Below are 63,834 nucleotides of genomic sequence, written 5' to 3'. Positions count from 1 at the left end.
TTTGCAGCTGGCTGACAAAAGGGAGTGGGAGGTCAGCTGGTCTCTAGTTGTTATAACAACAACCTGTTATGTTTCTCATGCAGTGAGGTGCTTGTAGTCTTGGCAGGATGGATTGGGAGGATGATTTCCTCTTTTCCTGGAATAATGTCTGAAAGCTGCAAATGTTTTCTTTTATCTGGTTGAATTTGGGATTTCTCTTGGAAGTGGCAGGATTCTTCCAAGTGCTAATGCAGCCCTTGAGTGGATCAGTGGGAAGACTGGGAATGCACTATCGAGTAAGCTGACATGTAAAGAGTGAGTGGAAAAGAGAAGGACAGAGAGAACCTACAGGTTTGCTGCAACATCCAGCTCAGAAAAAAAAAAAAAAAAAAAAAAAAAGAGACCCAGCTATGCATTGCTTTTATTCCTAATGTTTAGTTTATGTCTTCCAAGGGAAAACTGGCAAGTGACCGGCTATGAATAATGTACCCATGGGGAAAGTTTGTTTCTAAACACGAACAGTTAGTGCCTGGCTTATGTCTGGGTGGGTGTGCTGACTGTTTCATAAAGATTTCATTTTACTGAGGCAACCACATAAAAGAATTGCTTTGGAGGAATTCAAGGTGAGAATATCTTTATTCTGCATCTACATCAACACCAACACCCTTAATGCAGCAGAAGTGAGGTGCAGAGACAAATCTTTCTCCCTCGTCTCTCCATGCATCTCTCTGAGCCCCTTGGAAATTATAACTGAAGTTATATAATCCTTCATATTTCCAGCTGCTCTGGTTTGGCCTGCTCAGTAAGATCCTGGGGTTTTTTTGCCATAGTGGCAGGACAAAGAAAAGGTATAGGCTAAAGTTATAGCTTATTGTAGTTCAGAAAAAGATGCTGATGAAGTAAGAGCTGCAAAGAAAGCAAACCCCAAACATTTCCTTCAGCTATGGGAGTCACAAAAGTGATGGAGCTTGAAGGTGCAGTTGTAATCAGAAGTGGTAAATCTGATTGCATAACAGCAGATTTGTGCTTTTTTTGTACACATACCTACGTGTCTCATCTGAACCCTACCAACCTTAAAGAGTCTCAGATGCTCTTCAGTACCTTGAGCCCTCAGTACCCGCTGGATAAGCAGTGCCAAATACATACTTTCCTTCACTTTCTCAGCCTTCTTAAGTGCTGCAGTTTGGAGGTAATGGCAAAACAGTTAATCTGATTCATCTGCAGTTAACTCTCTATAACAAGGAGTCTGAGAACTATGTTTGTGTCTACATCTGAGAGAGGCAAAATATTACATTATATATGGAAAACCCTCATTCATGCCAATGTAAACCAGGAATAATTCTGTTTAAATTGGGTGCCATTGAGATGACTATCAGGCCTAGAGAATTCCCAATGTGCAGAATATTTTATGCTGCGGTATAGGTAGGGCCAAAAAAAAACACAGCAAGCCTCAGGTAGTTAGAGAAATGCCTTCCTAACAATTCCCACCAAAAAGTTCTGTTAAAAAGCAGTTAAGGTTGCTCAAGGGCAAAACACACCCACACAAGAAATGACAGGTTAGGGGAACCTTCTTCACATAAGCTATCATGCACGCCTCATATTAACCACTCCCAGTGACAGACTCCAAACCCCAACAAGAAGCTTCCCTTGTTCTACGAAATAAAGAAGCAAACTAAATGCTTATCCCTCCTACATGCTTCAGTGCAAAACCCTCTGGCTTCTGCAATGCTCAAATTAGCAGCTGGTGCATGTATAGAGGATATGGTGAGTGTGGGGAAAAAAAGGATTAGCAAATGCTCCCCTAAGCATGCACTCTGATGGTACAGCTGGACTTGGGGACTTTCTTTGACTTTGTCAGGCTTTCTCACTTGTTGACCTCTCCATTTAATAGAACCTTTCTAAAATGCACAGCTAAAGAGTCATCTGGTGAGTATTAGATTGGAAATTAGATATTTGATGTATTTACACTGAAGTAAATCTCATTCCCCCGCTGCAAGAATAGCTACACCTGCACCAGGTGTTTGCATAGGACTTCTAGATTATTTACTCCCAGCTGTGCCAGGAGAGATTTTTATGTGAAGGGAGTTTTGTCACCTAATACTACAGGGATCCTGGGCAGAATGCTGATGGCACTAAGTTGTAGTTACACTTCAAGCTTTAATTTTTAAATGAGATCTTATGACCAGTATAGCATACAATTTTATGGCCAGAGTAGCACAAGGTTTTTATAGTCAGGATCAGTTTACTATTATAAAATAATAATTTTATAAATAGTAAAGCATAACATTTGGAGCACAGGTTATCTTACTGTTCCTAATCGCATGGACCCTTTGCAGATAGGGTCAAAACTTAATACTTGGCTTGCAGTGTCAATGTACAATCACAATATAGACTCAAAACATGTAAAAGAATACAAGTCACATACTCAGTCTTTGGAGGAATCAGGTGACAGTGGAGACATCCCTGACCACTGGGGGATCATGGGTTTTGCTGTCCAGCAGAAGTTGAGGTTCAAGTCCCACTTGGGACTTATAACTTCAAGGCTGGTAAGGAGCCTAGGAAACTTGAGGCTGATGTGGAAGGGGAGAAGAAATCTGCCTGGTGCGCAGGGCCTTCCAGGCCTGACGAGAAAGGGAAAGGGTCTGATGCATGACCAGCTCAGTCAGAGAGAATGACTGTTTGCCTTAGAAAGTGGCATTAGTTATGCTAACCATATTACAAGTAGTGAGAAGCAGGGAAGAAACAGTTACAGATTTGCGTTGAAGAAGTCTTTGCTTCAGAGTGTGTTGGTAGTCTTCCATCTACCTTCCCACATAGCTTTACACCTTCCCATACCTACCTGCTACTTTCATTTAAGTTATTTTCTGTTCCACGGGGTCATGCTGACCAGCACTGACCAGGTTTCACCTTGTTTAAATGCTAACACTGAGTTAGTTCTGCCTTTTTGTACCCAAGTGCTCTAGGAACAATGTCTTGGCATCACACTAACAGACCTTATGTGCTACTTCCTATATAGAGCTGCATCAAACCAAAGAATTAAAGACAAGCAGATGAAGTACAGTAGTGCTACAGGCCTTTTGCTATTGAAAATGAGCTGGAGAAGACTTTGTCAAGCGGTATTAGTAATTTTGTGTCATGGGTAATGACCTTGAAGATACTGAGGATGGTAAAACTGAAAACCTCCTCACTGAAGCTACTGTACACATGCTAACCCTGTGACCTGATCATAGTCTGTTACTTGACCAGATGTCTCCAAAATTCTGGCACCGCTATCCCTGACTGCTATGCTGTGTCTCTGAGATGGAAAACTGAAATCATAATAAAACTGTGCTGACTGCAGACTGAACATGTTGTAGTTCTGCCACAGTGCAATGGCCCCAGTAAAAGATCTGACATGCCATTATAACCTCATCTTTACAAAGTCAGCATGAATTTTTTATTTTCCTGTCCTCCAGGAAAATCTATTTCTGTCAACAAATCCCAAGGAATCAATACTCATTTAGAAAACTGTAATAACTGAAACATTAATCCTAATGCCTTTTTAATACTAAATGCCTTTATTAATGGTTTATAACTTTACCATGGGCTATGTAAGGGTAATACACAACACAGGGTAAGCTTGGAGCAGGAGGCTTGTAAGGATTCCTATATACGATACATGTCTCTGGTCACTGGTTTAAGAACATGATATCAAAATGGGTGGAATCTTTTCTTTGTTTCCATTACAAGAATACATCCCATATGGGAGTCATCAGCATCAATGCTAAGCTTCCCTGTAAGCTCTTTTGAGCCACTGTTATTAAAAACACATTACACATACACCTGTACAAGTTGAAGTCTTGGAAGAACATGTCTATTTCCCAGAAATCAAAGTACTTTCAGTGCGGATGCCTGCAGGGGACAGTGATCATAAAGCAGCCAGGGAGCAAAAGGAATGCTGAGATTTCAGAGCCTGCATGATTACCCACAGCTGTACAAACAGTACAGTGGAGAAAACAGATTGACCTTGGCCATGTTTTGAGAGTGCCAGATAACCAGGTCCTTTAGCACACTCTGTTTCAACATGAAGAGGAAAGAAGAGACAGTGGCCCTGAGGAACAAGAGGAAACACAATAATGACTAAAGCAGCAACATCCCAAGTCAGCAACTTAAACATCTTCAAGGGACTGATCTGAGATAGGACTGGTTGGTGATGACAGACACCTGTTTTATGTACCTGACAGCGTGAGAAGGGGATTAGACTAAATAGATAGCAGCAGTATCTCAAGTACAAATAGAAAGCACCCTCCAAAACATGAATTACTGTGCCTTAATTGTCCCATAAATATCCATGGCAGTGAAATTTTAGCCTGTTTGCAGGGAATTTAAAATAGAATTTGAAAGGCAGAAAGTGTTTTGGTTTATTTATAAATCCACAGGAGCATGGCCGTCTTTTCCCAGCTTATTAGTGCATGTATCCTCATGCATAGAAAGAAAGTTGGGGAGGGGGGGGAAGGTGGGGGAAGGAGGCATTCTAGCAAATAATTGCAATGCTCATCTTGCTGACTTCCCCTTCACCCTTGCAAATAGTTATTTTCTTTGCTGTTTCCTCACATGACTGGGGAACACACCCTCTAACAGCAGGCTAACTTGCAAAAGCACAAACTCTATCACTAGGCTGGCCATCAGCATCCCCTCGAACACTTATCTTGGGCTGTGCCCCGCTAGGGTTGTTAAGTTAGATGCTGAACCTCAGGGAATCAGTCCACTCCCCAGTGATGGATGAAACACAGTGGATCAGCTAACTGGTAGACGGGTCACTAGGTGCTGGGACCATGAACCACAGGCTTGATGCAGGATGAAAGCTAGAAATTAACTTCCTACAGAATCTCCTGTAACTCAGAGCAGGCTGCAGAGATGACCCTCAGAGCAGCTGTGGGAAACAGCTTGAGGATTGAAGGAAACCTTATCTTTGTTGTGCTGGAAACCTGAGTGTTACACAATACTTGTTTTTCTCACCTTGTGAATTCTGCCCTTGCAATGTGCAAATTCTCAGGCATACATGTGCTCACTGCTATCCAGCACCTTGGTAAATAGAGAATAAAGAAAAGCTGTTTGAAAAGCTTGTGAAGATCACTGTGAAGAACATTTCTGTAGTTCTGAAATGACAAGAGTTCCCTAAACAAGGAAAGGAAAAATTAAAAATAAATAGGTGGAAAGGGATCAGAAGGTGAAGGAAGGTGAAGGTCACTATTCTATCACTAAGTCACTGGTGGAGGGCTCACCTCCTAGCACAGGGACTATGAAAGTGATTCCCTATTAAGGCTTCAGCTCTAGCTGCTGCCAGTCTGGCAGGGAAAGCATCTCTCTGATGAAAACAAATTATGTGTTCCCTGAGACTGAGTTGCTCCTGCAACGCTGCAGCTCTCAAAGAACCTGAGTGACTTCAAGGAGAAACACTGCAGCTACTCTGGCTGGTTTGCTCTCCCCTGTCAAACACTAATTTTGTATTCTACAGTCAGCCAAGCCAAGCAGCCCTTTGGAAATTTTACAACCCGTTCTCCTGGCAGCCTGAAGGTATAAAGCATTCACACAGTCCACAACCTGAAAACTAAGGTATAAACTGCATGAAAACACATAAAGCCTGCATGGAAGGTCCTGAATGAGGTCAGTGAATCTGCCAGGAGCAAGCACTCACCTGACTGATAAATGAAGAAGTAAAAATAGACCATGCTAAAAGCTGATGAAAGCACAAGTAGGCATAGCATATCATTCAGATGTGTCACACAGAAATCCCCTATCTGATTTATGAGGAAGTGTATGGAACATGTCCTCACCAGATATCTGCCAACTGCATACTGAAACCTTTAGAACAGATTTAGAGGAATGAATAATTACAAATTGCATGTAATGAGTAGCTGGGAAGTGGGTAAGATGCAAGATGGGTCTTTCAAAACCAGATCATGCCAAAATAAGCAATTAACTTTCTTAGATGTGATAACTCAATCTCTTTGGCAGAGGAAGCATGAAAGGTCTCACCTATTGCACTTCAGTAAACATTTGATTCAGTGCCACTGCTTAAATGACTAAAAGCCAAACTGGAGAAGATGGAGTTTAGTAGGTAAATTGTAAAGGGGCAAGAAACTGCCTGAAGGGAAAAAGGTAAGTCATGTTGTAAAGGTGTCATGCTAAAATGAGGGGGTTCCACAAAGACCAGGCTTAAAGCTTTCGATATTTTTACTGACAGTTTATATATATATATATATATATAAATTGAAAAACCAAAACACCAAAAAACAAACCAAAACAAACAAAAAAAAAACAACCCAAAACCCCAACAGGAGTGTTGTGAAACATGACTGATGTGTGATGAAATCTTGTCAACAGCAGAAAGCTGAAGGGTGTTGCCGGCACTCAGTAAGTTATGGGTATCACAGGCAGAAATCCCTGAGAGATAAAATTATGCTAATAGAATCAATCAGTGACAAATGGACAGAAAAGAGGTGGAAGTAAGGCTAACAGCGTTGTAAAAAAGGCACTGGATAGGCTTCATCTGGAATACTGTATACAGTTCCAGTTAGCTCTGTTTTCCAGAAAGCCCTGAAACTAGAACAGGTGCTGTGAAGAGATGTCCAAATTATGGGGATTCCAAATTATGGAAAATTATGGGGCTCAGACAGCCCGTCCTGTAGGACACAGGAAGAATTTCAGCAAAGCAAATGATGACAGAGCTTGCAATTTCTCTCCATAAACACTGTGGGGGAACAGGAAGGAAAAAGACAAACTATTTAACTTGAAGGGCAATCTGACCCTAAAATATTTGAGTGCAAACTGGTCATCAACTGAGTCCTGAAATTAGAGGCAAGTTCCTAGCTACCAGAGGCATGACCAAGCTGTCTTCCCATAGAGGAAGATAGCAGCAAATGTTGACAATTTTCAGTATAAGGTGTGTTTAGTTTCCAAAGAGCCTGTACCCCATGCCTGCTTGCAGTGACCTGGGACAGGCTTAGTGCTCCAAGGGATCAATTCCTGTCTCTGTCCCTGCTCCCATCCTCAGAGCAGCTGCTGGTAGCATCCCAGAAAGGCGTTCCTGGAGCCTGTTCTTACACAAGCGGGTGTCTCACCGGTTGCAAGACTGGGATGCAAATCTTTGAGCCTCTGTCTCCCAGCCCTGGAGGAAGGTCGCTCCCTTTTCTCACAGTGCTGAACAAAACACAAAATCCTCTTCTGTTTCTCCAGCTGCCCCGGGCATTGCTTAATACTTGCCAGGTTTCCAAAGGTGCTCTTCGTTTTGATCTCAGGCAGTAGTTAAACGTCTCTTTTCTCCAGCCCAGGTGCTTCCTCCACCAAGGCAACAGGGAACAAGCACGCTCTGTGGTAGGCAGGTTGCTGAGCCCCCATGCAATGACCCTCCCATTTCACGGCTCCCTGCCTCTGCCCTCGGGCTGCGCAAGTGTCTGTGGGGACCTACCAGTGCAAGAACCGGGTCTAGCCAAAACGCATGCTCCAGTGCAGTCACCAGAAGGTGAATGCAGGCTCATAGTGAGCAGGAGGAAGGGGAGGCACATAGCTACTGTTGGTTATCCATGTGATGGCTACACATTCATAGTGGGCCAGCCACCTTTCTCACTGGGGAAAGAAATGTGTATTTTGAACAGTTTAATGTGATCTTTGCTGGATCTAACTACTTTAAAAACAACATGTTGACCATAGTGGATGACCAGGTGCTAAAGCACATCACAGAAGTGCTCTTTTATGTTTGTGAACTTCAAAACCTTGCTCTTGGAAGAAGGGGCAGAGGAGAGTGTGGGTCAGGCAATTGGACTGTGAGCTGTGTCAAGTGCACCAACACATAGGGGGTACCTCAGACCTCTGAAGCCATTGATCATGTTCCAGGGACTGGCTTTCTACATGTGTCCATAGCGATCGATGTACACTTTCACCTCCACTGCTTTAACGTGCAGCAACACCCGCCTCTCCCAGGGTCTAGGCTGACAGCCAGGAAAATGCCCTTTGTCACCTTGGCACTGCTGGCCATGCCAGATTCACTGAGCCACCCACCTTTTCTCTTCAGCATGGTACTGGCCTTGCAATAACTGGAGCTTTTCCAAATACTCCTTGAAGCCGCCTCCTCTCTGCTCTCCCTCCTCCTTGCTGGCAACATCTTTCTGTGGCCAGGGGCAAGGAGTGGGTATCTGCAGGGTTTCCATCCCCTGGGAAAGCAGCATCTGTTGGGAAAGTAAAAGCTGACTTTTCCTTTGCACATGTTGGCATCAAGGAGGTGCACTGAGCTTGTCCATCTGTGCAGCTCATGTGATGTAAGCCCTGCTGACACCAAGGGGTCCCATGGGATTTGAGAAGGAGATCTGAGAAAGTTGGGGCTGTTCAGCCTGGAGAAGAGAAGGCTGCATGGAGACCTCATAGCAGCCTTCCAGTATCTGAAGGGGGCCTATAGGGATGCTGGAGAGAGACTGTTCATTAGGGACTGTAGTGATAGGACAAGGGGTAATGGGTTGAAACTTAAACGGCAGAGGTTTAGACTGGATATAAGGAAGAAGTTCTTTACTGTTAGGGTGGTGAGGCACTGGAATGGGTTGCTCAAGGGAGCTGTGAATGCTCCACCCCTGGCAGTGTTCAACGCCAGGTTGGATGAAGCCTTGGGTGATATGGTTTAGTTTGAGGTATCCCTGCCCATGGTGGGGGGGTTGGAACTAGATGATCCTTTCCAACCTTAACTATTCTATGATTCTATCTGGCCAGTTTACATTGAAAGTGTTAACAGGGAACACACTGTGAGCAAGCCTATGGAAGGCAGAGATAACATTCTCTGTTAGCACAACACAGTCTTGGTCTGTCCAATACCTACTCTAATGGTGACATCATTCAGAGTTAAACCTCTTCCTAGGCAGAGAGGACACACAATTGTCCCAATAAATAGCTCAGGAGTCTGTCTTTAGTGCAGAGCTCCATCACATAGGAAGAAAAGTTGCTATTTTGCCTGCTCCTTTATATGTTGGCCCTGATGCCCTAGTCTGGCTGACCTTTCACTAGTGTAAAACCTCCAAGGGCTATTTTCATCCTAGTGTAAATCAGTGTAGCTTCAGAGTTGGCATCACAGGAGGTTCTTATCTCATAGGGACTGTCCCGGCACAACCTTCCTCCCAAGCACACCTCTGGGCTTGAGATAACAGGATCTGCTGTACGTGCTGACTGCTGCTGTCTGCGGCTGTCCCCCGCAACTGAGGAATCCTGAGCCAACCATTTAGGATTCCCCCTTCCTTAACAGTGGCCTCAACCACCAGTATCTTCCCTTCAGGCAGTTTTTCTGCCACGCTGCTCCCTCACTGCAGCTGAGCTCCTCCCAGGTGAGGAGCGTAGCTCTGGCTCCTGTGCTGGAGAGACAGAGAGGTGTCTGCACAAAGCCATTTATCCCTCCTACAATCTGACCCATGTCTTTCTCTGGGGAGCACCCTGGACAACTGTGGTCCTGACACCGGTGCTTCATTTAGACACAAATGAGGTGGGGGGTAAATCTACACCCTACTGCTTTTCAGGCACAGTGTTTCACATGCAGAAGCATTGCAATTCTCCTCCTGCTTGTTGCTCTTGGCTGCTACGTGTTAGGTAGGATGTTAGATAATGCAGATCTTCCCATGTTCTGGCAGAGCTCTTTTCCCCAAGTGGCATAAATGATTTTCATCTTGCTACACTAGATATTCAACATCACTTAGTATAAAGGATGCATATATTTATATCTGCCTGTAATCAAGAAACAGTTCCTATCTATGGCAACAACTGCATGCAACATAGAGGGGTTGGATTTTGTTATGTGATGGCTATCAAAATGACTATCTTTTGTAATCAGTAGCCCAGGAGTTTTTCTCATGAAGATTTGCATTGCATGATCAACAACAACGGTAGCCCAAGCCAATTTGATGAAAGGGACAGTTAATCCCAAAGAGACAAGTAAATGGAATGTGCCCTGCTCTATGGGGGCATCACTCAGCTACGTGCATGCAGCTGGGCATGCCTGGTGTTAGTCAGAAGTCTGGGGGTTGTTTGTTGTTTTGGTTGGGGGCTTTTTTGTTGGTTTGGTTTGATTGTTGATGGTTTATTGCTTGTTTGGGGGTTTTGTGTGTGTGTGCTTTGTGGGAGTCTTGGGGGGGGTGGGGTGTTTTTTAGTTTGTTTTTTTTTTTTATAAGTAAGAAAAGCATCCACAGTTGTTCCATAGGAAAGGAGCAAGTAATCTACCCACATGGAATATATGCAGTTGTCCTTGTTTCCTCCTTGCTTACTTTCACCTTCTGCTAATGTAATCTGGGTGACAAGGTTTTTCCAAATTCAAATTAGGATAAACAGCAGTTGGGTGCAACAGAGGAAGGGGAACAACAGTCAGGCTTTTAATAAGTAAGTGATAGGCATACAGAGCAGATACTGAAGTGCATAAACCTTTCAGTAGTTTGCAGAAGTGGGCAAAGGCAGTTAACTCGTCCACACAGATAGAGCCCTACAGCTGTTGGGTGTCTGTGCTTCACTGCCTACTCTCCCCTTCCCCTGGAGGCAGCAACTGCTGGGATGGGACAGCTGAGCTGCATGGGAAGCAACTCCTAACCCAGTGAAGTTGGGTAAACCTAACCTGACACAGTAAAACAAACTCCTCCTCACCCAAGCAGGGGAGTGGAAAGAAGCCCAAGGCTTGGTTCTCCATGGAGGTACAGCACCCCAGGAGACAGAGCCCAATACCTGAGCAAGGTCATTCCCACCCCACATATGAACACAGTGATTTGCACCTGCTTGTCACTGATGCATGTGCCTACACAGTGCTACACATTGCAGTGAAGGACACACTCTGAGTCATGTTCAATGCAAAGTCAGGTCTGAGCTAACCACAGAAGCCAGCCTGTGAAGCAGGCTCTCCTCACCATTCATTCTGCAGAGCTCCACACAGCCTGGCAATGGAGCAGCACCTCTAAAAAGGACCAGTCACTGACTATATGCACTTTCCTAGGCTGCTGCAGTATGAAGCTAAAGAGGTTGGCATTAATCATAAGTGAAGGTACCAAGACATGCCAACCCCCTGCCTGGTGCTTGGTGCTGGGTATGCTGCACTTCAGGGCACCTGATTGTGTCCCTCTGGGCTGCCCACTGAGCCAGCAAAGCTGACTTTTGCCACTCCAAGAATAAATAGCTAGGACTGGGACTGGTTCATGGCATGCATGGGAAGATGGAATGGCCAAGATAGAGCAAGGAGCTGACAGAAGACCCTGAAGAGTTCGGTATGCTGTCCTACTACCATTGCAGGAGGGGAAATAGTAGAGGTGAGAGCAGGGACACTAGTTTGTACCCTCCCATTCCAGCTTCCCAAGTTCCGCTGTAGCTAAAATATGTAGCAAATCCACCACCATTCCAGCTGCTTACTTTGCTAATGGGGAGAGCCAAATTTGACTCACGCCAGCATTCCGTGTGTCTTGCTGCCTCAGTGCCCAGAAACAGCTCTGTTCGTCCTGATGAAAGGAAGGTGGTGCTTTTATTTCTCTGTCAGGCTTAAAAAAGCTGCAACACAGCAGAACAGATAGGAGAGCTCAGAAAAAAAGCTCACAAAGTGGGAAGAGCCCAGGCTGAGTGTGGGGCCAGGTGGCCAGGATGTCCCCAAGCCATCCATTCACAGGGAACCTAACATGCTCCTCACCAGGCTGCCTGATTGCTGCTGGAAACCAAAGCATGGGGCTGCAAAGTGGTGTAGCTGAGAGGGATTAACATTGCCATGCCCTATGTGCTGCAAGTTTTCACTGCTTACATGCTGGGAGGGAGCAAGTTCCTCCTGCCCAACACGTGGCTGCTCCAGCCTCCACCTTAGCCCCACTTGGATTCACACGTGCCACACAATGCCTTCGCACAGATATATTTGTCAAGCTAAAAACAGTTCTAGTTAACTGTTGTGTTGACTCTGAGGCCTAGCTGTGCTGTCTAGGAGGGAAAAAGAGGCCACCTGGAACTGAATAAAGCTCACAAGCCTCCAAAATAAAGAGGGCAGCATGCTGGTGGGAGGCTGGATACTTACTGGACTAGCAGAATTCCTGCAGCAATACAGAAATGGCTCATTTTCACACCACAGTCCCTCCCCAACCATTGAAAAGAAGAAAATTACTTTTTACCTATTTTCTGGAATGTGTGACTTTATAGAGGTGCACTTTGTGCTCTTGTCATGAAAGGAAATCCAGTCCAGTGGGACAAAGTCATTCTTGGAATACCTTTCAATGAAATCAGGAGTTGCAACTGGTCTGACTTTGGCATAAAAAGTCCTCGGGATATTGGTGGCTGCTGCAGTCATGTTTTTGTAGGCAGTCTGGATCTACTAGTTTTCCTAGTATAATAATTGCACTAAGAACTGTGATGTTTTGTAACCAAACTAGTTTATACTGGCAAAAGCCCTACCTTGGATGATAGAGAGGTGACTTATACTACTAAATTTCTTCCAGTTCTCATTTGGGATTTGCTATTCTGTCATAAAATGTCTTTATGCTGTCTGCACAATAGGTGGGGATGATTATTTCTGCATTGTCATAACATTACCATTTCCTATTTTAGTTTGTCTTCACAGACAAGCTAAAATGTCTAAACTTTTATATTTTGCAAAATACTAACATTAGAATATTGGGGGGGGGAACTTTCGGGAAGTGGATATTCACTGGGAGCATCTTCTGAAAGTTAAAGGCAGTGTGATAGACAGCACAAAGTTGCAGGGATAAAACCTAAGTATAGGGCATCTCCTTGAAGATGGGATTTCACCTTGTATTTTGCCATGGAAAAAAATGAAAATAGGCTCAGAAGGCTTTGAAAGCAAAGACAGCAGCTATGTTTGATGGTTTAAAATTGGGAAACTCAATCTGTGCTTGCTGAGAGAAGTTTTAGAGTATTTCCAGATGTACAGTACGTGCCTTAGAAGACTGCAGATCAGTGCCATCCTGTTCCTTAAAATAAGCCCCCAGATAACTCACAGAACATCTCAACAAAGGCAAGAGAGCTGGTGAAGAAGCAGGAGGCTATGTAGGATCCTAGTAGGTGATTTAACAGGGAATAATGGCCTCTGGGCTCCCTGACTGTGCAGATTGCTTCTGAGTGGCCCATCATAGATTATACTAATGAAAATCAGGTCCTTTGGCTAGAGCCTCTCGTTGTCAACCAGTTTCTTGAGGCAACTTGGAGCTCACAGCAATTAGGCTGTGGGCTAGAGGAATTTGCTCTGGGGATGGCAGGGCTATTCTGGCATCTTGCACTCACCTTTCTGCAGGGCTCCTTGCGCTATTGCCCATTGTGGGAGTGGCTCATATCCTTGATGCAACACCGATGGAGCCTAGGGACATCAGAAAAAGTGTTGATGGAAATAAATAGCCAATGACAGTGATTCAATGGCCTGCAGCTCACCCACAGTGAGCCTCAAGGGGCATGTTGCACATGGTGGTGTCCCAGCAGCAGGACACCTCTGGCTATGCTCCTTCCTGCAGTAACCTGGGGCGCAGCAAAATCACTCCACTCTCTGTGCATGTGCAAATAAGTCCATCTGCACATATAGAGTAAAACCATCAGCCACAATATAAATGAGCTTGTATAAATTGGGTTAAGTACTTCTACTGAGATAAGGTCAGTGGAAAGGGCTGACAAAACAGAAAGCAAAGAGAACAAGTTTTGCAGCAGCCCTGTGAATAAATAACCGCAGGGCAAATGTGTATGCATCTCACAACCAGAGAAAGGATGTTGCAGCAATCAAGGTATGAAAGGAGAGTCTGGCACAATTTTGGCTGCGAAGCTAGCTAAAAAAAGGCTACAGCATGTAGATATTATCCAAAAACAGTCTGCAAGACTAAAAATAGAATGGATATATTAAGGCTTAAAAAGAGATCAGAGCTGAAGCCTGTGAAGATTGAGGAAGTCATATGAGCATGAACTTCACAGCTTATAAAAGACAAAGAAATGGAAATTAATGTATACTAATTCACACCACCTAGTCTCAGTGTCCAGTCACCTGAGCCAGAACAGGCAGACAGTTTTATTTACTGGTTTGGGTTTATTTTTCCCTAGGATGTACAAACTGAAGGTGCTGTATGCCAGAACTCCCATGCTTCTCATGTATGGACTGTGTTTCTTGCTTGCACAGGCATCACTCTTCTGCCAGCACCTCAAGCAGATACTTTGGTGGCTACCTCAAAAAATGCCTGAGGACTGGCTGTGTCTGGAGGAGCAGGCTGTGTGTGAATCCCACAGCTTCCTGCAGGTCAGGCACCTGCTTCAGGCTTGCACAGTACTTCATATACCACTCTTCTCCTGCTGGTGGGTTAGGATGCCTACCACATGAGGCTGGGGTCCTGGTCTTGAGCAGGCAGGTACCAAGCACCACCAGGGGTGTAGCCAGCTGCTGAGGGGATTTGGGGTCTCAGTTTTAGACTCAGGGTCCTTAGTTAAGTATATATCCTGCTCAGGTGCTCTAATCTTTCATCTGACTTAACCCTCCATCCCTGCTCAGGGGTATTAACGGTTTAATTCAGTATTTGCAATGGGACCCAGATAGATGTACAGCTTAAGTTAACAGTACAGCAGAGGGGCTGCAGCAGAGGCTGATCCTTGTCATGTGTGGGGGACTGCACAGAGCCCTGTCATTTGTGCTGTGTGTTGCTGCAAGCGTGGAACTTAAGTCAGCTCAGCATGGTTTGGACAGCCTCTGCATGAGGACACAGTGCTCAGTCCTGAGAGGAAGAAGGGCAGCCACAGGAGAAGCAGACAGGCTGCTGGGGCAGCTGCATCACCTCCTAGGATGGCATGGGGAGAAGAAGGGAAGGAACAGCCATTCTCAAAGTCCTGCTGCAACAAGCATAGCCTGTATTCTGTTCCATATGGCCACAATCAGGCTGGAGACCCAAGTCTTCTTCCAGCTATAGTTGAAGGGTTTATGTCCCAGTCTACCCCTCCCTGGCTCATCACCTGCTAACCATGACCACCCTCTCAGGTTTGTCAGCAAAACTGCTTGTACATGCTTCCTTGGCCCTCTCAAGTCAAAGTGAGCAGCACTAGCTCAAGCAGTTGAAGCACAAGGTCTGCTGTATCTTGTTCATTGTCTGTAAATAGGTCAAGGAAAGCTGGTGTGGAGTGTGTGTGCCTGAGTGCTGGGTGAGCTGTAATCTCTTCAGATGACAGACCTGGAGTTTAAAGATTGGCTTACACACCTTTGTGGTGATATGCACCAGAAGCTAATGCAGCTGACATTTACTTTCCATAGCTTGTTGTGTTTGGCATGAGCCACACCAGGAGGGTGAGTCTGGTCAGAGGAACTCCAAGCCACTGAGCTGCCTTCTTGCACCAGTGATTTTCATGCACCTAATTTGTTGCAGCTAGGAAGAGACTGTTTTGGTGCCACTTTAAACCCTGGGATCTTGATTGGACCTTGGCAGTGTAAAGGAGAGGGCCATGCTCTCTTCATTCATGTAATACTTATCCTGTGGGGTAGATAGGTTTGGGGTTGAGCTTATGAGCGCACAGAATTTGCAAGTTCTCACCTCTTCCTTCCTTCTCAAACACTCTCAAACCAACATGCCACAGACTCAAAGCAAACCACTTCCTTACAAGTGTCTGTACTACTTTAAGTAATTCAGAACTGCAAAATTGCTTTCTCCAGGTACCTTAGTGAGCATCAGTGTGAGATACTCTGACAAGGGATCTGAGGAGACCTTGGACAAGCAAGAACCTTAGTCTGTCTAAATAAGATGATTATCAAGGGGGTGTTTGTGCCCATGCTTGTTTTGGGGGACTCTCCTTTCCTTTTGCTGCCATGACTCATAAAACTTGTTAAACCAGAGTATGTCTAGAAGGAGAACATTTAATTATATAGCAGTTGCAAGGTAGTGGTGGAATTTATGTTTGACAGGCTGACGGCAAGACAGCTTTATCTACAAAGCTGTTGGTATAGCCCATTCCAGCCATAAGGCTGGGCAAACCATACCAAGCACCAAACCAGCAAGGAGGAAGGTAAAATATACGCCAGGAGCAGGCTCAGGACACTGGAAATTTGCATGAATAGCCTGAAAATGTGCTTGTCATCACTGCGTCTGGGTCAACATGTGGAAACATTATCTGGTAAACCAACAGCCTCACAATGCACAGTGACCTAGATAGGAAATACGATGCAGGGAGGGAGAAGGTGAGACTGTGCAGTGTTGTAACACATGGAGCAGGTTATTTGCTGCTGCTTTTATCTGGCTATAAGAATTTAATAGTCAACAAACCACCTGGAAACAAGTTCTGGCCTCTCCCTTCTTTCTCAGGCATTCTCACACCAACACAGTGTGCAGCCAGATCAATTTATGAACCATGTATTTCAGTAATTGTCAAAGTATTAAGAAAGTATTCTGAAAACCACTGTACACATGTCAGCTATGTGTGCTCCTCTTCAGTGTGGCCTTAAGGTTTCTGTGAAGCTGCTCAGAGGGATTACACCAACATCAGAGTGACTGCTCTTCTCCTTTACACCTGTTTACAGAAAGAAAACTCTTTCCACTCTGGCCTTTGAGATTGCAGCAGTAGACAATTCAATTGAAGCTGGCTAGGATAGTCTAGGATCATTTTGCTCACTGGAATCAAAGAGCAAAGGGAAGTGCTTGGGAGCTTATGTATGCCACTGTTTGAATTCCCTTCCCATCTGTACATGGTTTGTCATGGTGTACTTTAAAGCAGGAACTCATTGTCACTTTTGTTTTTATTTCCTTGTAATTTACCTTATAATTAGCACAACTAAATGATCTTAAGGTCCTTTCCAACCCTAACTACTCTATGATTCTATAATTCTATGATATGTTCTAGTCCATCTAAGATCAGATCATTCTGATTTTAAAACTCTACCATAAAACCTCAGCATTCTGAAAGAAGTAAGTACTGTTCTGGCACAGAAAGCACATTTCCCTCACCTTTAAAGAAATTGTGTCTGGATAATACTGTAACAAAGGCAGAGGGATGACAATCTCTTAAGGCAATGGCAAAGTGTTCCTCTATTATCATTTCCATGTTCTTTTTGTATCAGCAAAATAAAGAACTCTCATAACTCCGAAACTCTGCTGGCAGGAATAAAAACATTTAAAGATTGTATATCAAAGGTCTTTGAGATCAAATGGTAACTTATCTATAGCTCAGAGTGTTCAACATGCAGTCTCTGAGCAGGAAAATGGTTTGCTTTCGTTTTTCATTCTTCTGTAGACAGAATGTTGTCTCACAAATTAGCTTGGTTGGCTCCAAATTACTGTGCTTAGTCAGAATGAAGGCTCTTTTTTATATTTTCAGATTTTTTCCCCACAAATAATAATCAAACTGGCAATGGAGTATTCCTCTTTTAGTGTACAGTAACCAAGGCTGTGATATTGCCATGAGGCCGCGCTATCAGAAATCAGAGTGAAATTTCCCTTTTTCAGTCCCATTTTTAAAGTAATTTTGTTTGAAAAAAATACACAAAGCTTGACCTCAACAAAATTTTTGCCCCACCTTTACACTGTAGGTAAATCTCGAAAAATACATGGTAGCTACATTTTGGAAGACAATGCTTTTTAATCTGCTGACACAATCAAGGGATGTGGCTAATGAAAACGGAGAGTGTTAGGACAGATTTTTCTAGCTTCTGTAGCAGTCAGCAGGTTTTCTTCTATATTTGCATATTTTTTACGAACAAAGTTCCAAGTGTGTTGCTCTTGGGACTTTCTTCAGGGTTATGTTTGTGATTACTGTGTCGTATACCATGTCACTCATCACAGACCATTAGGGCAATTAAATTTCTATGAGGTAAACTACAGTAATTCTAGCAGCATTTATTGCTGTTTTCACTGATCCCAGTGAAACTATTTCTCCATTCATTCTGGAGGGTGAATGATCTCTTCAGGCATGTTTCTCGACTGCCAGAGGAAATAATATATATATTTCTTTGTCATTTCAGCTGACAGTTAGTGTGGCTGCATTTTCCACTCTCCTGGCAGTATTTTCAATGTGGGATCTAAGGGAATTTCTCCTTGCACACACATTTTCGGAAGAGCCTTTCATCTTAATTATTCTCCTCTCAATCTGTCTGCAGACCTATTCTCACATTCAAGGAGATCCCATTCCCCTTCCCAGTACCACCATGCCACTCCATAACCCTCCTTCCGCTTCCATTGGAGCTCAGCATTCCCCTGCAGAACAGCATTGCAAAACCTCCTCAGGGATGAAGACCTCCTCTATTTATAGAGCACTGAGGCTAGATTAAAGTTTCCAAAGAGCTTTCTGGAAGGGCTCCCATCTAGCTGCTTTGAAGGCTTGCAAAGGGAAACGAACCTGCACCTTGCTTCATAGCTTTGGCCAGCATTCAGTAAACCTTTGCAGTAAAATACATTGGGCACCAGGCAACTATTTGATGTTATACACTGGCATTTATGAAGCTTTGAAGAAGTTTTCTTCCCAACATGCCTCATCCATATCTGGATTACAAATGCAAAATCAGAGGCTTGAGGCAGATTCTCAAACATGAGCCCATGTTCTCAACAGATTTTTATCCTAGGTCTGCAATTCAGTGCTATCTTGAAATAACTGAGAGAGAACTGTTTTCAGCTTTGTGCTGGTTTTTCTTTTTCTTAAAAGATTCAGTCTCTTGAAGCTGGTATTTTTAAATTGAAAATAAGGTTCCACTAACAAATGCACTGCTGAGTGTTGCTCCACAAAGATATGATTCAGCATTTATTTTACACATGTCACAGATTAAATACAGAATATATGTTAAAATAGAGGAGGAATGGTCATCCTAGTGAAAATAAGTTAGGAGCCAGGCTGGGTATGCAGAATAGGCATATTCACAAACACGAGCCTTTGTGTGGATATGAGCAGCCATGTCTGGCCTTGTACACTGATAAGTTGCTGTTTAAAAAAATAAAGAAAAAGAAAAGTAAAGCATCAAGCACTTCACTACTTTTACCCACAGCACATGGCTTTTATTGGAAAGCATGTTTGCACAAGGGAGAAGTATTGCCTCCCACCCAAATTTCAACGTGTACCATTTGGTAAATAGGTGAGGACAGTGTCATCTGTTCTCTGACTATCCCCTCCTCCAGTTCAGACTCTATCTCTACAACACAGTGAGGAAACTGTAATCTGAGGAACCCTTTCAGGAATCTGTTTCTTTAATGAAAACTCCTGAATATGGTCCTAGCATTAGACACAGTCCGAGGTTAGACCCTTCTCTCCCCCCCCCAAACCAACAAACCAAGTAACAACAACAAAAGAGACCCAACAAACCAATAACAACTAAAAGATATGAGTATAATGCCAGGGAGAAAATGTAATCCTAATGAAACAGTAAGGGAAAAGAGTGAAATCCACCTCCTGACAAGATAAGCATTATAGTTGTCCATTGCACTGTGGGTGAAGAATGTGTAAATTGCTTGCTGACCTGTTTTTTGCTTCTGCATAAAAATGAAAGGCAATTTCTTCTAGTACTAATAAATGCCACCTTATCTCTAGGTCACTAATTAGCCAGCTGGGTGAGCAAGGAACAGGTTCAGGGGTAGCAGTTCTAACAGTGACAAATTGATGCAGCATGATAGCAAGACTCAGACTCAACCCAACCCTAATTACAGCTCTGTAGCACGTACTATCACTTCAAGAACACACCAAAGATGTTAATAATTCATATTCAGCTTTGTGCTTACACAAACTCCTGGTAAGTTCAATTTTCCAGGACCCAATATTTAGGTAGTGTTTTGTGAAAGCTCTCCAGCATACAATTCCAGCATTATGTTTTACTGGATTCATTAACAGCGTTGTGTCATCTGAATGTCCATCAAAACACATGAAACCAATAGTGTCAGTTCAGATCATGCAGGTGGAACACACAATTCTGTCACACTAACACAGGAATTTAAATTATTATATATCCACTACTAGCATTCCTGGTACAGTAAGTATCTGTCCTTGGCAGAAGTTGCTTGGGAAGTGCTTTATAAGATGCTGAAATATTTTACTCTAGTATTAGGGTATTTGCACAGAGAATGGTACTTGTTAGTGGAGAAAACAAGAAGACACAGAACACCATCATAATGAGTGTGCAGTGATACCACAATTTTTAGTAAGACATTTGTTCAGTTCTAAAATCTTAAGAACTATTTTAACCAACAGACAGAACCCTTTAACTTCTAAAAACTGAAAAGAAAAAAACCCCAACAACTTACAAATGTGAGTCCCTGGCATGCTGTTCAGAGTCAATAAACTAAACCTCCTTTCCTCATATCCTTAAATGCCAGAATCAGGTGATGGTAGGCATTACCCTGGCTTGGTATAGAATATCCTGCACTTTGAATCTGCTAATTCTCTTGATACAGATTTGAAAGGAAAGACTTCTCTCTCAGGGAGAAAGTAGAATTGGGTCAAGTTATATAATATGAAGTAAACGTGGGTGAAGTTACATGACATGACTAAGTCAGCTTACCACCCTGACTTGGGTGGTCCTGCTTTTCCCTCCCTGACTCCTGGCCCTGCTGGTCCACACCCTCTCTTGCACCACATCAAACCACTAGGTAAGCCAATCCAACTTGTTAATCCAACAGAAAACTATTCTCTTGAACTGACTCACCAAAGGGCTTGAGAAGCATGGTGCTAAGGAGCATGGCGCTGGAGGGAGCAGAACCACCCCTTCTGGTGGGTTGCAACACAACATTGTGACTTAAATGCAGCACAACCAAAGAAAGTGTAGCAGAAAGCATAACAGCCAAACAGAAGAGAATGGAGTAAAAAGCCAGTGACTTAGATGAGGATGGAAAAGCAAGAAAAGGCATCACAAAGCCCTTGTGATGAGGGAGACACTGAGGGGGCAATGGCAGGAGAGCAATGGGATGTTGCACCTTGATATGGATCAAGAGTGGTGCATGGGAACACACAGGCACTGCCCAGGCAGAAAGGGAACGGGGAGTGTGGAACACAGTGCTGAGCTGTACCGAGTCCACCTAGATTGCAGTGGCTCTTCACGGTTCAGGCTCACAATGCTTATGTGCATGTCTGTAGCCAGCCCTGGCAAAGGTGAGCTCTTCAGGACAGATGTGCTACCTTGATAGTTTAACAAAATGTGAGCTGCAATATTGTATCCTTATTGTTCAAGAAAAGAGGAGGCCACCATTGTTCACTTGGAAAACAAACAGAAATGAAGCCTGCACCCATTCTTCTCCAGAAATTGCCTCATCAGAAAAAAAAAAAAAGTATTACTGATGAATGACACCTGGTGGGTTTTATCAGCTCTAAAACTCCCTCACTATTACCTTTTCCTTCCTCTCTTAAATTACTATGGCAGGTTTCTTGTTTCATAGCAGCAAATGTTTTAAGCTCACTGTTCTCTTACAATCTCTTACTGGTACAACTGCCTCAATGAGAAAAGGAATTTAGAGATACCAGAAATTGTGCTAGCCAGCTGAAGAGAGGCAGAAGAAACTACCTCTTCACCCAGAGATAAAATGTCCAGTCCTCTAACAGATACATCCTTATGGCTTCAGGGACAGTTCTTGAGCTCCGGGTAACAGTTTCTAGGTACCAAAGAAGAAAAAAGTTGAGACTGTAACTCATTAAATAGCTGGATATATTGTAATGCATAAGCTGAGGTGCTCTCAAGCTTCACAAACTAAGGAAAACAGAGTAAACTGTCCTTCTTGCCCACAGTCCAGGGCTGTTCTCCTTCCTGAATACAAGGACAGGCACTGACAGAGGACAGCACTACGTGCCTGGCAGCTGAAAGACCAGGAAAGAGAAAATATGATGTGCAATGAATTAGGTACGTGCAAAATAATCATGGCAGGCCACATCATCTTAACACTGCTCGGCATTGTTTCCACCTTGATGATCTTTCAGCATGTCACAATGCTGAATCATGATGACACGGGCAGGAAGCACATATCAGATGCAAAGTGAAAAGGTCATGTTATGATTATGGCCCTACAAAGCACTGGAGAGACTTTCTTTATATTTGAGTCTCTTGTTCTCATGCTATAAGACTTGTCTGCACTGAAACCGAGTGCAGTTCCAGAGCAGTTCAGACAAATTTGAGCTACATACAGATGAAACAGGAATCTCCTTTTTTTTTCTCTCCCAAAAATGCTTATCACTGTGTCAGCATGTGGATTTCAAATAGTGTTTCTAAATGTTCCTTAAAAACAACTTTCTGTCCATAGCTGGATTTTAAGCACCCCGAGGGCCTCCTGGCTTGCTTAAGTGAGAGGCCAAAAATGTACATAATTGACAATCTTTAGCAAGAGAGGGAGTTCTCTTGTAACCAAAGCCAGAAATACTCCCTCTGGAGAAACCTCACAAACAATGTGGAAAAAGCTTTTGAACTTTCCATGGTACAAAGTTTAAAATGAGGACAAAACTGGAATGAGTCAGTTAGGAGCATTTTCTAAGCTGGGCTGCATTTCCATCACTTTACAGATACGGACATCTGGTAGCAGCATTTTTACTTAAATTAAATAGAATAAAAGGACATTGTCTTGTACTTCACTAGCATAATTCATTTTTTCCTTAACATAATACTTAAGAAAGTAGTTAAATATTTTAATGTGAAAATCTCTCTGGATCAACCCTAACCATATTTTTGGTGTAATAAAAATAGGCTATATTCCCAGAGAAGCAAATGCATATCATTTTCGGACAGCAAAAACAACTTTAGTTGAAGAGCCTGGAGGAATCCCACAATATTAAACATAATATTAAACACAAGTTTACACAAAGTAATTGAGGACATTTCTCTTTATAATTTAGCCCAATCCTTACAATCTCAGATTATAAGGAAAGGGTTTTTTCTGTAAACACTATACCATTATGATATTCAGTGATAAACCACCAAATTATTCTATTATTTTAATTTCAGCAAAAACTTTTAGGGCAACTCCACAATGGCATCAACAAGCACTAAGCAGGACAGGAGGTGATCCAGGGTACTGCGGATTAGTTTCAGGGCTCTGAGCCTGATTGTCCTGAGGGCTGTGTGCCACTTCATGCTGTGACAGGGACAGTATCAAGATCTTGGCACAGCAGAGACCTGAAGCCTCGATCTTGAAAACTGCTGAGACTCAGCTTGTCCTGGCCACAGAGGGACTTGACAAGACCTTGAGTCATGTGCTCCCTGGGTCATGCACTCTGTCATGGTGGCACTAGCAGAGTCAGTCAATCTCTCTGCATCTTCCTAATCACCTCTACTGGGTGACCCTTTCCTCCTTTTGCAGGTACAGTGGCAGGGGATGTATTTGGGAGATGATCTGGGAGACAATGACCCTTTTTGCACCTCAGGAAAAGAGCATGCATTCAACAAAGGAGCATTTGCATAGCCTTGTGGATGTACTACATGTACAGTTTGTCCTGATTAGAAAGGAAGTGAGTTTTAACAGAGAATCCAACTCACACAAACAGTTCTCGTTTTATTTGGAAAAGCTGCAAACCTGTTACAGTTCACTTGCTAGTATGAAAAGCAAGCTTGGAAAATGCCACTGTTGAGATCATGAATAATGGTTTAAGTGGAGTAGGAGCAGTCAGGGTGAAGAACACAGCAGAGTGAGGTCTGGAGGGAAGAGGGCAAATGCTACAAGGTTTTGAATTTTAATTGTGATGCTGTTGTGGACACACAACTCTCTGACTAAGGCCTTACATTACCACCAACCTCAGGAGCATGTGTAGCTTCCGAGGGCCTCCTGGCAGCAGTGAAAAACTGAGCCTGGAATCCCAGGGACTTTTTTCCTGTTCTAACCTATCTGAGGATAAGGCTTTTTACTTAATTTCTAGGCTAATTTTGTTTTGTGAAACAAACTACTCGTTAGCCTGCATTCCTCCTCCTCCGGCTTCAAAGATTATTTTTTGGTTGCTTATACAACCTTAGTGCTGCAGTACACGAAATACACAACGCATGGTATAAATGCAGCCATTATTACTGCTTAATGAAAACAGGAAAGTTATTCATTGACCAACCTTTTTTTTTAATTCTAATAAACAGATCAGATCCATATCTAAATGGTGACAAAAAACTATGACCTTGCATTAAGTTTATCTCACAACATCCTCATCATAACTGGTATTACTTTGAAGACTTTCCATGTGCATTCTTTTGCAAAGCAATCTGTCCCATCATTACCTAGTCACCAGTCAAGTCCTTTTCCAACATTCATTGACACAGACAAGGAACTGGCCATCTTGGAAATACCACGTTAGCAAGTGCAGAGTAACCAGAGAAGAAAGAGGAGGAAGTCCCTTCCCCCTCAGTTTTGGAAACCATGGTGCTGGTCATTTTGCTTTGTATACCTTATGTTGCTTTTTGTTGTGCTTTGTCCTTACACTGTATGTTAAGGAAAAAACTCTTTGGCAATGAATAGTCTTCATATGCTTGGAAAACATTTCTAGCATGTTGTAGACACTATTGTAATATAAATAGTCATTGTCTTCCAGAGTTTCCTTACTATCACCACTCTTTTCTGCAGCTTTGTCTCTTTTCTGCAGCTTTGTTGCTGGGCCACAACCTTCATTAAATTGTTTTGTGCTGCAGGCAAAGTGCTTCAATCACAAAATATGGCACATGCTTCATATACCCAAAGATGGGTTTTGTTGAACTTGGTATTTCTGTTGACCACACTGGGGAACAGTCTGTCAAGACAATCTGAAGTAGCTCAGCACATTAGCAAAACTACAACTTAGTAAAAACTGAGACCAAGACCTTTAATTGTATTCCAAATGACATGTAGGAAAGAGAGGGAAAGACTTTTGAAGCCAAATTAGCACATAAATTAATAACTATCATTAGGATTTCGCCAAGCACCATATTTGTACCTTGGTGCTTTTCTTATTTGTTTCATAGCTGGATTATTGAGTTTCAAGTCTGCGACCTTCATCTCCACTGTTTCCTGAAGGAGTATGCATTGAATGTGAAAAGTCTTTTAACTCTTCAGTTTCTTTGTGGCAGGAAGTCATTGTTTGCATTTCTGAAGTTTGTGAAAATAACAGCTTTGACTCTCTTCTCATTTAGCCCAGTTTAACAATGCTGCAAGTCCAAGGAATTCAGTTGCATTTATCAGTTTAAAGCAGGTTGGAGAGATGCCTAGCTATTTCTGACATACCTCATCTACCTGTAGTTAAAGAACAACTCTCTTTAAACTTAGATCAAAAATCTGTCCACTTCATGCTCTTAAATTTTGTTTTTAACTGACCTCTTTCCGCCTCTACTGCTGTATTTTCCTCCAAGAGCAATAAACAGAGAAATTACTGAACTGCAACTCTATCGGGTTTTAGTTCCCAGCTTTTCCAGTTCATTTTGGGTTTTCTTGTTCTTTTTTGTTTGTTTGTTTGTTTTGTGTGTGTAGGGGGCTTTTCTTTTTGTTTGTGTTTTTTTTTTTTAATGCAGCCTTGGAGCTTGCTGATCACATTCACCTTGAAATCTCATCCTTTGGGCTTTCATGACCTTGTCCTCTTAGTACTCCTTTTGCCTAATAATTCATCCTGGTCTTTCTTCTCAGTTTCTGCCTGTACCACAAGCATTTGTAGCACTGGCACACTTTGTTTCTCCTTTTACATCCTTCACATAGTACATGCAGTGCCTAACATTCCTCCAAGTCCTATCGCTATGTCAATTTAAATCAAATTCTATGTAGAGATAAGAACCAAACCATTTTAACTGTGTACATAAAGCCATCTCACTATAATACAAGTATATTACAGTCCTAAGCCTCACACCAGCCTGTGAGGAGCAAAAGCATTACTATTCTTCTTCTATAGTGGCAAATTAAAACCTGCTTTATCTAGAATCACACAAAACCCTGCTTCAGCCTATGGCTTACCACCCAGAAGATTGCTTTCACCTTTCTACCCCCAGAAGCGTATACTGGATCATATATGTGACACTCCTTGGACTTTATAATGGATTTGCTTAACTTACAGGCAGTACACACCAGCTGCAGCCGCTGCCTCTCTCCAGCCCAGCCCACAGAGCCAACACTTGCTGTCTGTTCACCAAATTGCTTTCCAAGGGGGTGGGCAGAACCTTGCTGTGGTTTACCACGTGGCTCCAAGGCACCGACCACCATGTTGCGCTGTATCACGGCAAATTACACAATACACTTCCCTAACATCTATCACAAGCAATCAAAACCATGATTTCGGGATTGACTGGAGATTACATATCACCTTAGAAGAGTCCAGATCCTCACACGGCTTCTGAAAGCTGACGTGACTGTGCTAGGACCTTTGTCTCTCCACCAGCACTGCTCTGCCAAAACCAGCTTCCTTTTTCCTGTCAGGGACTTTGCCATGTTGATCACAACACTGTCTCCCGGTCCTGGCCTTTCCTCGTTTCAGTGGCCACCTCACCTGCTCCTTCTTCCTCCTTTTTGCTTTTTTTAACTGGTCTGTGGCCTTCATTATCAAGTTAGGTGGGACACAAGCCCCAGGTTATTTATGAGGGAGCCAGGGCTCATCTCACTCTGCCAGCCATCAGGCAGGGATATTTTGGGGCCTATGGAAGTGACAAAATCTAGCCCTCCATTGTGGCCAGGTTCTCCAACACCCTCTTGTTGCTCCAGACCACATGCCCAGCTTTCATGTCAGCCCGGCGCCCTCCTCCTCTTCGGTGCCTTGCCCCACCTGCAGCGGGCCCCCACCCCTAAGCACACCCGGGGGACAGCTCAACATTGGCGACAGGGTCAAGGGCACCCACGGATTAGCGACACACAGCCCGCGCGGGGACGCCAGGGATGTCCCGGGCATCCGAGAACGATGACCCCCCACTCCCCTCAGCAAAGCTTCTCCCCGTCCCTGGCGGCGTGGGTCCGCAGCAGCCCGGGAGGCTGCGCTGCTCGGTGGCTGCTTCCGCCCGGCCGCCCTCTCGCCGAACCGAGGTCTCCCCAGTAGAGGCCGCCCGGTCACAGCCCGAAGCCTGTCCGTACGCTCGGAGTCGGGCCCCGCGTTTGCAGCGGTGCCGAGCCACCGACCAGCCTCCCAGCACGTCGCGGCCTTTCCCGGCTCGACACGGCGCGGTGCACTGCAGCCCGGCCCGGCCCGGGCCAGCCCAGCCCCGCCCGCCTCTCGGCGCGGCCCCGCCCGCCTGACGCGCCGCCGGCGCTGGCGGGCTGGAAGTGGCGTACGTGCAAAGCGGGCCGCGAGAGTGGCACCTCCTCCTCGGCCCGACACAGCGGTGGAGGCCCGGTGGGGAGAGGCGGCGGCTGCGCCGGCCCGCGCACAGGGCTTAGAGGCCGGAGGGGAGCGGAAGGCAGGCCCCCCACCGTGCCAGCAGACTGCCCGCCGCCGCCGCCGCTCTCTCCCCTCAGGCCGAGCCGCCGCCGCCGGGGCGGCGATGAGGCGGCGTTAGAGGCGCAGGGAGGGCAGCGCGGGCCCCCCCGGCAACCCCGCGCCCGGCCGCCCGAAGGAGGCCGCGGGCCGGCGGAGGCAGAGGGCGGCGGGGGCCGCGGCGGAGCTGGGCGGCCATGATGCAGTGAGCTCTCCCTCCCCGCGCGGCCGGGCGGGGGCCCGCGTTAGCGCCGCTCCCGCCCGCCTCCTTACATAACCCCTCGGCGGCGGAGCGGGGCTGCGGCGGCACCACCAGCGCCATGGCGAATGACAGCGGCGGCGGTGCCGGCCAGGGCGGTGGCGAGAGCAGCAGCAGCGGCGGTGGCGGCGGCAGCAACAGCAGCGGCAGTAGCAGCAGCGAGCGGGACCGGCAGTACTGCGAGCTGTGCGGGAAGATGGAGAACCTGCTACGTTGCGGGCGCTGCCGCAGCTCTTTCTACTGCAGCAAGGAGCACCAGCGCCAGGACTGGAAGAAGCACAAGCTCATCTGCCGCGGAGGAGGCACAGCGGCAGCCGCAGCAGGGGGCGCTGCCGAGCCCCGCGGCGGGCACCCCCCGCCGACCCGCGCCCATAGCGCCGGGGCCACGGCGGGAGGCGGCAGCCGGGCGGGGGCCGGAGCTGCGGCGGGGAAGAGCGCAGCGCAGCCGTCCCCGGAGGCCTCCGCCGAGGCCGCCCCGCTGGCCAACAACCACGTCGCCGCCGCCGCAGCTGCCGCTGGAGAGGCGGAAGCCCCGGCCGCGGCCCAGTCCCCCTCGCCCTCCGGGGACACAGTGCTGCTGTACCGGGACAAGTCGAACCTGTACCCGAGCGGTGTGCAGGCGGGGCCCGGCGGGGCAGCGCTGCGCCCCAATGGGCAGACGAAGTCGCTGGTGCCGCAGCGGCTGGCGCTGGAGTACATCGTGCCCTGCATGAACAAGCACGGCATCTGCGTGGTGGACGACTTCCTCGGCAAGGAGCTGGGCGGGCTGGTGGCCGAGGAGGTGCGGGCCCTGCACCACACCGGCCGCTTCACCGACGGGCAGCTCGTCAGCCAGAAGAGCGACTCCTCCAAGGACATCCGCGGCGACAAGATCACCTGGGTGGAGGGCAAGGAGCCGGGCTGCCAGGCCATCCGGCTCCTCATGAACAGCATGGACGATCTCATCCGACACTGCAATGGCAAGCTGGGCAACTACAAAATCAACGGCAGGACGAAAGTGAGTGCGGGACTCCCCGTGTGTCCCCCGCAGCCGGGGGTCGAGGATGGGGGGAGCGGAACCAGCGGTTCCTAGGGCAGGGGCGGGTGTGCGTGCGGGTGCGCACGTCCGGTGGTGCGGGTGTGTGTGTGTGTGCGGGTGCGTCCGGAGCCGCCCCCCGGCTGTGGCGGGACCTTCCGGGAGTTTGTTGTCCGGGGACCGCCTGCGCTCGACCGAGGAGGTGTGAAAGGGCTCGCTTGTCTCTTCGCTTTTCCAGAGCGGAGTGTATGTGTTGTAAGTCCGGGCTCGGAATGCAGCCTGCCGAGTGCTGGCCTTAAACATGTGGGGAGGAAACCCGCAGCGGTGAACTGTTGTCTCGCAAGTCCGATACATCGCCGGCGACCCTGTCAATCAGCCCTAGTGCGAACCCCTGTAGTGGGTGCCGCGGTAGCCAGCGGAGCCACCGGCGTGAGGAGCTGGGGGGCTTTAGGTAGAGAGGCATATTTTTTACTATCATGTAGTCTCTTTTCTGCAAAAAAAATCTAGTCGTTAGATGTATTTTGGGACCAGAAAACCGAATCAGAAATCTCCCATCGTCGTATTAGCCAACTTTCAATTCCCTTCCAGTCCTTTAAATAAAGCTCACGCCCGTGGTGAAGGACTAGCAATGAATATTCATTAATGTCTTTTCAGTTAAATATAAAAAAAAGAGGTGTGTGGGGGCGAAGCCCCTTCACAATTTGCTACCTCTGTTAAAACATAAGGAAACTAATGAATTAGTAGGAACTAGCCCGCAGTAGTGGTTGCGCTGTCACAGATAGGCTGTTGTTGCTGCAGCTGCAGAATCTCAGCTGGTAGGAAGCTGCGGGAGGGAGGAGGGGAGAAACTGAGACGCAGAAAACAGCCTTGGATTTGTTTGAGGCACGGGAAACTCCCGTGATAAAGACAAGTGGGTGGGAATTTTCTCTTTTTTTTTTTTTTTTTTTTTTTCTTTCTTGTAAAATGTGGTCTCTGCTACCTTTAGTCGAACTCAAACTTTTTAACGGAAACGTAGTCTACACTTCTAGATCCTTGATACCTTGGACTTTACTAAGCCAACCTGTCTTTGAGACAGTCCTAAGTCTCTTCAAGGCCCCGTGCTTCAAACTGGCACTCTAAAAATAAAAGTGGCTTTGTTGGGTTCAATTTATGCAGTAATAAGGAATACTGTTTCTGGTTTTATGTGTATTTGTATGTGCTAGGGCTTTAGAAAAGGACTTTTGGAATTGTAATCCCGAATCATGCATGTGATTCCTGGACTACCTGTCTTACGTTTCTAAGTAGTAAGATACTGATACTTCTGCCAGTTGTGAAAGGCAGAAAAATTTGTTAATGGTGCACACTTCTGTGAAGCAGCAGCAACACAGTGAGGATTGTTTAGCCCCACTTGTTTTTCTGTCACTGCTGAAATATGAAAAATGTCAGTCACTCTCACAGATACCACCCTGAGTTGAATAAACAGAAGCAGTTGGTGAGAAGAGATGGACAGGTCAGTAGAAGTGTTTGATATATTGAAATGTGGGATTTGTCTGTTTGGGAATGGCAGAGATAGTGAGACGGCTTTCAGCTGTCTTGTGTCTTTGAAGAGTGCACCTTTCCTCTGCCGTTAATACCACAGTAGGTTGAACTGAAGGGCTGTGGTGGGGAAGCAGTCCATCCAGTGGTAACTTCTGTACATATCTGCAGGGCTCCTGACTATTTAGAGGGGGGAAAGGGAGATGTAAAATAGAGACACCTCTTGGTTATCTGAAGTAATTTTTAACTCACTTCTTGCTCCTGCTTTTTCTGAATCAAAGTTTGAATGGCTGCTGTTAGGATCCCAGCGTACTTTTTATTCTTGGCAGTATAGATGGGTGTACAGTAGAGATACTGTGGTAGCTGCAACAGGTTATTCTCTTCCTTTAGTGCACTTTGCGTGGTGACAACTGCTTAGATGATTTAGTCAAATACAGTCTGATTTCAAATCTTGGTGGGTATGTTGGATTTGCCTTCACAGCAAAAACTTTTTAAAAGGAATGATCCACATGTAAAATGTTTATTCTTACTGTTTTGTTTTCAAGTAAGAGGACCAAAATGCATGGAAATTTAGCACAGGCTGGCCGACTGAGCTCTTACAGAATAATTTTACTACTCCGGTGTGCATATGTCACAATACTGTGGTTTGCATAGTTGATGTATGGAGAACTTAGAGTACCATTTTACCGAAGGTGCTAAATGAACCAATTTTCAGTGTCACTGGAGATTTGTAATTCCCCAGTATCTGAACCAGCAAAAGAATTCCAGCCCTTGGGGATTCCCCTGTGTTCCCTAAAATGCTGCCAATGTATGCTAGCTGCACAAGGTGGTGGGTTGGCACAGTATTAAAGGACTGCAATTTGGTATGGCACCTCATGCAGCTGGGTATCTGCTAGAATTGGGCTGTGCTCATAAATGTCAGTGATGTAGCTGTGCTAAGGAGATCTGGGGTGGTGACATCTAGGAGTCTGTTTCCTTAAAAAAATCATTTACTGAGAAATCAGATGTGCAGTGTTGTAACTGTGAGGACAAGGGGATTTTGTTTTCACAATTCTAAAAGCATACTGTTTTGTTCTTTATTTTTTAAGCCTAACTTTAATGTTCTTTTATTAGACCTTGTCCTGGGTTCAGCTTAAACCATGACAGACCTTTAAAAAAAAACAAGCAAAAAAACCACAAACCACTTGCAGCCAGTTATTTAAAATATTGTTGTTGGGTTCACTGCAGTATTGTCTTAGAAAACTAGCTTTGTTTTTGAAGGTTGTGCGAGGGTTGGCATTGTGTGACAGGAGCTCTTACTGAATCTTTAACCTTTACCAAATCTAGTTCAAGCTCTGTAAACAAGCATATCCTATAAGAGGGAATGAATCATAAGTCTGCTCACAGTGTGCTGAAATTCCTACCCTCTTTCTATTACTGAGTCTTCAAAAATGTTTTACTAACTAAATATACCTACAAAATAAGATTTGTTCTCTATGCTTTAACTAGCAGCTGGGTACTTTTATAGAAATGAATGGAATATTGATGAAAGGTTTTAATGATGCTATTGATCAAGGCTAATTGTTTTTGGTGTTACGGAAAAATAGCTGTAGATAAAATTTAAGAGATGATGCCTAGATTATCGTTTAATTCATTTAAGGCTTAACTTGTACACTTGTTGGTGTTGTTGGCATTGAATTTGCCATCACTTCTACAAAGTGTCTAGAAGCAGTGCATATAAAGGTGATGTATACCCTGCATCTCTTAGCCTGTAAAACTATTAGGGAAAAAGTACATTGTTTAAATTGAATCTGTTTTAAACTGATTTCTATTCAATAGAACTGGTCTCTTAAGGTAAATGACATGAAATAAGGTAAGAACTTAAGTCTGAGAAACCTGAGGTTTTACATTTGAAAGTCTGTGTTTTCTCTAGACTTAGAACTGGGCTACTTAGAACTGATCTACTTAACTGATGTGGCTCTGCTTAGACCTGACTGGTAGATTACTCTCCACCCTGAAAGGTGTCTATATTGCAGGTCTGTGGACCAGCAGCAAGTATAAGAGAATGGATAACTATTTACTCATCTCGGAAGTCTTGACTTACTGCATTCCTTGCTTTTGTTCTCCTAGTTTCTTTCTTTCCAGACTCTGCTTCCTTCTTCTCTCTAGCAGATGGTGGCACATACTTGCATACATGAGCTGTAGTGTCTTTTTTTCTACTTCCTGTTATTTTCTAGGTTTTTCTTCTTCAGTATCTTCCCAAAATATTATTTTCTTCTTTTTTTTTCCTTTCCCTTATCAGTTACCAGACTTGTATGTGCATGTATGTGACCTATTTCTGTTTCCTGCCTGTCTTGTCTTAGATAGCCAGTGGAGGTATAAACCTGCTCGTCAAAGTCAGGGAATGAAATCCTGAATTTCACCCAGATGAGGTTTTTTTTTTTTTCTCCTTCCCCACACAGAGGCTGAGAAGGGATAAAGGGAGGGGGCAGCTTCAAGATTTTCGTGCTAGGTTTCTCTTTCCCCTGTTGTGAACCCCGACCATCGTTTAAAACTTCCTATTAATCTGAAGTTTGCATCTTTTACTACTATTGGAGTAATATTGGGACATCCCAGTCATGGGTTCCTCATAATTGTTGATTAAGTGGACATCTGATCTTATCAACCGTTTCTGCTTCTGCTCCCATCACACTCAGCACCACCTATCTTCTAACCCTACCTTGTGCCATTTAGTAGTAGGAGATCGAATAGAGGTTTTGACAGTCCCTGTTACATCCCTTCTTGTTTTGCTTCTTTCTCACTTTTTTTAACCAGCCAGAAGACTTGCAGTTCAAATTGCTGCATTTTAATGCTCTCGTGTCTCTACCAGTAGGCCAGTGGCACCCACTGCTCAGCCACCAGTGGCTTAAAAATTTGCTTTGTTAGCTACACATTGTGCAAGCCTGCTTTCCTGCTTTTTCTTGGAATTGTTTAATTACATAATTGCTCATCTCCTATTTGCTCCCTGCCTCCAGCCTCAAAATAAACTGACCTGATCATAAGTACTTTAACTGCTGCTTATAATTCCCTGGATGCTCATCAATTTGCAGCATGATGCTGTGTGCTGGAGCATCCTGGAGTTTTCTGAAGACCTGAGGTCTCTGAATTCTGACTAGTACGACTGTGCCTCCTTCAGAGTTGATAATGCTCCTTTAGAAAATTTTGTATAGGAGTGAGTGGACTTCTCCTACCTTGCTGTTGGCTTTTCTATAAACTGGAAAGAAGAGGTGCTCTGCTCTGGCCATCTGTTTGTGTTGGTACTTTCCTACAAACTAGTTAGATTAATATTACCAAGGAAAGAGAAATGTACCTAAGGAGCAGTAATCAGCTGCTAGAGCTGAAGATGTCAGCAGCCATGTAGTGCTCACTGAGAGGGGGTGGAGGTAACATGGAAGGGGGATAGATTAAATTTGAGCTTTGCAGATGCTGTTTAAAATAGTATATAAGAGATTTGAGCAAGACTTCTGGATGTTCTTTCCACTGTATCTTATTCTTCAGAATACAACCATGAGTGTGTGTGACAATAAGACAAATGGAAACGAGAGGGAGAATAAGTACTCTGCAAGTGGGCAGGTACTGGAAAGTGATGATGATGACAAAACATGGTAAAAGGAAAGGGAGCACAGAGGTGGGTGCAGGGCTGTGCTGCAGCTTGTGTGAGTCCCACTGTGATCACAGGCCCCAAGAGCTGTGGCTGTGAATATAAGCTGAGGAATGTCTGTAGTGAATAATTTCCCTTCAGTTTGCTTGTGTCATGCTTGGTTACAGGGATCCTTCTGTAACATTCTGGGGATTTATTTCACTATCGGGCCTTGAATCATAGAATCATAGAATAGTTAGGATTGGAAAGGACCTCAAGATCATCTAGTTCCAACCCCCCTGCCATGGGCAGGGACACCTCACACTAAACCATATCACCCAAGGCTTCATCCAACCTGGTCTTGAACACTGCCAGGGATGGAGCATTCACTACTTCCCTGGGCAACCCATTCCAGTGCCTCACCACCCTAACAGTAAAGAATTTCTTCCTTATATCCTGTCTAAACCCCTGCTGTTTAAGTTTCAACCCGTTACCCCTTGTCCTATCACTACAGTCCCTAATGAATAGTCCCTCTCCAGCATCCCTGTAGGCCCCCTGCAGATACTGGAAGGCTGCTATGAGGTCTCCATGCAGCCTTCTCTTCCCCAGGCTAACCAGCCCCGACTTTCTCAGCCTGTCTTCATGTGGGAGGTGCTCCAGTTCCCTGATCATCCTCGTGGCCCTCCTCTGGACTTGTTCTAACAGTACCATGTCCTTTCTATGTTGAGGACACCAGAACTGCACACAACACTCCAAGTGAGGTCTCACAAGAGCAGAGTAGAGGGGCAGGATCACCTCCTTCAACCTGCTGGTCACGCTCCTTTCGATGCAGCCCAGAATACGGTTGGCTTTCTGGGCTGTGAGTGCACACTGCTGGCTCATGTTCATTTTCTCATTGACCAACATCCCCAAGTCCTTCTCCGCAGGACTACCATGAATTTCCTTTTTGCCCAACCCGTAGCTGTGCCTGGGATTGCTCTGACCCAGGTGTAGGACCTTGCACTTGTCATGGTTAAACTTCATGAGGTTGGCATCAGCCCACCTCACAAGTGTGTCAAGGTCCCTCTGGATGGCATTCCTTCCCTCTAGTGTATCAACAGAACCACACAGCTTGGTGTCATTGGCAAACTTGCTGAGGGCACACTCAATTCCGTTGTCCATGTCAGCGACAAAGATATTAAACAAGACCGATCCCAACACAGATCCCTGAGGGACACCACTCGTTACTGATCTCCAACCGGACATTGAACCGTTGACCACAACTCTTTGAGTGCGACCATCCAGCCAGTTCTTTATCCATCGAGTGGTCCACCTGTCAAATTGATGACACTCCAATTTAGAGACAAGGATGTCATGTGGGACAGTGTCTAACGCTTTGCACAAGTCCAGGTAGATGACGTCAACTGCTCCACTTTACTTCTTGGTAGAAAACTTAGGTAATTGGTTCATAATGGATGATTGTATGGGTTTGAATTTATCACTGAGTTGTGGGAAGTGTGGTTGGGTCTCTCTGTCTCCTAGTACTCACTTGAGTTGCTTGACCTTGATACGGAATATGACCAATGCTCATCTTTATCAGTCCTTTTCCCAATAGTGATGTTTCTGTTAGTGATCTTCTTGAGTGTGCTGGTGATTCACGGGTACTCAGGAGCCTGCAGTTCTTGTATCCCTGTTGGGGTAGAGCCATGACATGTGATGAGCACAGTTTCATTTGTTATTTTTCACGTACAAGCATTCTGGGTCCCAAACGGAATATATGATCAGAAGGCTGTCTGTTGTCTCTTAATACAAATGATCTTTTGGTCAAGAAGCACAGCATCCAGAAAAGAAATTTGTTACTGGCCAGTGAAAATGAAAATGTGAACTTTGCTGAGATTGTTGGGTTCTCCTGCCAGAGAAAATGACAAAGATATGCTAGTTTCTGGGGGCAACTATGTTGTGGTTTTAATGTTTAAGTGTGGTAGGAATACAGCATGTCTGAGGATGGAGAGCACTACCTGTGACCTCTGTCTTAGGCTGAAGTTCAGTGAATGCTTTTCGGCTGGCACTGCTGGAGAAGTAGTCACTCTTCTTTGCCAGCATGAGTATTTATATGGCCATCCTGTGAACTGGTTTGGGGCTCTGATCCATCTAAAAAATAAACTGGCAAAAGAAGTGCTCCTGGTTCAGCATTCGGATGTTTGTGCTGGCACAGGGGACTGGCAGATGGTGAGACTTTCTTTCAGCAGCAATGTAAATTTATGCCAGCTTAAAGTGTTTGCCAAACTACAGCCTTAGTTTAATACTCGGGGACTGATTAGCCTAAAATCTGCCCATGAAAATTCAAACACAGTGTAAGAAATCTTTGCTTGTTTTCTTAGCCTTTCTTCATTCTTGCATGTTCAGTATGAGACTCAATTCTTGCCATGAGAAACGCAGTCTTCCATTCTCCAAGGATCTTCCTTGTGGCAGTTTTATACAGCAGCTTTCCTGGTCTACCCACCATGTGATCCTATGTAGCATGGCACAAGGAGAAAAGTATTTTCTACAAACCAAAACTTACTTTTTTTACATAACCCATCTCTGCTAGTTCCCACCCTCCAGCTACTTGCAAGATTTCTTACGCTTGTTGGTTGTCCCTATCCATTATTCTGGAGCTTTATTAGCACCAAAGACATTCTTCCTTTTTCTGGTTCAGGATGAGGCTGGACTGGCATTGCCTGTGATGAACACTCCACTGGAGCTTGCTTTTGTTTGCTGCTGGCTGCCACTGGTAAGGATGTTTCTCAGCCAAATCTCCTTGTGCCAGGTGCAGCAGGCCTTCTGCTTCTGGGGCTCTGCCTGAAATGGGCAATTTCAGTCTATTTCACTTCTTTGGTTCTGTTCCCTGGTGCATTGTGATAGCTCTGTGAAATTCTGTGTTGTTTTCTTGCTTGCTTTTTCTCGGTCATTTTTGATGGGCAGCTGCAGTTAGTTTTTGAGTTGTCACTGTTCAGGAGATTAGGAACCCTTGGCCTTGTGGTTTCCGCGCATCAGTGATTTCAGTACACTGTGGGTAATTATTTCTTTTTTTTCCAGTCAGTGGTATCAAAGATTTTCTAACCGTGTTGCTGCTTTGATTTGCTATGCTGTTTCTTCTGCTTAGAATGGGCTGGATTCAATAGTGCCCAACAACCATAGCTGTACAGCATCAGAGGAAGAGCTGTATTCCCTTGCTGGTGGCCTCTTGGACTGAAATTCCTTGGAAGTGATGTCCTGCCAAGTCATAGGACTGTCTGAGCAGCAGTTCTCAAATCTCTAGTTTGGTTTTTATCAGTAACCTAGACTGGGTGTTTGACATATGTTTTCCCTTTTTCTAGATGATGCTTAATTTCTGAATAGGTTCTGCCAACTGTTTCCTACAAATAAATCAGCAGCGCATTACTCTCTTTTGTGTTACTTACCTGCTATCACAGTGTTTGTAATTCAGTCCTGGTTATCTGACAGCTTTTGGATTAAAAAGGCTTGGTTGCTATTGGAATCTTGCAGAATGCTGTCTCTGTAGTTGCCTACTACACTGTCCTGCTAGTGCAAGTATGCATGTATGTATGTACCTGTAGGTATGTACATAGTATACTCGCAGCAAGTAATCTACATTTAATCTTATGGCTTAAATTAAAGCTTTCTCCTGCAGCAGAAAGGAAACTTGTTTTATAAAACGGGAACAGATACTCTGTATAGAGCAGAAATTTCTTCTTGCCCATCTGGAAACTAAACAGATTTTCATCAGGTTCCTTGGAGAGGTCTTGTACAAAGACAGCGCTTTTTTCAGTTCAAAATTCGGTATGGGAGTGTTATGCCTGGGTTGGGTGGATGATTCTTCAGTGAAATGCTTGTGGGGCTCCCTGTTTCTTGTGTTGTTGTATTTTGTTACTTTACAGTAAGGGAGTGACTGTGGACAATCCAGGGACTGTGCATATAAACTTACTCTGGATCTGTCAATACAAGATCTTTAATCACTGGCATGTTTCTTATACTCCACCAAGGAAATAATATTTTGAAAGTGGCATTTTCAATGAACAAAGCAGTAAAGTTATTTGACTTTGCAGCTACTATTGAATGAAGTATTTGTTATTTATGATGCCATTTTTGTCTTCCACATTTGTGACTTACTATATAGATCCTCCAAAAGTAGGACTAACTCCTGGCCTTTGTGGCCTTTTCAAAAAGCCACTTGGTGTTCATTATATCCTTGTAAACTTTCAGTTTCTGAAGACTGTTGATTAACAATGGTTAACAATAGCTCATCAAGCATATTTTCAGTGCAGGCCTGTGGCAGAATTAGCTTGTAAGTGGCAGTTGTAAGCTTCAGGTTGAAAGCGAATTCACTCGCTGTTCCAGGGCAGTATCTCTCAAAAATAGAGCAATGCTTTTATGCACATAACAGCTGCTTGCACTTGAAGACTTGCTTGGTCTTTGGTATTTAGCTTAAAACTACTCAAGATTATTTTTGTTAGCATATAATGTTATAAATAGGAATTGGGTAGAAATGTGCATGCCTGCACATCTATATGGATGTTGTGTGTGAAGATAAGGCAGTTATGTTTCTATTGCATGCATAGTGCTCCAACAAAGAGGTGAAGGCTGTACCTGTAAAGCAGTTGATGAAGTCTAACAAAATAGACTATTTTATACCTAATTCTATGCATTAATTTAGGGTCAGACCAACTTGGAGCACACAGTTTGCCCATGAAGGCATTCTGGACTGTACAAATGATATATGATTTCGAGGAAATGGTGCTCTGTGGCCCCAGCACGCTGCTCTGAGAACAGAATGTGGGACTGCTTTGCCTTGTTTCAGCAAAAACAAGCATTATGTTGAAAATGATACAAAGTAAACACAGTGAGGGCGTTCAGGAAGCTGTTGTCCCTTTTTGTCCTAACAGGGTGGAGAAATTGTTGCCTTGGTTGTCAGATGACTGTGAGAAGTTTTAAAATGCAATAAACGATTGAAGACATGAGGAGTTTATATGTACTTGCCTCTTTTTTGTTTGTTTTTGGTCTATTCTTTTTTGTTTTAATGTAAAGGTATTTTAAATCTGTTTACTGCAAGAGCTTGTACTGTCGATTCACATCACTTTGTTGATAGCTTGAAATTCTTAGTGAAGTAGCAGAGGCTGTAGGTTTCTCTGCTGGGCTTGCTCTTGCTGTGGCTTGCTGACTGTCTGTTGTGCGAGGGTCTGTTATCTTCCTGCTTGTGTAGTTTGTTCAGCAGGCTGCAACTATGTGGTTAGAACAGTCCTAAAGTTACTAGTCAAATTAAACAAAGTTACAATAATAGACTAACCTGACTGTTATGATAATGTGGAATTTCAATTGCTATAGGTCAAAACGTCGGTCCATACTAATTTTGTGGCAGAAATCCTTACATGTCTAAGTTCTCTGCACTGGGGCAAAGTCCAGAGATGCAGCATGTGAATGGTTTCCAAAGCAGTTTATAGATGGTTATTAATATATCTTTCTCTTTGTCCTGTTGAAGCAGCTCATCCTCACCATGGGCACCAAGCTTCCTCAACAGCTTCTGCTGTATTCAGACAGCGTGTGGTCTGTGCTTGGCTGAAAGCATCGAGCCCTTCCAGTTCCAGCAGTTGCTGCATTGTTGTTCAGGCAGCTGGCATGCAGCCTTGTTGCTGTGAGAAAGGAAGCTGTGACCAGTTGATAAAGGCATCTTAAACTGACTCAGTTTCAGCTGGCATATTGTATGATGCCCAGTGAAATAGACATTGGCTAATCATGCTTCTGGCTTAACATTATTTGTGTCTTCTTTAGCCCTGATAGGACAGAGCATCAGTCAGTCAGTAGCACTCTTCATGATAGTGGATCTGCTTTTTCAGGTTATATGGGGGGGGGGAGGCTGAGAGAGCTGGGACTGTTTACGCTGGAGAGGAGAAGGCATGGCGGGACTGTACCAGTGTGTTCAGATACCTGGTGGGGAGAGTCAAGAAGGGGAAGTCAGGCTCTTCTCAGCAGTGTGCAGTGATGAAGCAGCAGGCACATTGAAATGCAAGAAACACCATTCAAACTTAAGAAATGCTTTTTCCACTGTGAAGGGAAAATGGAGAAGCAGGTTTTCAGTGAGATTGTGGAGTCTCCATCTTGGAGATCTTTGAAACCCAGTCCCTGGTCACCCAGTGTGCTCTGAGCAAGGGGCTGGACTAGATGATGTCCAGAGGTGCCTGCCAACCTCAGCCCTCCTATGAAGAAAACAAACACTGCAGTTTGGAGTGGAGGAGATACAAAACAAGCCATTTTTTTGTGGTTATCAAAAATACTTGTTTTTCTAGTAATGGTACAGTCAATAGAAAGTTCTGCTTATTGCATCTCTGAGTGAAGTGACCAGAAGTCTGCCTTCCTACTAGTGGTTGTTTGTTTCTTAAAGAAAGATTGTGGTCAGATACATAAGTAATAGTTCGAAATAGTCCTGTTGGATCTTTCTTGTTCATCCAGGTGGTCACTTGTACTATAGTCTGTGCTGCTGCCTCTTCACTGTTTTCTCCTATGTTGCCTGTTCTACAGTTCCTATGTGCATATGCCCATTATGCAGTCCTGACCTAGAATAGTTTGCTGATTTGAAGCATGTGCACACTTCACGAGACTGATCTAAGCAAAAGCTTAGGAAGTTGAAATCAATTATTTATCTACTGGGGGGCTGAGTCATACTTTCTCTCCAAAATTATTTTAAAGTTATATATGATTTTGGGACCTCTTCTATAGCGAAAGGGCAGAGTGCACCAGGGATACCTATCCTTTCTTTGCTAGACAGACAGGAAAGTGTCAGAAGAAAACCCATAAAAAGTGCTTTGCTTTAATATTTCCCATACTTTTTATTTTATATAGAAAATTTTGTAACAAACATTTGCACAAGATTATTTTCAGACATTTTAAGTTTACTTAAGAAAAATGTCACCTGCTTAACATTAAAGAGTTTAAAAGAAGTGTGAGGAGGGAACTTTTGGACAGGTAAGAGTCAAGCTTGTATGTTTTGTCAAACTCTTGTATAAATCAAAAGCCTGCAGCTCTCAAGTTATACTCCTTGCCCCCTGTTTATCTTCTAGCCATTTTCTTTCATCTGTATTCCCCACATGTACTTGCTGCTCTTGCCCACTTTTCTCCTGCCTGTGCTCCCCAAGAGACCTCAGTCTGCTCCTTTGCCAACCACTTCAGGTTGAGTTGAGAAGGGAAAAGAGGGAAGGACGAGCAGCAACAGGTGCCCCCGCAAGGGTGCAGAGGATTAGGCTTGCCTCAGTTGCTGCTCTCTTCCAGGTATTCAGCAGTTGCAGGCAACCTGTTGATGGGCTCTCCTCTGCAAGTACTGCATTTAAAAGATAAGAGCTGCCTGCCTCTCTGGAGATGCCAGTTTGACCATCTGTGTGACCTGTATCTAGTCACAAACTGAAGCAAGATAGAGTTGTGCTCATCTGAAGTGACCTTCTGTATGAACTAGATGTCAGACCATCCCTGAATTGTAGGTTATAAAGCTGTGGGTTTTTTTTTTTAAAGCATCCAGTCTTACTGTAAATAAAAATGCAGTGAAACTAAGTACAAACAAGCTGTTGTTACTGTTCCAGTGCTGGTGACCAGCTTTGCTCAGAACTTAGGCCATTTTTGCAGTCTTGATTAGTTTCAGCTTTTATCAAGTTGCCTTCTTACGTTTGCTAGACAGTTTTCCTTATCAGTCATCTCTGTTTCACACAAGTATTTGTCATCTGTTTCAATAATTGGTGAGCTTTGAAATTTGAATAAACTGATGCTGTTATATACCATCTACTTTCTGTCAGTTCAAGAACTGTCTCAATCAGAGGTTGCATCTGGACCGTTGCTTGTAATACACAGATGGATGGCCATAGTTGTCATTAATTTATGTAATCTTGTTTTAAAAGCCGTTTGTACTTTTGGCCTCTGCAATATCCTGTAACAACAAGTCCTGCAGTTTGATTAGATGGAAAAGGAACTTCCTTTTGTTTAAAAACTCCTGCCTGGTGATTTCAGTGTCTCCTAGACTCTGTATTGTGAAAACTAATTTCCTGGTAGGTTTACTTTTCATGGTTTAAAAGTCTGCGATTTGCTTCCATACATTTTTCAGTTGATATTCTTTCTCTCCTAAACTGAAAAATTGTAGTCTAAAAGTGTCTCTTCGGACGGCTGCTGTTCCACATTTCTGGTCATTCCTGTTTCCCTTCTGTGCAGCTTTTTCTGCTAACCCCTCTTCAAGGTACCGGAAGCACAAGGTACCAGATTTCTGCTAATCCTTCTTCAAGGTACCAGAAGCGCAGTATTTAACGTAAAAGTACATAGTGAATTTGTATGCTGGCATAGGGATGTACTCTGTGTTGCCTTTCCCTGCCTAGTGATTTATGACAGTTTAGTTGACTCTGCTGCTCTGCTGAGATAATGGTCTTAGGAGAATGACCTGTACTTAGTGCAATTTTTTTTCTAAGTGATGCTCTCCAGTTTAGAAGACATTACTGTATAAGAAGGCTTTTTTTCTTTTCCAGAGGGTATTCCTTTGCACTTACTCTTCCTGAATTTCACCTGCTGTTTCACTGTCCAGGCACTTGGCATTATTTGCCTCTTCTGTGCACTTTTCTGCACCTTTCTGTATCCTAGTCAGGGGTAGGATGGGTTCTGCAGCATATTTCAGTATCGCATGTATCCACTGATCCTCTGCTGCTCCCCCCCCTTTTCCCAGGTCACAGAGGAAAAGTACAGGTCCTGTGGGGATCCTGCTGGTAACTCCTCATTTTTCACTGAAAGTAGATTAATTTGCTGTAGTGAAATTTACTGCAATTTACTATTTTATTGCTCTTTCCTGTGCCCTTTCCAGTACTTTCAAATGCCTTGGAAGTAAGATCTATGCTTAAAATGCTTTACACTGAAACATTTCTAATTTTTGCATTAAAAATAATGCTTTGAGAACGTTTTAATTGAATCTCTGTTATAGCTTGGAGAAAATGACATGCAGTGACTCCTGAAGGCCTCTTAACACCTGGCACAGGCTCAAGAACAACACAGGAGTTCCTAGACTGGAGTCCTGACTTTGTCATTTTCCTTAGTGAAAATAGAAAATGGGAGTGGTCTCTCTCTTGAGCCAAAGGTTATGCCAGAATTATATTGTAAGCTATATAGGTAACAAGATAAGCATATTTTTTTTGCCTATTTAGTCCTGTAACTTTATAAAGAGTGTTGTAAACATGGAAAGTAATATTCCTCTGCAGAACAAGAAATGTAGATTAAGATACTGTCAAATAGCTTTAAGTTTAGTCTTCTCATACAGCAACATGAATATTGCGGGGTGTTGTTTCTGACTTAGCCTTTTATTTTTTCTGTCCTCACATCCTGCTACTTGGAAGGTACACACCCATTGAAAGACAAAGCAAGTAACAAATGATCCTTCCTCACCATTGAGGCTTCAGCTTCTACAGTTCAACTAATAAAGCCCCAGAGAAAACTGCCTTTGAGTGAAATTGTTTTTCCTTCCCCACCCCCATTTGGGTACAGCTTCCTAGAGGGAGTGATGGAATTCTTCAGGGGCTCAGTGGGGAACAGAATTTGCCAATGAAGGGAAGATGAAGTCCCTCTGAGATTCCTCCTTTTGAAGAATCTCTTACACATTTTTTCATTATCAGGCCTTCATTTGGCAGTAAGGGTTGTCTTGGCTTGGGAAGCCTTAATTAATGGTGCCTTTACAGAGGAAGTAGATTCTTGTTTTCTGGAATACCTTTCAGTCATCTTGTTGGTAGCTGCATAGCACTGCTTGTATTGATCCTGGAAATAAAATATATTATGGCCTTTTTACAGGCACTTTAGGGTTTGTGTGTGTGTCAAGCTGGAGCACCAGTCAATACACTTGAGAGCAGAGCCGCCATTCAGAGACATACAGTTAGCTTTTTGCAAGGCCACTCCATGTAAATGTTTTATCTGGGTGACAGATGATGTGAGCAGCCTTCTGCGCCCAGTGGGTGGATATAAGCAGGATGGTACTGTGCTGTGCACAGAGCGGTGCCTTTTTTCTTTTCAGTGGCAATTCTGTGTGCTGAGAGTAGCCTCCGCTGTCTGAGATGTTTTGTAGTAGAGTTGATTAAGGGACTGGAGGACACAGAAAAGCAATTACAGCTGAGGCCTGATGGGGTATCTTAGTCATTAGTGCTTGCAGCTTGATTTCATGGGGTTAGCAGCAGGGCAGTCACAATTAAAGCCCATGCTGTGGAACTTGTTTCCTTTATTATCCCAGCACATGGTTGGCAAGCACCTCTGCTGTCCACTGGTCCTTACCTGCTCCTCCTTTTCCTTGCTCTTCAGCCTTCCTCTGGCTTCAAAATTGGTTTTCCACTTCAGCTGCACATCTCAAATTTTATATCCTTAGTGTCAAGATACAGGGCTATCTACTATATGTAGTAGAAGTTAGTAAATCAGTTGACTGCCCATGGTTAACTTCCTGATATGCTGTCTCCTATTCAAAAACTATTATCCACTGTTAGTATGCAATAATAGGCACATGTTTTAGAAGATCTGTCATTTATTTTGGTAATGATGTAGAAATTTAATTTTAGAATACGTCTACAGCTGAAAAATATATTTCTGCCAGCCCTGGAATCTGATATGATTGCCTGCTGTTGAGTTTTTTGGTTTTTTGTTGGTTTTTTTTAATAGAAATCTGGAATCTTGTGTTTTGCAGAATTGACTGTTGTTGCACTTGTTCCTTCGTTCTCATGATACTCAGCATTATTTTCTGCCTTTTGGTAATGCAGACTTTTGTCAGTGCTGTTACTCTTTTTAGTGTCTTCTTCTTTACCTTCATCTTCCTTTTGTTTCATTATACATCATCTGTCTATCAGTAATTTCCACTGCTGTTGTTTAAGATGATGATGAGTTCCAGTCCATGAGTTGTTTCAGGGAGTTTACAGACTATGGTACACAGGTTCAGTTTTTCATCCATTATTTCCCCTCTCCCCCCCTTTTTTCTCACAACTTAAAACTGGCACCAGGCTTTGAAAAATGAAACTTTGAAATACAAATCTCCACCGATCTTCCATGTAGGTTGTATAAATATGTCCTGCAGAACAGTCCTTATGGTCTGATGTGACTCCTCTGATCTATGCTACTGTTGCTAATCTCTGCAGTCTCTCTCCAGTGAGTAAGATGGATTGTAAAGCCTTAACTGTCCATTGGTTTACCAGAAAAGTTCCTGCTGACTGGATTTTTGAGGACATACAGGAAAATTTTTCTACAGGAACATGAGGGAATGAAGTGTGCATGTCCTGTCTTGAAATAAGTAGTTTCTGGGTGGGGTGTGGAACAGTGTGCTTCCTTTTGTCACTAAATGCAGTGCTTTTATGGAGGTTTAAGAGTATGTAATCACCAGCTGCATGCTCTCAGCTGGTGTTAGGATTTCTAACTTTCTCTGTGAGCATCTGTGGAGAGGTCCTGGTTCTGTGCTCTTCTGAACACCTTGAAAGGGGTAAAGAAATTCAGTGAAACATCGTTTCAGGGAGATTTCTGTCTTGTTCCCCTCTGATTTTGTACACTCTGGCTTTTTCTGCTTACCTTTTTGCTTTGTGTGGAATTTAGGTTCTGCCTCCTTCTGATTTTTAGTGGTAAATTTGGACTTTGAGGTTAGCATCCTACTTCTAACCATGATAATGAGTTACAGACATTCATAGCAATGTCGACTGACAGGAGCCTTTGCAGATTGCATCAATGGGGTTTTTTTTTTGGAGTTCACAGAAAAGGGGCAGTCTCTGGAGAAGCCTACTTCCCTTTTAGGAAGGGTGAATAAATTTGATGAATAGATAAGATACTATTTTTGTCATTGAAATAGTGTCAAGAAGGAAAGTAGGTAACTTTTTTGCCTGGATTGGTTGTTTTTGTAGCAGTTTCCTAATGCCAAGTAAAAATGGACTTGGAGCAAACCAGATGGGGTTCCTTTAATCAATTGATAGCTTGTAGTGCAGCATGCTTTATTTTTTCCCAAGGCATGAGGCTGATGTGTTTTTCCATCAAGCTGGTCTCTTGGGGCATTAGTGGTTGTGACCCATGGGGAGAATGGGAAAAGGCTTGTTGGACCAGCACCAGGGAGCTCTGCTCTCTGCAGTACGTCCTAACCTAAAGATGATCCTGTTGCTGCCATGAGTTTAAATCTGTAGAGCTAGGTGAGAACCAACAGTTTCCTCAGGTGTTTGTCACAGCCCGGAGTCAGTGTTGGGTACATTCAGATCTTTCTCATGCTCACATGGCCATGTACTCCTAGAGCAAATACATCACATTCCTGAGACACCCTCCTCCAGGAGTTTCACCAAGCAGCACAGCTGAATGCCTCTTTAATCTGAAATAACGTGGCTGGTTGTGCTGGGACATTCGTAGAAGGAGTGGGTTTTGGAATCACTTTCCTGAATTGCATGCCAACGTCAGCAGTCCTGCTTTTGGTGTTTTTATAGTCCTCCTTTAGCTGTGCATGGCCACTGCTGTTCCTCAAGGCTTTCCCAAGCACTGGTGGAACACCAGTAGATTTGTATAATGCCTGTTTACGTTTGAAGTTGGATACATTGGGTGATCTGGTTAAAACCAAAAAAAAACCCCAAGTGTTGTTTATGCCATCTGAGAGAGAGGCCTTATTACAGTGTGATAGTGGGATTGTAAAGAAGGGTTTGGATGGAGGCAGTTTGTGTGAAAGCCCATAAAAAGCAGCATGGGCAGAGTCAGCATTTCTTGGATTTAAATTGTAGGTGACTTGAAAGTGTATTACAGGCTGTTTGTTGCTATTTGGCTTTAAACCTTAGTCAGACTTTTGTGCAGTGTTAATATAAATTAAAGCAGCCCATTGTCTATTAGCATTTCAGTGCATAGTTATTTGTTTTTTTAATTTATAAATATTTTCAAAGAACTGTCTGGACTCTTAATAGTAGGAGTGAATGCTGTGGTGTATGGTGTCAGGTTTGGAATGCTGTGGGCATGCTGAATCATGTGTACCCCCTTGCAAATACCAAATATCTTAAAAGTAATTTTCCTCAACATACTCTTTATAACAGTAAATCCATCTGTGGTTAAAATCTGAGACATTGACTTGGGCACTTAAGTAAATGTTCTTTTAGATATCTACATTACACAAGTACCTTCATATATCTGGCTAACCATAGTACTAAACATGCCATCTTATTACTATGCAGTTGCACGTTAATTCAAGTTTATATAAATATCTCTGTCTTGCAAGCTAAATATCAGTTACATGGTTATTTTGCTCTGTAAAACAGAAACAAAATTACAGCTTTAAGAAATAAATGAAATAACTAAAATCAGTTCTTTTTACACACCCACATCTCCGAATATTCACTTCGTTTCTTAGGGGAAAAAGTTCCAGGCTTCTCAGTATGTATAGTTTTGGGGAGAGAATGGTAGTGATGATGAATGATATTTTTTTAAATGGCAAACCTCTCAGCCATTTCATAGATATTGCAGTGGGGTTTCGTTTCATTTAAAAATAAACCAAAAACTAGTCACCCCTTTGCCCACCCTTAATACTTAAGCTTTCTTCCTCCTTAGCTTCTCCTGGTATTGAGAATAATAAAAAGTCTCCAGCTGTGAAGTTTGGGCTGAGCTGCATGCTTTATTTTTAATGTAATGCAAGTTCAGTTTCTGCAGTAGATCTTGCACAATTAAACAAATCCACTGTTCGTGTATAATCCACCAGTGTGCCTGTTAATGTCATGTGGTTGGCTCTGGAAATCTGGTGTGCACAAACTAGTGTTAGAATGTATTTTAAGTGGTGTAGCTGAATGAGACTTCTTACTATGTTAGTGCACTCTTGTAATTTGGTTTAGTGTTGTGTTATTTTTGTTTCTTAAAGATATTGCTTCTCTGTTTTTTTCTGAATGGTTAGTGACAAGCCTAGTAAGTTGAGTAGTTGACTAGTTCTGTGAGAGCAGAACGTTCTGCACCAACTCAGGGGAAAAGAAAGTTCGAAAGTACTTATTTTCTAAGTGGTATTATTCATTTCAAAGCGTTTATGGTGTTAAATTAAAAACACTCTTAAAATTTGTGTTGATTGACTTACTTCTCTGTCAAATTTTTGTACAGTGCCAAAACACTGAGTCACCAGTCTGCTTCTCTTGGAGGGAACAGGGAGTTATCCATGGAGGCCAGCCAGTTCTGCAAACACATTTTTCTTTATTCAATAGTTGTTTGAATCTGAAATGTATTGGTCAACTTTGTCATAATTTAGACAGATTTAGGCTGACACAGAGTATGCTTTAAATCCTTCTTGGCTGTTAAGTCAGGTGGTGTATTTGCTCCTAGGCTTTTAAGAGAGGGAACTTTCTGCCCCTGGTGATAGTGCTTTTCGTCTGCTTTCTTTGGGAAGCATCCATTTTGTATCTCTGTGGGATTTTTTTTTTGTTTGTTTGTTCTAGGTTATTGACTTTTTTTGAGTTTGTAGTAGACTTTGATACTGAAACCATCAGAAAATGTCATGTCGAACCTTAGGGGGAGTTATGAGTGCTTTGAAACAGTAACAGAGCTTGGATGTGCTCATACTTTTTTGTTAGGGGAAATGCAGCTGGTCTTTAGGCTTGGAAGACATTGCTTATATTCAGAGATGTGTTAGATAAACTTTACCTGTTCTTAATATACTGTTTAAGTCAATGCACAGCTCTCTATACTTTTTTTTAGATTTGAACCCGGATTTATTTTACTAATAAGCGGTTATATTATGTTAATGGAAGCTAGGACTTCATAAGATTGAAGGCCTTTGGGTGTTTGCACTGGTTTCACTGATTCAGTTTTAAATCAGCACCTTTTAAGTTGGCACAATTTTGAGAATAAGCTTGTTGTGCCTAGTTTGGCTAGCAGCCTGGAGAATGCGGGTGTGTTAACTATTAAAGAAGAAACAATCTTCATTATTCCCCCTGTAGCTTGTAAGCTGACTTGGTGATCTCTTTGCCTTTGGAGATTTGAGTCTTGCAACTTTACAGGCTCAAATACAGGAGAGCAGGGAGAACCTCATTAATGTTTAAGTGTTGCTATCTCAGTTTAGTAGCAGTGGGAGCTGCAGGACTTAAGGTGGGAGTTAGGAAGTGTGGTTTTAGGTCTTCCTGTTATGTCTGTCTTTAACTCTGGTTTCAGTCACTGAAACCAGGTCACCTGTTGTGTTTCTCTGATTGCCCTGGTCTCTTTAGCCTCTGTGCAAGAGATATGCCTTTTGTCTCTGCTCTGAGAATTGCCACCATCTCCCCTTGGTTAATGGCTCCTACTTGATAGTTTCATGGGAAGTTCTCTATCCTATGTAAGTTTTTATTTATTAGATGTATTTATCAAAGTGTGAGTGCATTGCACATTTAGTCATTTCCTGAATACCACACTTGAGCAATTGGAGTTCTGAGTTTTTCTTTGTGCCATTTAGAAGGACTAATGAATTATCCAAACCCATATGCATATTTCTTCAGCAGTTCAGGAGCTCATGAACATTTTTTAGAGCCTATGTGAATGCATGAATGAATGGAATGATATTTGGGAATCAGCTTTGTGTGATGTTGCTGTCGAGCACAGTTAAAATTGAACAGTAAAGAGGGGGTACCAGGCTTGAAAAATACCTGAGCTTGTTTGCTGAGTGGCAGCCTGGTTACACTCAAGGTGTTTGGATCCAAATTCTGTGTGGATCTTGTAGCCCTGGAATATTGGGCTCACCACAGCCACTGAAATAATATGAAAGTTTCTGTCTTCCAATTTGTGTTAGTTATTAGGATTTGTGAAGGGAATGTTGTAAGCAGGGACATGCTATGTGAAACTGAACACAAGAGTAAAGTAGTGACCTAATTTGAAGTTAAAGAACCTGCTACCGAGCTGCTATGTTGACAAAGCTGATTGGCAAGTTAGAAGTAAGCAATGTAGTAGAAATATTAATCTGTTGCACCAAACTTTTGACGGAATGTTAAGTTGCTTGATTTTGTAAGCATATGAAATGTTCTATCAAAGCAAGCAGAAATCTTGCATTGGCCATTGCACTGAAAGGCTGGGAATGAGTGAGATAGGTCAGGTTCTTAGTTTCTGAACTCCCTAGAAGGTCATGGAAGATACAATCCATGTACATAGCTGTGTGCTGTTTCTATTTATAGTGTAAGCAGCTATGTCATCTCTCAGTTTTTCCTCTCTCCCTTCCTATCTGAGTTAATTTTTCATCTCTGTCCTCCATTCAGTTTGTCTTCCCTTTGCCAGCCCAAGAGCTGGCAGCTTTTGCAATCCTGTGTTCCTGTTAGAACTTCTGTTGCTACCTTCAGCAGCTGCAGGAGAGGGGTGACTTACACTTGTTGTCCTTGCCTCCAGTTGTTTTTTCCTAGAAGAGCAGCTTGTGCTTGCCAGAAGATGAGCCAGATAGCTGGTATGTGAAGTAGTGAGCGGTTTTTGTTTGGTAGGGTTTTTTGGTGGGTTTTTTTTTGTTGGTTTGGGGGCTTTTTTTTTTGTTCGTGTGTTTGTCTCGGTTTTTTTCTGTTTTGATTGGTTTTGTTTTTTTTTTTTTTGCTCTGCACCTAGGTGTTTACCATAGCTACAGAGAAAGATGCAGCAGAAAATACCTCCTGCTTTGCCTAGCAGACAAATTGAGTGTCTGTAGTTGTAACTTACCAGAGAGGGCTTGAGATAATTTTTCTAAGCTGCTGCAATGTGTCAGTCTCTTCTTTATGTTAGCTTCTAACTCAAATTTAGAGATTCCCATTCTCCCTTGGAGACTTGTTAACTACTGCATTGTTTAATTTATAAGCCCATCAGCAGTAGTTTGCTTTCCTCTTGCAGATTTTTCCAGTTGACAATGATTGCAAGGCATGGATTTTTAATGAGGGAATCTTTGCAGGCGTTGATAATTCTCTCCACCTTTTCTGGTTTCACAGTGTTGACTTGTGTGAAAGCATAGTTCCCCAGACTTGCTTACTGGATTGTGGAGGGTATCAGCATAAAGTTTTACTCAGATGAAAGCTAGTGTGGAAATACTTGGATTAGCTGTGTCCCAAAAAGTTTATTTTATCCCTTTCAGCTTTCTCTGTTTTGGGTAAGTCTGACAGGAATTTCTCGCCATTGATATTTTCTTTCTGTTGCAAGTGTCTGTCTCTGAAGAATTTACAGGAGAAAAGTTATGAATTCAAGTCACATTGTACCACATTAGCATTTTTAAATCGGTAATCTTGGTGCTTCTTGCACAAGGTAATAACAGTACTGCCTTCCTTCAATTTGACTGTTGTTTTGTACACCTTTTGAAAATCTTAGACTGTTACGTCCTTAAGCTGCAATGTACTTTGTCAGGACTGTTGTTTGTGCTGGATGAATGAATTCTTGAACTAGAAATACATCACAGATGGAGCAAACAGGGACAGGTCAGAATTTTCTTTTTGTTTTATTTGGTTCTTCATTCCAGTGGTGTGTGGGTTTGGGGTTTGTTTTTTTTTTTTGTTCTTTGAATAGCCTGTCAGATGACCCATGCCAAGGATTTCCAGTGAAGTCTTTGTGAGAACATCTGATAAATTTTGGTAGGAAGTCATTGGTCTTGTATTTAGACATCTTGTTTTGCTCACTGAGATTTGCAGTTCCTTCAGCAAACAGCAAAAGTGACATCTCCTTGACTGATGCAGCTTGCTTTAATCTGAGCTAAACAATATTTTACATTAATAAATTAATATGACAAAATACATGTTCTCTCTCCATTTTGTTTGTGATTTGGGATTTTTTTTCCCATTTGAGGAATTTTACGTTGTCATGTAACTGGTGTTTTCCCTTATTTCCTAAGAGTTTGCTATTATTGCTTCCTTTTTTTAAGTAACATACCTAGACTTGCAGATGTCCAGCCGTGAGAGGAAAGGGTAGAGAAAAAAGCTTCAGTCTGTTTGCTTGCAAGTCTTTCTTCTTTACATGTATGTGTGGGTGAGGATGTCAAACTTCTCTGGCTGAGTCTACTCCCACATGAAATCATGATGTGTTGCACCTCCCAGGGTTGATGTCTTAGCTGATGCCTCTTTACATAGTAAACAAAATTGCATGTCAGTGGATTGTTCCCTCTGATGTTACCTTTGTGCATTTAATGGTAAATTAGTTACAGCTGACACACTAAGGATGCTGATGTTTAGCAAAAAAACTGGTTTCAATTAGTTCTTCTGTTAATGTACTCATTTGGGCTGATGGCCTAAAGTTAATTTTCTAGAGTTAAACATTTGCAAGTAGAATGGCTGTATGTGAAAGAGCAATCAGCAGCTTCTTAAGTGTGTGAATACTTGGATTTGATAGGATTGGGCGGATTGCAGAGTAGGGAGAACTCTCCATGCTTTCTCAATTACTCATGAATTCCAGAGGGTATCTTAGGACAGCGCTCATGTGCTAGGCAGGAGTACGCAGACAAAGAGAGAATGTTCTTCGGTTGAAGAAGGTTAATATTAAAAGTGTTTGCAAAGGAATCCAGTAGGTGAGCAAATGCAGTATGTGACTTAAATATATTCTTTGCAGAAATTTAAAGATTACTGAATACTTAAAAATTGTAATGCCCAAGAAGCATAAAAAGGGAGAGCTCCTTATCTCTTACGAAAATGCAAGTTATGCACTGAGTTCTATTCATAAGTTACTTTTGTGGCAGAACTGATGAGACAGGTAGCTCTTTGAAGAGCTAACAACTTCAGCACTCATGGTGTAAAATATCAAGGAATCTTGGACATTCCGGTCTCAAATGCCTGGCTCTCTCCACTGCCATTAACAGTGTTTAAGCAAACAAACAACAAAAAAAACAACCCTTGAATTTTTCTCTCTGGTTGCATACATGTATTTGCTTGCTTACTTATCCTGTAAAATGTTAAAACAGCAGTAACAAAAGTATATGACTTCATACCCAAGCCACTTTTTTGTCCTTTCCATGTTGGTAATCTCACAGTACATGACAGTTTGACACGAACTGACTTCATGTTCTTTCACAAAACAATATATTTCCCATGTCCGGTAAATTATGACTTTCCTTATCATAGTTCAGCTGGGGAACGGGAATGGTCACACTGGCAAAAGCAATGTATATTATGCTACACCAGCCACTTTGCAGGTTTGTTTGCTTTCCAATTTGCAGCTAAAGCCTGAGTCATTCTTACTGTTATAACAAATACATATTAGATAAGTTATCACAGCAGAACTGTTTCTCATCTCTTGCAGTAGATGACAGCAGAAGTTTCAGTCAAGTCTGAAGTCAAAAACAAGGGCTTTTTAAAAACATTGACAGTATTTCAGACTCAAAAGATTGTATGAAATGCTTCTGACATTGAGTATGGCCGCTCTTTATATGAAATAGATGATAACTGGTGTTTCCCCAGACCTTCCAAAAAATGGTGCTGATGCGCTTTCTCTTTAGCAGTGTTGATGTTAAGGATTCTTTTCTTGATTTCCCTTCAGCAAAGACAGCAGTTACCCATTTCAGTACCTTATAAATGAAACTCTGGCAACAGGATGCAAATTTATCCTTCTCTAACTGCAAAATTAGTTTTTTGAGCAACAGACAAACAAGTGCACCCTTGGGGGGAAAAAAACCCAACCCAGCAGTCCTGTGTTAGCCAGAGAGACCTGGGAGCTGCCCTAAACTTTGAACACATTTTGTTTAGCTCAGTGACAGATCTTTCATATCGGAAGCTAACCCCTTGTGATTTCAGTGAGAATTTTCGTTGTTCTAGCTAATTGGTCTCAGTGTTTTCCTCATTCTGAATGAGTTTTACTACCTGGTTCATGCAGAAGTTGAGCAACAGTTAATGTCAGGGTTTAATTTATGTGATACTTCTCATCAAAATCGCTTTCATTAAAACTTTCCAGTCGTTAGGAATGCTGTTACAGGATTGGACCTGGATCTGCTTTCAGCACTCTTCTTGCTCCATGAGAGCTTGATAGTGTTTATGTGGTGTATGGGACTTTTTTTCAAGAGGATTGGCTTTTCAATGGAAAACAAATACCTTCCTCTTCCAGCCCAGCTTTGCTTTTGTTCCTTTTTTCTCTATAAGAAAGGAAATTACAGAACCCGTATTACATTATTTGGCATCTTTAACTCACTGTTTTGATTTTTATGGGTTTATCTTCCTGCAGCAAAACTGATAAGTAATGACTTTGCCAAATATTAGGTCACATAACTTGATACATGTAATATGTTTACATAATGTGAGACCTATAATGATGACTATGCTATGATTACAGTAAAGAGATTGAGAAGTACCTAATCTCCAAATTGCAAGTATATTTGAATTTTATAGTTTTGAGTACTTTCCATGCAGTGTACTTGTTTATATTTCATGTAAATGAAGATTGGCTTATTTTTAGAGGTTTTTTTAATAACCACAGTGCTATTATTTGGCAGGTAATACATTCTGATTCCTGCCCAGGATTTACCAAAAAATTGCTTGTTCTCTTAATAGAGTATGTGGAAATAGAGATTTTAAACTGTTCACTGCTATAGCAAAATCCACTCTGCTTTTATGCAACATACAAATATTTTGCTGATTGAACTGTAGGTACTTTAAACTATTCCCCACCCTGTTCAAACCATAGTTTCTTCCAAGTAATGCAAACTGTGGAAAGCTTAATTTTTTAGCATTTAGAGGGGGTAAACTTAAAATTATCAACAGAAAGCAAAAAATGCACTGAAACAGTTGATCTGGAATACTTCTAAACTGATGTACTATATTTTCACAGTACACACTATATTGGGGAAAAATATTTTTGAATAAATAATATTTCTGCGTATTTATTTGGGGGAGCTGTTTGTTTATTTTTTATATTTTACTTGAGAGGTGAAAGAGTTTTCAATCCAGAGATCTAGGGCTAAACTGAGACAGGAATGATTGTGTTTAAAAGGCTATTGTTGCTGCAGTCGTCTGAGCACCACAGTGGCAGTGGATGACTTGGCCTGGAAAACTTTGATCTCTTTCAAAAAGCTGAAATGATTCCTGTTTCTAGCAAATGCATAAAGATATGGGGATGTGCCATACAACAAACAGGCCATGTGAATTAATAGGTAATCAAGCTCATCAGGCCACCCGTTAGCATGGCCGGTTTGTGTCACATGCACATCCGCATGTCTGAAGACTCAGAAACCAAATCACCTTCTAGGGGTCTTTCAAGTCAGCTGGGCTAAGTGCAGCATGGGAAGTTAAATGTATTACTGTACTGGGAATCGTTTGATGTCAGAAGGTTATTGCAGATTACTGTTCGGTGTCTGTTTTCAATTTCTCACTTCTTGACTAAAAAGGATGTTTTTGTTGTACATGTAGGCTTGTTTCAGCAAAGGTTCAAAGACCTCCTATGTACAGGACAAAACACAAGCCTAAGAATGTAATTGGAGTGATTGGGTAAGATGGGCTAATGGTCCTGTCTAAAAAGCCTCCTAAAAATAGTTTGCTACTTTTTGAAGAGGAAGAATTATTTACATTGGAAACAAGGAGGGGAGGGATGAGGGAGGTGGTGTGTAAGACAATAAGATAGCTGTCTGTGAACTTGGGTCTGGAAAACAGGTATTCTTATCACAAGGAGAAACATGTACTACTTAATTATATACAAGATATTTTTCCTCTCTTGTGTCTCATTCGAGTGAGGGAGGTCTGAGGATTAGTCACAATATGGAGCAGCCCCACCTTCCATGCCTTAATTAACAGTGTTCCTCTCTGTGTGTTTGATGCCTTTGTTGCAGACATCTGTGTTCAAAACCGGTTTTTTAACTAGAAAGAAAAGACAGATAAAAGAATTCTTTCCCATTATTTTTAACTTAATTTTTCTGTTGCTGGTGTATGAACTACTCATGAATTTATACAGATAAAATACAGACTCTTTCTCCTCACACAGATAAAACTAATTACCATGTTTGATTCTTTGACTCTAGGCTATGGTGGCTTGTTATCCAGGCAATGGAACAGGATACGTGCGCCATGTTGATAATCCAAATGGAGATGGAAGATGTGTTACATGTATATATTATCTTAATAAAGACTGGGATGCCAAGGTATGCAATAATTCCTTTCTGTAACTTTTTGTTTTTTTAACATGCTTGCTAATGCACCTTTGCCACGGGTCTTTGTTCATGTCCTTGTTTCTGTTGTGATTACTGCTATATCAGTATAGTTAAAAGCAGCACAAGTCTTTGTACTGTTGTAGTTACGTGGTGTAGAATAGATACAGATTTCTAACACAGTTAAAGTGGTCTAAATTTACTACCCTACCAGTGACTCAAAACTCTCCATAAATGTAGTGATCATGGTGAAGTAAAGTAACTTTTTCAATACGTATTTTCATAGCCAGTCAGTGGAATTAGGTGGATTGAAAGAATGGATGCAGCTAAATGGCTGTGTTAAAAACATGAGTAAGGCAAAGATAGCTTTGTTTATTCCTTGATGGCTGTGCAGTTAGCTATGAAAAAGGTTATTCTATTCAAAAGGTTATTCACTGTATATGAAAAAAGATAAAACTTCTGATACTTATGTCATACTTGGGAAGTGTAACATGTGGAAGAGCACCTAAGCAGTCTGTTTCTGTCAATTGGTTGCACCAGATATGGATAACACAGCAACACAGGCTGCAGCTGAGAAGTTTTCTTTCCCACCCCCCCCCCCCCCCCCCTTTCTTTTTTTCTCTTGAGTGCTGTCCCTTTCTTGTAAGAGCTGGATGGGACAATGAGGCTCATAACACTCACATAAAAGTGGTAGATGAGAAAGCTGAGATAGCGATGGATGAACTTGACGCTTTCTGTTTCTGACTTGCTTTTTGAAATGTCAACTTTGATCCTGCAATTAGAGAATAAATTACTAGCCTTTTTTGACACAATAGCATCTTAAATAAATAAATGGACTGTTTGGACTGAACATCTTAAAATGCAGCTTTGGGGCATTTTTAGTTGATTTATGGTTGGTTGTTTGGGTTTTTTCCATGAAAAAAAATATGTAATAGAGCATAATAGTCAAGCAAAATTAAATGTATTGACAAGAAAAGCTGTAGTTGCATAATTTCTGTAGCATCTGCTAAAGGTTTTTATTTCAGTTTCAAGTGTCTGAAATATTTTCAGATATGATACTCAGTACCTTTACATACAGTGAGGCATTGTTTTAAAGCACTGGTTTTAAATACTTAATTTGTAGGTAAGTGGAGGCATACTCCGGATATTCCCAGAAGGTAAAGCCCAATTCGCTGATATTGAACCCAAATTCGATAGACTGCTATTCTTCTGGTCTGATCGCCGCAACCCTCATGAAGTACAGCCAGCATATGCTACAAGGTAAGACTAATTAACTCTCTCTGTATTGCAGGATGTTTTTTTGATTGAGAAATGATCAGATTCTAATGAGAAACAAGGGACACTATGAACTATTACCTGCTCCCAGGTCTTCCTATGTACAGTTCCAGTGGCGGTATGACAAGAAGGGGTTTATTTCTACTGATTGGTTAGGTGTCTGTTGTGCTGCTGAGTTTGTACTGATGTCTAATCTTGTGTTTTGGAGAAAACATCCTGTAGGGTGGATAGGAGGGAGGACTGGAAGCACCAAAAGTTTGTGTGTGTGTACTTGACAGAACTGAGTAGGAGCACACAGAGCCATAAGCAGACCCCACCTTAGCTAAGGGGTGTTGTCTTCACTATTTCTCTGTAATAGCTTTACACTCCCTTCCCTTTGTCCTTAGCACCTTACAGCGTTAGTGGAAGATTGAGTAGGTACTTCAACTTTGTGTCCCTAATCATTTACAAACCAAGCCACCACATTCTAGTTTGGGAATTGGAGGAGGGCTGTGGGGCAGAAATGACCATAGTTACACAAATCTTTTCTTTCTCTGGAGCATTACGGGAGTTGCTCCCAGTCTGAGTTACAAGGGGAACTTGATTTCTCTTTTGTCCCTCATTGTAAGGCAGTGGATGATGTTAAAGGTGGATGATGTTAAATTTGACATTTGGTGCCCCCACCTCTGAGTGGGGGTTCCAGGTAGCATTAATAGGTAAATCATTGGAGTTGTTGATCCAGACTTCCTGTTGCCCAAGTTGCAAGACATTTGGGTGGCCAGAGCACTGAACACTAGAACTGTGAGATAATGAAAGTACCTTTGCAAGAAGTAACTTGAAGCTGCATGTCCTCTTACAGCGTTTCGAGAGGCTGTACTGCTCTCCCCTCCCCCTTTGTGCTCTGAGCAGATTCAGAGGGTGAAATGCATTTACTAAAGCTCATTAAAGTTTTTTTCCTCAATAGCTAGTATTTCACATTGATTTTCCACTGCCTGTAGAGGATTTAAGAAGGAGCTGTGTAAGAAGGGGTAGTTACTGTTCCTTTACAAGAACCTGTTCTTTTTTTTCCCACATTTGACATAATGTGTCTCAGTGATGGACTTGGGCTAGTAGAGTGAAAGATGAGGTCACAGGGCAAGGTGATGGGGACAGAGACTACATCACAGCTTCTGGGCAAGAGCCATAAAATAGCAACTCATCAGGAAAAAGAAGCGTAAACTTTACACCACCAGTGTCACCCTTCTGTTGGCTGTTCAGGCAGTACCTACTGATGGGACATGCATGCACATATATATACACACTAAACAACTGCTTGCTTTTTGCTTTGTGAAATATTTCCTCTGTCAGACTGCAGAAGTATCATGTCATTTAGGTTGTGTTTTATGTCAAGTGCTTCACTGGTTTTGTTTCTTCATAGTTCAGGAGTTCTTTTTTTCCATCCATTTACCTAGGTACGCAATAACAGTGTGGTATTTTGATGCAGATGAACGAGCACGAGCTAAAGTAAAATATCTAACAGGTAATCTCTTTTAATATCTTCTGTGTTGGTTTGGTTTGTTTAATGGAAGAATAGCTAAGTAGTCCTCCAGCCTCTTTGGCCTACTCTGTACACAAAAAGGGAGAGACCAGTGTAATTCGAAGTTAGGTTTTACAGGGAAGGTGACCCAGGGGTTGAGCTGCTAGGCAGTGACTTGGGATATCCAGGTCAGCGCCTTGTCCTGCTCACACTTCCTCTGAGACTGCTCAGTATTTTCATATGGGGGATACAACCTCTCCCTAGTCTTGTCTCCCTAGTAGGTGTGGAGGATAAATACTTCAGAGACAGTGGGGCACTGTAGAACTGAGAGCCCTGGAAATAGTTTTGATGGAATATAGTGATTCAACAAGTGAATACGACTTAACCAGACTAGAATTTCTATACTGGAAAAACAAAAGCCTAAAATTAAAATTTGCAATCAAAGAATGGAGTTACTTCCTCTATTTCCAATTCCACATATTTAGCATCTGTTTTCCTTTTCTGGCTTCTCCCTCAAGAGGAAGTTGATCTAATTTTCCTGTTCAAATTAGCATTATAAGGAGAAGTGGCCGAGGACTTCTGTCATGCTTGTAATTGCCAGCATGGTTTTGTGTTTAAAAATAAAGTTTAAAAATAAAGCAGAATCATGTGTACTGCAAATGCACACATGCACAGGGACAGTTTATCCATGTTTTGTTGAGACCTCTGAAACTGATGATGTTGAAGACATGTGGCAATGATTTCCAAACGATATTTCCATTCATTGCTGTTAGACATCTGAAGCTCGTGACTATAGCCCCAGAGCTATCTAGTGGCTGCAAAGGCTGCAGTTCCTCCTGTGACTTTGTGTGTTCTGGGAGTAGCAAGAGTAATGCAGCTCCTGTAGGCCTTGTGAAGAAACACAGGGGTCCCTCAGCTCCAGCTCAGCAGGTGACTTCCCAGGCACTCAGGAATGACAGATATCTCCCACCTGGTCTCTGCAGGAAGCCTGTCTGTAAGTTAGCCTTCGTGTCACACGCATGTGATCACACAGCTCCTGGAGCCAGCCTTACTGGATCAGAGCTGTTCTGATTGTGTCTGCCCAGCTTCAGCTGCTGCCCTTCCCAAGAGAGATCAGGCTTATGTCTGCCTGTAGGGAAGGTGCTACGTCTGGCCTCCCTCCTTCTCCAGTTTCCCACTAAACTGCAGGCACTTAAGGAAGGAAGGCTGGGTTGGAAGAGTTGTTTTAAGTTTCAGTATCAGTATGCCCTGTAATTGATTTATGATACCATACTGTGGTGATTCCAGTTTCCTTGGAATTAAAATTGCATTCTTTGCTCTGTATCTGCAGCAAAAGCTGTGCAAGATGCCTTCTGTTTTCTACTGAAAATAAAATACTAGATTATAGAATAAAATGTTACGAAAGAGAAAACTAATAATTTCTGGCTTAGTGTCTAAAGGCATGCAGAATCTGTTTGAACTTTTCTTGAATACAGGATACTGTGTCTGTTAATGTTTTGATAGTAAAGCTTTTATTTGGGGGGTACCTGAAGTTACCTCAGTCAATTTATATTAAAAAAGGAGGTGGGGATTGGTTGGTGGTTTGGGGATTTATTACGATTTTTTAGCAGCAATTCAAATGGAATGGTTCATTTTAATCATTCCTCAGAGTTTCTTCACAAAGCTAACTACAAAGAAACTCCAGATATTCTGATACTAAATAATGGAGGATACCCCCTCACATTCTCAATTGGCCGTTCTTAAAGCTTACCTTTATAAAGGCTGAGATGATGAGCTGCAGAACTGCATTTGTGATGTGAAGTATCCAGTTTTCTACTTGGGTAGCCAAATACATGCCCACTTTCAGAGAGGATGAGTAACCACAGCTTGTTACAGAATCACAGAATCCCGAGGGTTGGAAGGGACCTCGAAAGATCATCTAGTCCAACCCCCCTGCAAGAGCAGGGTAACCTAGAGTACATCACACGGGAACTTGTCCAGGCGGGCCTTGAATATCTCCAGCATAGGACACTCCACAACCTGCCTGGGCAACCTGTTCCAGTGCTCTGTCACTCTTACAGTAAAGAAGTTCTTCCTGATGTTCACATGGAACCTCCTATGCTCCAGTTTACACCCATTGCCCCTTGTCCTATCACTAGATATCACTGAAAAAAGCCTAGTTCCATCATCCTGACACCCACCCTTTACATTGTTACCCTTTACTTTGTTAACTTTACACAGCACAGGATATAGAGCATGTATACAAAAATGCCTGTCTTGCTAGATAATCTTCAAAGTGCTCTCTTAAAACTGATCTTGAAAGTCATGTTGTGATTCTGTAGACTGTACTTTGATAAATGCTGAAAAATAATGCTAATTTCCTTTTCATATTTCTGCAGGTGAAAAAGGTGTGAGGGTTGAACTTAATAAACCTTCTGACTCAGTTGGGAAAGACGTTTTATAAGCCTTTGATTTAGCAACTCCCCTTGCTATTCTCCCTGATAAATCTTGATGCTATCTATTAACTTTTGAATGTGAATAACAAGATAAAGGAAAATCAACAACAAACCAACATTTTAATAAAGAAGCAAACAGTGTTTCAATGTTGCATCAAATAGAAGGTTCTTTGACTGCTGAAGCATTGTACTATGTGATTGTGACTCCAGGCCTGTGACTGCTTATGTGAAGAAGATAAGCAATCAGTAAGAAACAACATATGCATCTGGACATAAATAAGTGCCCTACATAGAATTTGTCCATCCTTATATTTTGCCAGACCTGTCATCCAGCTGAATCCAATTCATCACTCCCTTTTTTTATATGCTGAAAGTTTGAATTTTGGGTAATTTTTGTATGACCAGGTACAGTTAATCAAAATTGAGTCTTAAAAAAAAATGAAAAACTAAAAAAAAAAGGAAAAAAAATTACAGTATTCTCCAAAATAACATGGATCTATTTTTGTAAAACTGTTCATGCTGTTCTCCTCTGCCATTGAAGACCTAATTTAATGTAAGGGTTGCCAGTAACTGATAATCACTTTAATTTTCTTTACACCTTAAGTCAGAAAAGGAGCACTTTAATTACCAGCTAAAAACCTGATTGTTTTATATCATATCTCACACTAATCTTAACTTTTAAAGATTGCTGCTGTATTGTTTTTTTGTTTTGACTATGTCCTCCTGAATCTTATTAACAGAAGCAAACCAGTATCTCGCTATTAGTAACATTCAGTTTGTGGTTTTGTATGTTGGATCCACAGAGGGGAAGTTTCTGTCTCTTCTTTGTTTTATTTTAGTTTAGGGGATTGTTTTGTTTGCTTTTTTCTTTTTTTTTTTTAATTGTTTTATTTTATTTTGTGGGTTGGTTTTGTTTTTGTTTTGGGGTTTTTTTTAAGTGACTGGCACTAAGTGAACTTGACACTATCGGTTGCTGTCATTGGCTTTGGGGACCTGGTAAATACCATTGAGTTACAAGAACATACAAGGGCTTTTCTAGGCTATTAGAGGTACCCAGAACCTCCTCACGTACTTGACGGAAACTTTTAAGCTTTCTCTGTTTTCTAACAAATACTTGGCACTCCACTTCCCTTTGTATATAAGTTAATAGAATATCAAAACCTTCACTTTTTAATTTCCTTTTCAAGTGTTGGTGTCCTGTGCAGTCTGTAAGTTGACACCTTGATCTGTTATATCAAGGAGATGGTCAGCACACTGAAGCTGAAGTGCATCACTGTAGGCTCCTTGTGCAATACATCTTTAGGTTTTCACTGGGCTGAAGGATTTCCCCAAAAAGGCACTGCCCTTTGATCAATACTGAGGTATATATTTAGTAGGAAAACATTTACTTTGTTTTACATTGTTTTAATTTTATCAAGGAGAGGGGACATCACAGAATAGAAGTAAGATGTGCAGAAATGTTGATACTCTTTTATTTTTAAGAAATGGATGGTTTGGACACTGATCTCTTTTTATTATTATTAATTTTTAATTCTACTTTCCTTTTTTTTTCCCTGAGCTTTAAAAGCTTGAGAAAACAAAAGCAAACCTATAAAAGACAGCATTCACATTTTCAGGAGTTTGAGGGTTGATCAACTTACCCACTGCAGTTTTCTATCTGTCCCTTATTTCCTTACTTAGCCAAAACAATGTGAGTGTACAGAAATATTTCTGTATATATTACAACTTGTGACAATTTTAGCATCTGTATAGTTTGTATTCAATTAGAGACCTTTTCTATGGAAAGCTCAGTAATTTTTTATTAAAAACATTACTATTGTTCATGTAAAACATGAAAAAGCTAATTGTTTAGTAACAAACTGACAGAAGGGGGGGATCAGTATTGGTATATCATTTAGGAGAACCAACAGAAATTCCAGTTTTGTTTTGATTTTGCTTTTCCCTTTTTTTTTTTTTTTTTTAGTATATTCTTGCCCTTTACAGTTACCTTCCTCTTTCCTCCTTTCTTCCCAGAAAACCAGACAGGATACCTTACTGTAAGTGCCTCTGCCAACCTGGCCAAGGAGTGCAAATCTTCATTACTGTCTGGTCTGCAGTGCATTTAGGCTACCAATGAAACAAGCAAAAAAGCCACCTCTTCTACTTCATCTTCTTCAGTACTGCTTTAACAGAGGTTTGTTTAGTTTTGTTTTAGAAATGTAAGCATAAGCCTTTAAACTCATTTCAGTCCCTCTGTAATTCAAAGTTCTGCAGTTACATGGCGTATCAAATTCTAATCACACTGTAGGTTTGTGCTTGCCAGACAGGTTTTAAAAGTGCTTATTTTTTCACTCCATGTAAGTCATTACAATAGGGTCAACAAATTCAGGTCAGCCATTTCTTCCATGTCCTTTAGAAACTGTTCATTTCATGTCGGTTGAATATTCAGTCTTGAGCATCACCAAGCAGGTCCTTGTTCTAAAACTATTTTTTGAACTGTCTTATGATCTGTATGTGTCTAGTCCTGGTTAAAGATAAAGCTTCATAATGCTATTTTTATTCATGATGTTAGCTGGCTGTGAAATACGAGACCTTTATCTATAGCAGACGAAGAAATTCAGGATTCATTTACAGGTTGCCTATAAAGTTGTGTAATTTGAAAAGCAGTGTTCATTATGAAAGAGCTCTCAAGTTGCTTGTAAAGCTAATCTAATTAAAAAAAAAGATGATGTATAAAGGTTCTTGAAAACTATGTGGTTATTTGTAGTCTTTTCAACTCTCAAAACTACACCAGAGCAACTGATTTATAAATGTCCCTTGATGAATGAGGGCATGTGGATTTTTGGTGGTTTGGGAGGGGGAGTCTTCTGTTAGGTTGGGGTTTGGGTTGGGTTTTTTGTTTGAGGTTTTTTTTTTTTTTTGGAGGGTGTGTATGGGTTTGTTTTTTCTTAAATCTGAGCTACTTCTGCTTTAGAGCAAGGTTCAGGGGATGGGCTGTGTTCTAGGC

General features: G+C 42.5%; 1 protein-coding gene across 1 annotated transcript; it reads left to right on the top strand.

Moving 5' to 3' along the window:
- The first annotated feature begins 27,109 nt into the window (after positions 1-27,109).
- Positions 27,110-63,579, top strand: EGLN1 (egl-9 family hypoxia inducible factor 1). The gene is made up of 5 exons (XM_034060620.1): positions 27,110-28,509; positions 55,518-55,637; positions 56,767-56,903; positions 58,349-58,416; positions 60,792-63,579. Exons 1-5 carry the CDS (start codon positions 27,574-27,576, stop codon positions 60,854-60,856), a joined length of 1,326 nt encoding a protein of 441 aa, XP_033916511.1. The 5' UTR covers positions 27,110-27,573; the 3' UTR covers positions 60,857-63,579.
- The last annotated feature ends 255 nt before the right edge of the window (positions 63,580-63,834 follow it).

Source organism: Melopsittacus undulatus, chromosome 3 (genome assembly GCF_012275295.1).
Source record: "Melopsittacus undulatus isolate bMelUnd1 chromosome 3, bMelUnd1.mat.Z, whole genome shotgun sequence".
In the NCBI taxonomy this organism is placed as follows: Eukaryota; Metazoa; Chordata; class Aves; order Psittaciformes; family Psittaculidae; genus Melopsittacus; species Melopsittacus undulatus.
This window is presented reverse-complemented; position numbering and strand designations above follow the sequence as displayed.

Coding starts and splice junctions, on each gene's coding strand:
- EGLN1 (XM_034060620.1), top strand. CDS start 27,574: ATGGCGAATGACAGCGGCGGCGGTGCCGGCCAGGGCGGTGGCGAGAGC. Junction 55,638..56,766: donor ATAAAGACTGGGATGCCAAG/GTATGCAATAAT, acceptor CTTAATTTGTAG/GTAAGTGGAGGCATACTCCG. Junction 56,904..58,348: donor CAGCCAGCATATGCTACAAG/GTAAGACTAATT, acceptor CCATTTACCTAG/GTACGCAATAACAGTGTGGT.